General features: G+C 41.8%; 1 protein-coding gene across 1 annotated transcript; it reads left to right on the forward strand.

Moving 5' to 3' along the window:
- Window positions 1-6,141: 6,141 nt before the first annotated feature.
- ITPKA (inositol-trisphosphate 3-kinase A) lies at window positions 6,142-57,301 on the forward strand. Its single transcript, XM_056851880.1, has 7 exons — window positions 6,142-6,582; window positions 44,437-44,533; window positions 46,295-46,508; window positions 48,592-48,796; window positions 54,055-54,156; window positions 55,739-55,810; window positions 56,875-57,301. The coding sequence occupies exons 1-7, from the start codon at window positions 6,142-6,144 to the stop codon at window positions 57,076-57,078; spliced, it is 1,335 nt and encodes a 444-aa protein (XP_056707858.1). The 3' UTR covers window positions 57,079-57,301.
- Window positions 57,302-61,936: the final 4,635 nt, after the last annotated feature.

Here is a 61,936-nt window from a genome sequence, read left to right on the forward strand (position 1 = left end):
CTCTACTTTATGTCCAATCACTTTTTGGACCGTTGCTTCTGCAATGTGATCACTTTTTTGTTTTGGACCCTTAAATTGGTTTATTTGATGAACAAACAGAAGTACAAGAGCACCTTATTAAGTCAGAAACCTATGTCATCATGACTAAAACACTTGAAGATTGTTTAGACTACACTTCCCAAAATCAAGATTCTTCCATTCATGTGGATTTGTGCAGCAATTTTAATAAAGGTTTGTGTAGTCTACCATTTGCAGGTATATTGTGCATCCATTTTCTATTGTTGTTGTCCATCAGTATAATGGAGGAGAAGTATGTGTAGGCAAACCCTGTATATTGCAGGGACTGTAGAAGGGCATGTGAGGCTGCCTTATACTGAATTAGACTGTTGGCCTGTCAGGGTCAGTAATGTCACATGAACACATGAAGCTGCCTTATACTGAATCAGACCTTTGGTCCTTCAAAGTTGGTATTGTCTACTCTGCCTACATATCTCAGGCCTCATTGCTCTGCCTACCTACCCCCATCCTTGGCTCATTCTACTCACTCTACTCATACACCCCTCGCTGCTCTGCACAACTCCACCCTCATTGCTCTGCCTAGCTACCCCCTTGCCATTCTACCCCCAACCCTCGCTGCTTTGCCTGACCACCCTGCCCCAACCCTTTCTCTTAGTGTGGTGGCCTCCGTGGAGACTCTCTGCCTGACCCTCTGTCTGGCTGCCCATCCTGCTGGTTTACCTCAATGGCAGCCGCTGTGGCAGCTCCCCTGCCAGCCTGCTCTCCCTCCTACCCAGCCACCCATCCTGGCAGTTTGCCACCTCAGCTGCAGCTCTCCTACCAACCTGGTCAGTTACCCAGCCATCTGTTTTGCCACCTTGGTGGCAGCAGCAGTTTCTTGGCTGATTAGCAGCCTCAGCGGTGGCAGCAGCTGCCCTGCTAGGCTGTCATCTCGGCTGCTTCAATGGTAGTTGTGGCTCCCCCCCACCCCCGGCTACTCACCTAGCCACTCAGAAGCTGGAGAGAAAAGGCGGCTCCCTGCCTCCTCATTGCCTGCCTGCCTGAGTCACGAGAACAGTTCTCTGCACTTGCACAGTCAACTGGTTTTTGTTTAGGGTTTTTAAGCCCATCCCTTTTTAGTTTTTGGATTTTTCTGCAAACTTAAGGGCTCCCCCAAGTGTGGAGAAAAATCTGCCTCCTGTCAATGTGGCCCCAATCTGCCGATATAAGTATCTACAGTGGAGAGCATACTTGACTATTTTATGATCTGATGTGTGATTAGGCAGTCTCTGAAAACAGCTGAGATTTCCTTTGCCCTCTCTAAAGGCCTTTTGCTTTGGAAAATTTACACTGAAAGTTGGCAGGTACTTTCAAGGCTATTTATGCAGGGATATTTCCCTGAGGTCACCCCCGCCGACTGCTTCAGGGATTCCTTTTGATTATGCATGCCTTTCCCGACTGTCAGAGGTCGCCTTGCACTTCCCACACATTTCTGCTCGTTTTGCCTGCGTTTTCTGGATTCTGGCTAAAACAGCATCTGGAAAACACAGGCAAAAAGCGCAGAAATGAGCAGGGAGAGCAAGGTGACCTCTGATGATTGGGAAAGGCATGCATAATCAAAAGGAAGCCCCAAAGCAGTTGGTGGGGTGGGGTGACCATGAGGGAAACAGCTCTGCATAAATGGCCTTTGTCTCCACAAAAGAACAACAGGGCTGAGGGTAATACCTCAAAAGGAGAAGGAATTCCCTAGACAAACAGCACAACCAAGTGGTCACAGGAAAAGCTAATCCTGGTAAGCCTGGAATGATCTTTCTGTCAGCTTTGTTTTTATTCTGCTGCTTCTCTTGGACACTCTCAACAACAGCTTCCTACATCAAGCATTAAGGCATAAAACCTCATTTCCCCTACGGATTAGCTCCACTAGTACAGCACTAGAAGGGAAACTGTTGAGCGTCCCAGATGGCTCTTTCAAACCCTTGGAATCCGTAGAGCTGTGTGAGTGGTTTAGACAGAGACAATGCTGAAACTTGCAGAACTGAGTCTTGAGGCATTTACAGGTCTAATAAAAGTGTGTGTGGGTGGTTTCTGGGGAAAAATAGGGAAGTACTTGGTTGTCCAATTCGTCATACACTGTGTAAGAATATATATTCAGCAACCACACTCCATCTATTCTGAATGTTTCAATCACATTTTCCTACTCATAATAAGGACTTTTAAAGAGTCTTTCATAAATGGGTCTTTTGTGACCTTTCATTGTGTGCTTTTGCAGATTGGGTTCTGGGCAGCACTAGCCTAAGATCCTAGTGACAACTCATTGCTGGCACTGCTAGTTGGTATCCTATGCTTGCTCAGCAAGGAAGAAACCATTGCAGAAAAGACCCTATTCCGAGGTGCAGAGAATATAGCAGTTAATCTGCAGGACGTGGCAACCCTGCGGCAAACCAGTCATAGTGCAGCATGCTGACAAAGCCCTCACGACAAGCAGACATAAGTAGCCAACCAGGGCACATTGACACTGCCATGCCCCACAACACCATGCTTCAACCTCTCCCACCCACAGCAAAACAAAGGAGGGAACAAAAGAACACAGTGTCCTCGACCTAACGGAGGACCCTGTCATAACTGGGCGGAGCTTTGCAGATGCAGGTTTGAGTCCCCTCCTGCAACCGTGTTCTCTTTTGCTAGGTATACATACAAGGAAAGAAATGTGGCCCTCTGCTGTAGCTGCAGCACTCCCATACCCCCATAGCTCCCTCAGCAGACGATATCAACTCAGTGTGTGGCAGCGGTGGAAAAGGCAAGCACTTTTGAACAATTAATTATGGGAGACTTAAGACATCTATTAGGGAAAATTGACAGACTGTTATTACAATATGATACTGAAACAGAGCAAGTCAATGACTGTATGATAAATGGATGCAAAATTTTGGAGGATGTATACAAACGAGTCAGTGGGAGAATCTTTGGACTAACGAAATCAAGTTTATTGAATGTCAAGTACTAAGAGAGAACTGATATAAAATGTTTTTAGATGGCATATTACACCTAAAGATCTAGCAAAAGCCGACAAACATGTGAAATGTTGGCAATGTCATAATACAGATGCAAATTTTTATCATATGTGTTGGACATGTAAGAAAGCAAGGAAACATTGGATAATGCTACATGACGAAATGCAAAAGATATAAAAAATCAAGTTTCCATTGGATCCAAAAACATGTTATTAAATATTTTGCCAAGCAACATATCAAGAATATATAACGAACTATATAAGTACATGGTGACGGGGGCAAGAGTGATATACGCAGCAAAATGGAAAGCAGAGAAATACCTGGATTTAGATGAATAGATTAATAAATTAACAGAGTATGCAACTATAGCAAAACTAACATCTTTTATACATAATAGGTCAATTTCAAAATTTTGAGAAAAATTGAATTTTTAAAAATTATATAGCTAGAAATTTGGAATAGAACTGAATTGAGATATTATAATGCCCCTGTATAGATTTATATTGCTAGGAGACAACATGGTGGATGACATGTACCGGGAGATGGAGAGGAGGAGTGCAATCCTGTTAATTCTCTGGGACCTCTCGGCTTTTGATACCATTGATCATTGCATCTTTCTGGATTGCCTTTCAGGACTGGGATTGGGAGGCACTGTTCTGTGGTGGTTGTTGTCCTACCTCAAGGGTAGGTTTCAGAGTGTGATGCTGGTGCTTCAGTTGCCCCTGCCACCTGAGGCTGGACAGGTGGCAACTTGAGAAAGGGCCTTCTCTGTTGTGGCACCAAAACTGGAACTCCCTCCCCAGGGAAATTTGTGTGTCTTCCTCTATCGGTGCCTTTCGGCAGCTGGTGAAGATTTTTGTTTGTTTGTTTCATCTGGCAAACCCCCAGTAATGGTAACTGGTCCTCCTTCTAGTGTTGTTGTTTATGTGCTTTTAATTGAATTTTATCATTTTCACTGTAGTTTTAATTGTTTAAGTGTTTTAATGTTTGCTGTCTTGTGGACCCTGACTGGGTGGAAGGGTCACATTAAAATGTTTTAAATAAATAAATTAAAATGATAAAAACAATATAATAAAGACCAGTATAATATATACAATAAAAATGGATTACACGATTAATGAACAATAACATAAAAACAGCACAACTGGACTTCACAAGTAGAGAACAAAGAAAGAGAGACAATACAATATATCCAATAAACAAAGCAGTACAAAGGAGGAGGAAATAAAAACTGCCTAAAGTTTCACAGGCAATCAAAATTACTACTCTGTTACCTCACAGAAAGTGCCCTCCTGCAGAATCCCCTTTTACCACATCCCTATTACCTTTTATAAAAATGCTCTTGTGAACAATTCCATTTTATAAATTCTGTGGAACGATGTGTGGAAACTAGGGTTGCCGGGTCTTCCCCGGCCATCAGCAGGGGATGGGGTGTGTGTTGGGTCGCCAGATCCAGGTTGGGAAACTCCAGGAGATTTGGGGATGGAGCCTGGGGAGGACAGAGACCTCAGTGGAGTACAATCCCATAGATTCCACCCTCCAAGGCATCCATTTTCTCCAGGGAAACTCATCTCTGTGATCTGGAGATGAGCTGTAATATCGGAGGATCCCCAGGTCTCACCTGGAGGCTGGCATCCCTAGTGGGAACCTTCCCAACACCCCCACCCCACCCCCAGGCAGGCCATTTCACCAGGAGGGAGCCACAGCAGGGAAGAGCAGCTATCAGGGTGACCCCTTCACAAGGCTCTGCTCAGGTGAGCAAGCTGTCCTGTAGGTCATTGGGTCCTACTGGATGAAGGGCTGTGTAGTTGCCCCCTCCCCAGTCCCAGCTCTTAGTGGGGACCCAAATCAGAATGGTTTGAAGCCCCAAACGAGTTGCACATTTCCCCTGTTGTACTCCCAGCCCCTGACAGACGCTAACCATACAGGCGGAAGACCTCGAAATCGTCTGAAAGGTGGGCCAAGGGGGGATATTTTCGAGACTTGCCTCTGGCCTCACAGATGATACTTTTCCTACACGCAGAGGAGCCGTGTTCTTCAGCGGATGCGAGATACACAGAGGGGGGAAAAGGAGCGTTCCCTACGAATTGTACCCTAAGAAAAAAAGCAAGGGGAAAAGAGCGCCCTGTGTTCTGAAAAGTTCCTCTGTGGGAACTCAAAAGGGCTTTTCTCTCATGGGCGGAGACGGCGGGCGGACTCTCGAGAGCCTTCTCCCCGCCCGCAGGCCTCTCGCGCGTTAAGCTCGCAACGCCCCTTCTCACGCTCCAGCCGCCCCCACGTGTACTCAACGGGGGCTGCGTGAGTGACGGCGGCCGGTCAAACGTCGCGCCTTTCAGGCCCAGGACGCTGCGGGAAGGCGGGGCCGCCCCCCCCGACGGAGGTAGAACCCCTTCAGCAGGGTCGCGGCTCTCGAAGGAGGAGGGCTGGTTGTGACGCGCCGCCTTTCCGTACCGCTTAAGGGAGCCTCCAACCGGCTGACAACCCCCCTGCCCTACAACAGCCACCCTGGGAGGCAGGTGGGGCTGAGAGAGTGTGACTAGCCCAAGGTGACCCAGCTGGCTGCAGGCGTCGGAGTGGGGAAACCCACCCGGTTCGCCAGATTGGCTCCTGCGGAGGAGTGGGGGATCAGACCCCGATTAGAGAGCCCACCGCGCTTGACCACGGCCCCACGCGGGCTCCCTTGGGTTTGGGGCGGAAGTGCAGGTGTCGCGGAAAGAGAAACCAAAAGGGGGGGGCGGCGGGCAGAGGCGAAGGCGCCCGTGTGGGCGTGGGCGGGCGGGCCGGCCGGGCTTGGGCTCCTCCTCCTCGTCCTGCCCCCTCTCCGAGCGGCGTGGCGCGAGGGAGACCCGTGTGGCCCAGGCGCCGGGGCTGGGCGCGCAGCTCCGCCGGCAGGAGTCAGAGAGGGCTGGAGCGGACCCAAGGAGGCAGGCGGGCGGGCGGGCAGGCGGGCAGGGCGCGGGCTCGCCATGCGGGGCAGGCAGCGGCGCCTCCCCGAGCCCTCCGGCACTTGCTGCGCGCACGGGAGGCGGCGGCGGCAGCAGCAGCAGCTCCGTTCCGCGTCTCGCCCGCCGCGTGCGGTCTTGGCGGCGTTGCTGCCCAGCAGTCGCTAGGTAGGGGCGGCAGCTCGTCTGCCATGGAGCCCCGAGGCGGCGGCGGCGGCGGCAGCCCGGAGTGGGTCCGGGCCCCGCGGCTGAGCGTGGGGGAGCTGCGCTCGCTCTTCGAAGCCCGCTGCGCGGCGGCCCGCGAGCCGCTGCCCGAGCCGCCCGCGAAGAGCTGCGGGCCCCGCAACGGCGTGCTGCGGCCCGTGATCCCCCAGCTGACCGTCACCCCGGAGGAGGAGGCGGAGGAGGAGGGGGGCGAGGAGGCGCGGCGGCGCAGCCCGGCCGGGGCCCCCCGCTCGGAGCCCGACGGCGCCTGGCTGACCGCCGACGGCTCGCGGCGCCTCTCCACGTCGTCGCTCTCCTCCACCGGCTCGTCGTCGCTCTTCGAGGACTCCGAGGACGACCTGCTGAGCGACACGGAAGGCAGGAGCCAGGGCATCGTCCACCTGGAGCACGGCGAGGAGACGCACCAGGTACCCGCGGGCGGGCGGGGAGGGCCGGGGCGGCCGCTGAGCGCGAGCCTGTCGCCGCTCGCCTCCCCCGACGGCCGGCCGGCCGGCCGCCCCCGACTGCTTGGCCTTTCAGCGTCATAGCAAGTTGAGGAGACCTGGGATTTGATGGGGGCTGGGAGGGAGGGAGGGGATGGTGATCTCTGCCTCTCCGTGCCGCTTCCCCACGACAGTTGCGGTGATGTGTGCGCTTACCTGGGAGTAAGCAGTAGGAAAGGGTAGGGGTCCAGCAGCACCTTACAATTTCTGGCAGGGTATGATGGGGGAATACAGTGGGATTGACTTCTGGGTAAGCATGTGGAGGATTGGGCTGCTCATCTCCACCTTCTCTGAAAAGTGCTGTTAGGTCTGGGTGGGTGGGATTCCGGGTGCTGCTGCCCAGATAAACTAGCTAGCTGATACTTATTTATTTAGGCTTATATCCCACCCTCCCTAGGAAAGCTGAGCTCAGCTCTTTGCTGGCTTTTTTAAGGGTCCCTTGTAGGGATGAAAAACTACACTACAACATGTGAAATGCAATAAACATGGGCTTTTTTTAAAAAGCCATACAAATACTAAGCATATACCAAGTAGAGGTTATGTTTGATTTTAAATTATGGCTTTGTTCATATTTCTCCAGTCAGACTTGGTTTTCTAGCATGTTTATGTACAGTGACGGACCTTTATGTGAGAAGGTTGGATGCTATAATGCCATTTAGGGAAAGCTCTAGATAAACCCTAATTGCCTAAAATGTATGGCCTTTAGGTTGGTTTCTACAGGGAACTGCTTTTCTAAAAGAGAATTTGTGATTTATGAAGTGGCACCACTAACCTGGCTTATTTTCCTTCTATCTTCTTGGTGTATTCTTTACTGATTTAAACCTGGTTCTCAGAATTTATCAGAACGTCCCATGCAAGGTGGGACAATTGGCCTGTGAGCACAGCCCCCCACTGGCTTAATGTGTAAAATAGCCATCGTACACACACATTTGTATATATAGTGTTCTCAATGTCTGCAGCCTTCCACTCCCCCCTTTCCTGTTTTTTAGTAATCTCGGTCACTTTCTTACTGCTTTTACGAGGAACTTTGTAAGGCACAGAAGTTCATTCTATTATTTCACCAAGATAAACTGATTTTTTTTTTTGTTTCTTTGTGTCCTGTTACCAAGAGTGCTAATTTTAAAGTGAAGTCTGGCATTTGAGGTGTGGGTGGGGATCAATGGGTCAGATCCTGCAAGCACATATATCTTTCCCCAGTATTCTCATGAGAGCGCTGAAAAGCTGATGCTCAGTCATGGCAGCTCCACAAACAGACCGTGACAGGGTGTGAGGGGCAGCTGTGAAGGCGGGGAAACAGGTGACATTGCCCATCTCCTGCTTCCGCTGGTGGAATTTTCAGAATTCCTGAGAGGTGGAAGACCTCTGCAAGTGTCCTCTGCTTATAGTTTGTGTGATCCAGCCCAGTTGGCTGATCTAGCCTATCTATAGTAATGGCCAAATAATCAGGGGTCTGGTAGATTTTTCATTGTGCTGGTGAAAGTCATTGTGGCATATTGATTAGAGTCTTGGATTAGAATTGGGGAGACTTGGATTTAAATTCCCGCTGATTTGAGCGACCCTAGGCAAGTCCCTAACTTTCCCCAGAAAGGTTGGAAGCGTTGGCTGTATTAATTTTGTTAATCTTTAAAGTGTTAAATGGATCTCTTGTTCAGTCTTCATCAAAAAGCTTTTGTGAGGCTAAAGAATAGATGTGTATGCTGCTCTGGAAGGAAGCATGAAATTGTAAAAAAAAGTAATATGATTTTAGATACTTTAGAAGTTGTGTACAAAAAATAATAATTCATTGCCTTATTTTTGCTTGTTCTACCTTCCAGTAGCTTGTGGTTTAGGGACTGTTCATAGGACTGTCATGCAATCACAGATCTGTCCATGGACAAGCTCATATATGACTTCTTTGCAGACTTGCACTTGTTAAGGCAATAAATGGCTTAACAAGTGTGGTACTATTCTCAAGCTATAAGGCTGAAAACATATGTATGAAGTGTGGAAACAATGAAAATATGGCAGTGGGGTTACAGTTTACATTATAATTCTTGAACTTTTAATGCTGGTGAAATTGTTTACTGATGGTTACATGGAAATTCAAGGACTACAAATTGCTTCAAAAAGTAGGTAGAGGCCATCAAATCTAGTAGTCCTTATATTGACTACAATTCCAGAAATTCTGGCAACACTTTTCCAGGTGTTTTACCCAATCTTATCAATGATTTCACATTCATTTTTTTTACTGGCTTAGTACAGGTCCAAGGAAGTCTTAGTACTGGCTTAGTACAGGTCCAGAGGAGTTAGTTGATCCTTAAGTCGTGAACCTGAAATTCTGTTGAGCTTTCTTCCAAATAAATTTGCTTGAGGATGCCACTCTGATCTTAACACACTTAACTGGAAATAAACAATGCAATTTATAAGTAAATGTGTATATATTCACAATATCAGGCTGCAGTCTCGAGCAAATTTACTTAGATGTAAGCCCCACTAAAATCAATAGTGCTTGCTTACGAATAAATGTGTATAGGATTATAGCATTAAATCTCTGGAAGTCTCCCAAAAGATTTTGCAACCTGGCATGTGGAAGAGTTGAGAGCATCATGCCAATGTTGCTTTTCTTGATGGGGGGAGGGCGGGAACCTCATGTTCCTGATTCAGCAAAAAGGATATTGTGCTCTGAGGTAACTTTGCAAGAGATCTGCACGTGCATGTAATGGGTTCAAAGACTGCAGATACTTAAAGGGGGATATTGGGGTGTATCTTATCACTCTGTTCTGCTAATGCTGAAACTTTCTTCCAGTACGAGGACATGAGAGTCTTCAGGAGATTCTTAGCATGGGAGGAAGGTTCCAGCATTAATTGAACAGCATTGTGTGATATGTCTCAACATGGTGTTTCTATAAGCCTTTAAAATGTTCAAAGTGCTTCATATACTGCTTCAGGAACCCTAAGGTGGGATCAGTAGTAGGATCCAGCATTTAGTGGATTGGTTGGATCTAAGCTATTGTTCTTTGCTAGCTTTCCATTAAATAAACTCCAGAATTGGAAGGGCCATGGCTCAGTGGTAGAATGTTTGCTTGGCATGGAGAAGGCCCCAAATTCAATCCCCAGCAACTCCAGTTTAAAGCATCAGGTGATGTGAAAGACCTCTGCCTGAGACCCTAGAGAGCTGTTGGCCAGCCTGAGTAGGCGCTACTTACCATGATAGACCAATGCTTCAGTATAAAGCAGCTTCCTATGTGCTCATCTAAACTGTATACCTAGGAGGCCCTTGAAGGACTACTGTCTTCCTAAAGGTCATATAAATTAGTATGTTTCACTAGCTTAAGTTATTTTGCAGTGAAAATTCTAAATAAAACCAAAAACGGAAATGATCCATTAGTTTGATTTGCAAAGTTATTGCTGATAACTTGAAGTCTGATCTTGTACCGGCTTTCAGTAGACATGGAAGCACCCATCTCTAACTAGAATTGGGCTTTTGGCTGAAGTATCTCATAACAACTGCAGTAGGTAAGCTTCATTCCCCATCATGCATGAGGAATGGAGTTGTGTAAACAGGAGAGAACCATAATATTGTCGAAGGCTTTCACGGTCAGAGTTCATTGGTTCTTGTAGGTTATCCGGGCTGTGTGACCATGGTCTTGGTATTTTCTTTCCTGACGTTTCGCCAGCAGCTGTGGCAGGCATCTTTAGAGGAGTAACACTGAAGGACAGTGTCTCTCAGTGTCAAGCGTGTAGGAAGAGTAATATATAGTCAGAAAGGGGTTGGGTTTGAGCTGAATCATTGTCCTGCAAAAAGTATCAAAGGTAATGTGCTAATCATTGTCCTGTAAGTATCAAGATAATGCGCTAATGAGGGTGTGGTATGTTAATATGGAACCATTGTATCCTGAAGTGATCTGTTAATGTGTGAAATCCAAAGCTAATCTGCATGGCTATTGTGGACTGTAGTCTTTGTTAGTCTGGAGGTTTTCAGGACAGGAAGCCAAGCCTTATTCATTCTTAAAAGAAGAGAGTTTAAGAATGAATAAGGCTTGGCTTCCTGTCCTGAAAACCTCCAGACTAACAAAGACTACAGTCCACAATAGCCATGCAGATTAGCTTTGGATTTCACACATTAACAGATCACTTCAGGATACAATGGTTCCATATTAACATACCACACCCTCATTAGCACATTACCTTTGATACTTTTTGCAGGGCAATGATTCAGCTCAAACCCAACTCCTTTCTGACTATATATTACTCTTCCTACACACTTGACACTGAGAGACACTGTCCTTCAGTGTTACTCCTCTGAAGGTGCCTGCCACAGCTGCTGGCGAAACGCCAGGAAAGAAAATACCAAGACCACGGTCACACAGCCCGGATAACCTACAAGAACCAGGAGAGTACCATGTCTTCTGGATGTGGTGTGATAGGTTATTTGTCCTGCAGGTACGCAAACAGGTTCACCCAAACCACTTTATAATTTTAAAAGATTTGTGTTCATTGCAAATATCGCAGGACTTTAACTGCATCCATTATGTTTTGTTTTTGAACCTTCTTTATTCTTAATTCCCATATACCTAGCTCTTAGGCTATCTCAGTCAAGTAAAATGCCTTCTTTTTAATGTAAACGAGTGGTTGATTTCAGTAGTTTAAACCAAGGCTTCTTAAACTTTTCCCACTCATGACCCCTTTTAGCCCGAGAAAGTTTTACGCGACCCCGGGTGTATAGGTATATAAAATAGGTGTACAAATCAAAAATTTGTAAATCAAATTTTTCGTGACCCCACCCATATTGGGTCGCAACCCACAGTTTAAGAAGCTTTGGTTAAAACCACAGATTTTTACATTTTGACCTAGTGGCGTTTCCTGAGTGGGATTGAAACATTTTAATCATCTCATAAATGCAGCATAGAGAGACAATAATAAACAGTTTTACATGGTGGTGTACACTCTGCCCGCATGCTGTGAGGAAGCAACTAATGGGAAAAGAAGGGAACAGGCCACAGGTCTTCACAGCTTGTTTCAAAACTGATGTGTAGGGAAGGAAAGGGCTTGTAAAAGAGCAGGAAAATAGGCTTGCACTTTTACCTCATAACACAATCAAGATGCTTTTGGGGCGGAATCAATAATGTCCAGTGTTTTCCTTCCTGCAACTGTCTGAATTCCCGTAACATAAGTATTAGGATGCATACCAGTGCACCATGTCCCATAACTGTTGATGTGCACAAGCCTGTTTTGTGTGAAAATCTTCTATATACAAGAGATGGAGGCTGGTGAAGCCATTAATGGAGATTACTGTTGCTAGATATAAAAATAATTATGGGCTTCCCAAAACTCTTGACACCCAAATATCAGCTGTCACCATTTCCCTTGCAGTTATGATAGTTGGTTTTATTTATGTTCTTGCATTTTGAAGCAGACAATTTTTGTACTAGATTTAAAAAGCAAAAAAAGCAACAACAAAAAAAAGGCATTGACAAGCACGTATTCTAGCACCATGCAGTTTTGACTCTAGTTATCGGTTTTAAAACTGCTTCTTGTGTGAGCATGACTGGAGAATGGGAAGTGTTTTGAGTGATTAGTATGCATGCTTTTGTCCATTTTGGCAAGAATGTGTCTTTTCAGAAAATCTGTTGTGCAATTCTGCAGGTGCTCATATACATAGAAATCACATTTTAAAGAAAAAGCAAGCTGTTTTTCATGGGGGTTTATGCAGTTTTTGCTTACTCTGCTTGAAGAGATTTCCTGAGGGCACTCAGAAATCAAAATCTGTTTTCCTTAGCAAGTTCCCATACCTGCCATATTGAAAATACACAGAGCATTGTTAATAGAGACAACTCAGTAGTCTGAGCAGTGGCACAACATCTTTTTTTCCTCCCACTACAGAAAACAACACATTTTTGGAAAGGAGAAATGAATTACAATATGTTGATGGAGGAGATACCACATGGTAGATTATTACTCACAGGAGTTTATTAGAAAATCAACAGTCAAGTGATTGGGGCAGGGGAGGAGGAGTCATCTGACTGCTGCATTTATCCTGTAAAGAACATGAGGATATGGGCAAGATCCTTGGAGAGGTGAGACCTACCACCTGTGCTCTTAACGCTTGCCCTTCCTGGCTGATAAAAGCTGCCAGAGGAGGGCTGGCTGAATAGGTCAGGGGAGTGGTAAAAGCTTCCTTGAAGGTAGGGGTTGTACCACCCATGCTCAAGGAGGCAGTGACCAATTTTGAAAAAACCCTCCCCGAGTCCTATTGTATTGGAAAACTTCCAGTCACATGAACACACATAAAGCTGCCTTATACTGAGTCAGACCCTCGGTCCATCAAAGTCAGTATTGTCTACTCTGACCAGCAGCAACTCTCCAGGGTCTCAGGCAGAGGTCTTTCACATCATCTACTTGCCAAGTCCCTTTAACTGGAGATGCCGGGGATTAAACCTGGGACCTTCTGCATGCCAAGCAGAGGCTCTACCACTGAGCCACAGCCCCTCCCCTAATCTCCAATCTCCCATACTTGGAGATGGGTGGTTGCTTCTCAGCTCCAGGGGCTGTTGGAAGAGACTGATTTTTCTGGATCCATTTCAATCTGGCATCAGCCGGGATATGAACAGAGACTGCTTTGGTTGATGATATCTATTGAGAACTAGACAGGAGAAATGTGACCCTGCTAGTTCTGCTGGATCTGTCATCGGCCTTTGATACTATTGACCATAGTATCCTACTGAGACACCTCTTGGCACCGGGTGCTGTTGATGTTCTATACTGATGCTTGGAGTCAGTAACGGACTGGATGAGGATGAAGAAGCTGAAACGTAATCCTGACAAGACAGAGGTTCTCTGGGTTAGTAGAAAGGCCTGGGACTTGAGCTCTCTCCTGTCTTGGATGAAAAGCCACGTTCACAGCCTGGGAGTGCTACTGCATGCAGCAGTCCTCTTCGGAAACCAGGCCCCTGCAGTGGTTTAGAATGCTTTTGCCCAGCTGCAGCTAGTGCATCAACGCAGTCTGTTCCTGGGTCAGTCAGATCTAGCCACAGTGATCCATGCCTTATTTACATCCAGAGTGGACTACTGCAATGCACTGTACTTGGGGCTACCCTTGAAGAGTGTTCAGAGGCTGCAGCTAGTACAAAATTCTGTGGCTAGACTGCTGGTTGTGACCAGCTATTGGGAGCATGTGGTCTCAATATTACAGCAATTAAATTGGCTACCAATCTACTCCTGAGCCTGATTCAAGGTGTTGCTTTTGTGTTTTATTTGTGTTGTAAGCCGCCCTTGAGTTCCTTAAGGAAGAAAAATGGCAAATTAATGTTTTAAATAAATCAAATCAAATCACATTGTCTAGTTTCATAGTTTTTCTGCAGTTTTTACACTGGGTTTGTTAAATAGGTGGAGTTGCCTCCTTTTATGAAAATGTTGCAATTGCTTGATTTACTCTTGTTTTACTCTTTGTGATTCCTCACTGGGAAGCAGCTGTAGGAAGCAGACTTACTATGAAAATCACTTTGCATGTTATTTGTTTATATGTGACCGCAGAAAACTGGAGATTTCATGAAATTTCCAGACTGTCTTGTTATGTGATTGCTGAAGTAAATACAGCAGTGCTTTTTAGATCAATGTTATCAAAAAGTATTTCCAAGGCTAGAGTTAACTCTGATGTATCATTCAAACTGGAAAGGTCTGATCAACAATGATGGAATGTGTTCAGGTACCTAAGATCACTATTAAATTCTGAAATGAGTTTCCTGTTTATTCCTTTCTACAGTTGCATGGGTGAGTAAATAAGATGATCACTGCAGATCATTTTGAGCACTTATCTCCTTTTTATTACTGTGGGGTATTAGAGAATTAAAAAAAAAGAAGTCCAGTCTGACTAGCTGTAACTTCCCCCTGCCCCTTCTTAATGTCAAGGGATTTTCTGAACTTGTTTAGGAGGAATTTTGACCTAAAACTTTGCCAATTTCACTCAAGGGGAAAGCAGAACAGTGTGACTCAGCCATTTTTTCAATACAACGTATTTTGTATCATTTGCATTTGTCAGCCGGGCTGCCAATTATATGTGTCCTTGGATTTAACGTAGTCCCACTTTTCCTGTTTTCCAACTTGCCTTTGGAATGCTGTGCAGGGCTAAAGGTATCCTACAAAGGCTCCAGAATCTTCCTAACTTGCTTGGAGTAAAAGTGCTTTTCATGGGAGGATACAGAGAAGCGGAGGGAGCAGTCAGGTGTCTTGAACTCTTAAAACTTTGACTCTTGAAAGCTTTGACTCTTGAAAGCCTATACCTCGAAAATCTTGTTGGTCTTTAGCTGCTACCAGGCTTGAATCTACCTGTTCTGTTGCAGACCAACACAGCCCACCCTCTGAAATAAAGCAAGGGGGACAGAAATCTTTGGAATTTTCACAGTAGTGAAAACAACATTTGTGTGCCCAATTAGCCATGAATAATATTCACATGAAAGTTTTTTTAAAATGTTCAGATTATCTAAAAGCCCAAACAGACACACAAAGTTCGCAGATCACATTTGACTAAAATGTGAATTGCAAGCATGCATAGTCCTGATTTGGATCTGGAGTGAGGGGCTTTAACCCTTCAACCCCTGCTTGGTTTGGCTAACCAAAAGCCCCCCTTTCAATTCTGTTATTAGTACATTAAGGAAAAAAAGGTCAGCCCTTAAATCCAAACTGATATAAATAGAATTGTGCTTATCTATGTAATTAAACGATAGCAACAACAAAATCAAAATTCTGTGTCATGAATAGTAAAATTCTGTCACTCGTATAAATTAGGTTAAAAAACAGATTTTCTAATATATCAATTTTCTTGTCACAGGAAAAGGCATTGAGGTGATGAACTATGCAAGGCACTGAAGTGCTGACTGAGTTGGATCTCACCAATCACTTCTGTCAATAAGCACGACTTTCTAACCCCTCCTTCCCCCCTGCTCTGGGCTGCATCCCAAAATTCCACTGGAAATGCTCCATTTTGAGCTGCAGCAGCAAGCAGGAAAGTTGTGATTCCCTGACAGAAATCCTCTGTCAGCAGAAATTCTTTGTGAGATCTGTCCCTTGGCTTTCCAATTTCTCAAGACTTGTCTTTTCAAGTTTATTGCCGCATCTTTCAGGGCTGGGCGCTTATATTGTTTTCAAAAAGAAATCAATCTTGAACTGATTTATTTTTTTCACGCTTGTTCTCAATAATCTCCCAAACTACTTTTAAAGACACCCACATTTCATAACTCTGAACGAAAAGTACAAACCATTACGGCTTAGAAGCTGGTTACATAAACTGATAGGGCAGAAGACAATTTTATTTTTAAACAGAAATGTGAGGGAAAGGTTTCTAATGGATTTTTAAGTGGTAGTTTAAAAAGGGTATGAATTTTCATGTCAGTAGCATATTTAGGCCCTGCTGTTTTCTTTGTAGATGTAAAATGAATAGTTGATAGTTTTCTATTGTTCTTTCAGATTACTTTAGTTCTTTATTACAGGTCATATTAGACTTCTGAGAGACCCTTTTAATCCACAAGGCTTTTTCATATCGTTACTACTACTTGCCTGAGGGTTGCCCTTGCACATCACATTTCCCCCCATATAGATTTACAGTTGTCTTGAGATGCTAGTAAAACTGGTTCTGGGTTTTGCTTTTTGATCATTTGTTTCCTTTTTGTGGACACTTGAGGAATTAGCTCATTCCAGACAGTACATCATCTAGATAATTCAAGGGAAATAAGTCTCAGGGACATGAGTGGCTCCTTAAAGTACAGCAGTGTAGCTCTCAAGCTCTTGTTAAATGCTCACCGTTTTTTTTTTTTAAACCCCTCTATGTTTTAGTTAAAATTATCACAAAGATCTAATTGAGAATGATACACATGGAAATCATAGAAGAAACCTTTATCATGTCTTGGCTTCTCAGCAGTGTGCTTCATGGCAGCTTTACAATAAGCATTTCAATACTAGTTCAGCAGCATTGATCTCAGGCAGTAGCCAGTTACTGGCTTTTGGCTAAGGGATTCTGGAGGATCTATGCCCAGAGATAAACTGGAATAAGATGTTCATTGTTTGATTGCATTAGTCTAAATTTTGCCATGGATCTTCCAGAAAGTTTTTGTAAATAGGTTTTGATTAAGAACAAAAAACTTGACACAAATTGCTAAACAAAAATGTCAAGACCAATGTGGTAGAATGGTTAGTGTTAGACTAGGATCTGGTAGACCCAAGTTCAAATCCCTACTTAGGCATGGAAGCTTGCTGGATGACCTTGGGCCAGTCATACTCTTCAGGTAACACAGGATTGTTGTTAGGATAAAATGGAGGTGGTAGAATGTTGTGTGCCACTTTGGACACCATTGGACAGAAAAGTGGAATATAAATGAAGAAAATAAATACATTTTAAAAAAGCAGCTCAAACCCATAGGTGTTTCAGTATTTTGGTATACACTGAGATTCCACAAATATTGCAGCTAAGCTCAAATTTTTACAATAAAAATTACATGGAAGAAGGATTGTGTTCCTACATCCAGGTTGATGGGAACTGTATGCAAGCTCCCCCCCCCTTGCTAACTACTTGTCAGCCTCATCATGCGGCCTTTTTAAAAATAAAAAAAAACAAAAACTAGATTTTCAGCTTTAGCCTGTCTGTGTTTGTCAGTCCCACTGAGGTTGGTGACTCTGAATAAATGTGCAGAGAGGACTGCCACTGTAGACTGACAAAAATAGTCATGGCAATGTTAATAAGGCCAGTAAGTTGTTCTTTGAGATATTTCAGACAAAAACATTAACAGGGTAAAGGACAAGGATCAGTATTAGAGAGACAGTGGCCAGACAGGTTTCACTGGGAGGAGCTTTCTTAAGTAACTCATAGAAAGGTTGCATTAGATACGTCCTATATCCCTTGAGGGACACAGCGTGGTGAAACCTGTTTGTAAGGTGTGGCATATCTGTTGCATGATGATAGAATGCAGATTCATGTGCATAACCATGGGATAGCTCTATATTTGAAGAGGAATCCTTTGTTTGTTTTTAAGAAGTGGTTCTATACAGTTTTGTGTGCTTTAAGACTTTATGGGTCAGTGTAGGTTTAAAGTACGTGCAGTGTGCATGTAACCATTGTTGTCTACTGGTCCCATTTTGATTTACATTTTTTTTGTAACCCCCAAGCCCTGCCATGCTGGCACTTGCCATATGCTGAACATCCCCTTTTCATAGTGCACGTGGCAAGCTGTGCATGACGCATAGAGGAATCTGCATTCTTGCATCCAAAGAACAATAGAGAGACAGCCATGTCATCTATACTTTTAAAAGCAAGTTTAAGTAAAAGATTTGCATTGCCTGTACATTAACATGTAGACTGGCTGATGCTATAGGACTGCAATTCAATGGACCTTGACCTAAGTTAAGGTCTCCCTCTCTTGAATGGAAGGGACTTTGAGACAGAGACCACAAGATGCTTCCTTATTGGTTAATAACATCAAGATTGAAGTTAGCTGAACAAGTGTGGGAAGAGTCCTAGAAAAACTTTCAGAACTGTTGATAGAAATAGCGAAAGACTGTCACAAAACTTGAATAAACAGGGCATGATGGCTTCTCCAGTTGTTTGTCTCCTGTGTTTATTACTTGAGAGGTAGGGATGGCTCAGGCTAACCTGATCTTGTCAGATCTCAGGAGCTAAGCAGGGTTGGCCCTGGTTAGTAATGGGACAGGAGGCCACCAAGGAATACCAGGGTTGTTGTGCAGAGGAAGGCAATGGCAAACCACCTCTGTTAATCTCTTGCCTTGAAAACCCTATGGGGTTGCCATAAGCCAGCTGCGACTTGACGGCACTTTATACACACACACACACACACACACAGCCTCTGGATGTGGGTGTTGACTACCTTGTTAGATACATTTTGTATTAATTTACATGATCATGACAATTGCCTTTGGGTCAAACTACTTATTTAATTTTGTTTGTTTGAATAATGTATTTATTTCATCATTTGTAATCTTCTTTGCCTCTTTCAATCTCTCCCTCAGTCTGTTCTTGATGGTTCAAGAGATGTATTGTATTTGACTGCAACTTTGCCTAGTAGAAGCTTGAATCTGTGTGATGGGAAGTACCATAACAGACAATGCCACTTTATTTGTGCGTAGGCATGGTCTTGATGTTCAAATGTACTGTCTTTGGTTGAAAAAGAAAAGAGGATGATAAAAAAAACCAAAGCACATCCATTCATGCCTTAGAGGAACCTCAATGGTCTCTGTACCACTTTAATTAATGTACGGTGTGTGTCTATAGCATGGGAGCATTGGAAATATCAGATAACCGGTGACCAATGTACAGGTAAACACCACAGCAGATAGAAGATGCAGAGTAATCAACAATGGTAGTATGGCATAATGTCATAGCCTATAAAAACAATTTTTTCAGTTGGACTCCAATGACAGGAAAAGTACTGCATTCTTTCCTGATATGAATGTGGTGATAGAGAGGAGCATTGCAAGGTAGAATCAAGTGTGCATAAAATGCACAATCTGTTCTGCTGTCATATATGAAAGGGCTTTTAATTACTTTTTTTGGGAAGTGATTTTTTGTAGACTGATCCATATCAGCTAATGTTTGTAAATCTGTTAAAGATTATTTGATAAAGAGATCCTGTATAAATGCAATGTTTTGTTTCACTGTATTTTATGACAACACTTAGATATTGAAAAGATATGTCAGCGATCTAAGAAAACTGAGATGATAAGACCCAAGTGCATTTAATGGTGGTCTTTAAAAAAACCTACAGTGGAACTGAACCAGTCTTAAGACTGAAATAAAGAATATTGCATCCAAAAGTGCTTTGGTTGAGCAGAGATACCTAGCTAGATTGGAGTGCAGTAGCAGATCAACATGGCTACCCTCTGAAATTATCTGCAGAGATGCCCAGTTAAATTTGATTGAAATTCCTTTTTCTAAGATGGTGAAGGGGAAGCTGAAATCAGAGCCCAGTAGAAGGATTCTAATAACAGCATGGAGTCTTTGAATTTGGGGGTTTGGAATGGTGAACTCAGGAGCTGCCCAAAACATGAACTTTCACTAATGTTTAGGCCTGGCTCTTAATTGGCTTAACAGTGGCGCCCAAATTTATCCTTGTGATGGGAGTCCAGTAGCCCCAGCCTTCAGGCGTGCATTATCACCAGGAAGCTTTCCAGTTTCTTCATGGTTCAGTGGATTGAGTCAGGGGGAACTGAAAAAGATAGTTCCCAGACTTCCTGGTGACATTGCAATGCTTTTGAAGTTTTGAGTATACTTAGGAATCTCTGTTGGTTCTGCAACTGGGAACATGAATCTTCCCTGATCAGCCCTCCCTCTATATACATTTAAGAAATAGGCTGAGGGATAGTTGTAAGCTCTCTGGGAAGATTTAAATCCTAAGGTTTCTCTGAGAGTTCACTTAGAAAACTCAGACCAAGCAAATTACTCATTGAGCTTTAAGGGTGTGTGCATGGAGAAGCTTGCCCATCTGTTCTGTAAGAACAGATTCTTTGAACTTTGGTCTTGTTCTGTTTTCCATTTTGATAGAAAACTCTGGCAATGCAAAAGCCTGACGTTTCTGCTCACTAATATGACATTTAAAGATAGGTAGACCATGTTTGCTTTTGAAATACAAGTTGTTATCTTATTTATTTGTATTTTGGCAGCATGTACGGCCAGGGCTCCTTTGTCATTATCTCTGTATAAACAAACATATTGAAAAGTCCAGTTTCTGTTCACACATAGTACAGTCACAAGAAAAGATCAGTAGGTGGGCATGATAACTGGAGGAAAAACAAGAAGAGTGGTGGTACTATCAGCCATGGGTACTTAATCACTGAAAACTGTTCCATTGATAGTGAGAAACATTTACAATAGTGCAGTAAATGTCCCCGAGAGAGAATGGTTAGTTTCATGGTTAATGGCTTGGATGCTGTGTTGTTCCTTTTGTTTCCTCAAAAGCTATTCTAGAAGGTCCCTAGGAAGAAATCAGTAAACCTTGCTCATGAGAGTAGCTATGTCTTCCCTTCTGGTACACTGAAAGTATGCCCCTGTGCTTGGTATAGTTTATTCCATCTAACACACAGCAGAGAAAGCAGACATATCACTTCCTGAATGCTACTGAAGTAATCACAGATGTGCGCAAAGGTTGGAAAGAGCTGGTTTGGTTATAGTGTCAGGCTAAGATTTGAGAGAGTCAGGTTCAAATTCCCCGGAAGCTTGCTGGGTGACCTTGGACCAGTTACTCTCTCAGCCTTATCTACTTCACAGGTTTGTTGTATGAATAAAATGAAGGGCAGAATGACACTGTGAGCTACTGAGGGTCCCCATTGGCAAGAAAAGTAGGGTATAAATAAACATAGAATCATAGGGTTGGAAGGGACCACCAGGGTCATCTAGTCCAACCCCCTGCACAGTGCAGGAAATTTACAACTACCTCCCCCACACACACCCAGTGACCCCTACTCCCCTCTACACATGCATAAGGGAAAATGGTAGCAGCAGAGAATGTACCACTCCATTATCCTCTACCTAGTATCTTTGAAATCTAGCCACAGGTTTTAAGACTTTGATTTTGCATAAGCTCAGCAGAAATTAGTGTGCGTGTGTTGTAGTAGTGTGAATTGTGACCAAGGGGAAGAATCACTCATCATTTTTATATTAATTAATTAAAGATGCGTAAGGGGAGTAGGGAATGTTTTCCTATCAAGGCTTTTGGCCTACACAGTAAGTCTTTTTCAGTGATGCTCAATTATATCAGACCATGACCCCTTCTGTAAGCATCGTCCCCTTGAGGACAAACAGCTGTCTCCTGCACCTAACATTCTCATCCCTATGTAATCCCAATTATTTTTTCTCCACAGTATAACTTCTGTCTTTGTGGCCTTATAATTTCTTGTCTGTAACAGGAGTCCCTAATGTGGTGCCCATGGATATCATGATGCCCACCAGCACCTTGCCTGATACCCACCAAGTGTTTTCAGAAAGAGGACAGGGCTAGATGGGGATTTTGCCCAGCATGGCTTCTCATTGGCCATTGGCGATTTGATTGTGTGCATTTTTTTAAATGTTGCTTTGGCAGCAGCTGCCACCACAACTCAAGGATTTTCACTGCATGACTGAAGGTAAGCTATGTATATGTAAGAAAATAATTTAAAACAATATGTTTACTGTAAAAGGCATCCTATTAAACAGTGCTTCTGTTGAAATGCTGAACATTTACTATTAAGAGTTGTGTATAACCTTACTCCCTGACATTTTGTGGTTGGCTTCACCACCTCCTAGAACATAACAGCACTAGAACAAATCAGCACTACAAATATGTTTCAGCTCTACCTCAGCTCAACTATCACACACACCCCAAATTGTTTGGCACTGAGAATTGTGTCAACAATTTTATCCTCCTTTACAAAGATTTCATTGCCTAGAATTCCCTGGTGAGGGAGAATGGTGGGTGGTCTACACATCTTCTCTGCGTCACCTGAAACTTGTGATCTCAACCAACCCTGACTTTCAACTTTCCAAAAAGCCGTACATGACCCTGACCTTCCTGCAGCCCTGACCATACTTTTCATCCCTGGCCATGCTTCTTGCTGCTTTCTGTGTGCTTCCCAAGCTACAGTGCAAGGGCAAAAAGAGCTGTAGCCTTTCTCTTGAGCTTGCAGAAAAGTAGGAACTTGTCCATCATGTTTGAAAGGCATCTGAATAGCCTCAATACTTCTCATTTGTCTCTTGCCAGATTAAAAGATGCACTTTAACATGAGATCTGGCCTGGCTGTAAAACCATCTCAAGCCTATGCTGTAGTCCCTGCCCTGAAGTATTTTATATTATATCAGACAAGTCAGAAAGAAGCAGAAGGAGAGGCCAACAATTTGTATGTTGTAGAGATGGTGTTGGAGAGAGTCAGGTGGTAGTAATGGTTTAGGAGAGAACTTGTTAAGAAGTGGGCTTTGAGGAGGTACTTGAACTGGGAGAAGGAAATGGCTTGATGAGCAGAATGGGGAAACTTACCCGAGTGTAAAGAATCCATTAGACAGGATGGAGACAGGAATGGGAGAGAAGAAGGAATTCGGTTTTTTTTCAGTGTCATACCTATCCGCGTAACAACCCCTTCCCCAAATTCCCAGTAACTTGAAGAAATAATGTATGGTGACAGCTGAAGTAATTTGGGAGGTTCCTGTGGATGTCCAGGGTGCTTGATTGAGAATCATTTACAGTATAACCCATACACATAATCGAATACAAGAATATTATTTCTGCTAGCTAGTTAAATGGTACCGAGCAACAAAATAAATAAAAAGGCAAACCACAATTCTAAAACGATTTTTCCTGTCAGATTAATTAACAAGAAGGGTATAATTTACTCTGACTCATTCTATACACGTAGGCAAGTCACATAATGTAATAAACCACATAATAACAGTGTTTACCGCTTACTTCAGAAGGGTGGTATTAGAGTTTAATTACTTAAAGAACTTTAGGATGTTTGGACCGAAAGTGCCTTAGTGTAGAAGAGAAGGCTAAAAATGGACATGAGCCAGGATACAGAGTCCAGGCACTCTTAGATTTTCAACAATTTATGCTTGGGTTCCAGATTTGTGGCTTGGCTCAATTTCTGTCAGACTGATCATAACTTGAAGCTCAGAGCCTTGGATGGAAGATTGGGTGTGTGTGCAGATTTATGTTTTCTGTATCTCCTATTAGTTTATACAGCACCTTTTTATTGTGCAAAGTGCATGAAAAATCTCATTATTTATTCCATTCTCATAGCAACCCTAGTGAGAGAGGACAGTTTTTTTCATTTTACTGAGAGAGAACTAAGGAAGATGCAACTACACTTGTCCAAGACCAGGCAGAAACGATGTAACCAAGGGCCAAATTCAACGTTGTGTGGGAGATCTATGACTGAATCTCTCAAGTATCTTTTAAGGGATCAGGAGAAGCATAGATTGGATCAAGGCTACAATTCTGAATGAAGGAATTAATCTTTTACCTGTCTCCCCCCGCCAACTGCCATAGTGTACATGCCATTTCCCAATTGCTACTAATGGCAGTTGGCAGTGGGATGGGATGTGGGGAGTGATGTCAATAGGGGAAGCTGCTATGGGGAGGGGAAAAGCATTTATTCCCTTCCCCAAACCTGTTGTCCAGATAAACTTTGGGTCTCCCACATGGCTTCTCTGAAGTGTTAAAATGAATTCAGGAAAATTAGATCATGGCTCTACCACTACATAATATGTAGTTTTACCTCGTGTTGTGAGTTAAGCCCTGTTGTAGCACAGTATCTTATCCATTGACTCATGCTGGAACTCTCAGTATGCTGAATATTATGATCCTTATAAACAGCTCCGCAGGCCTTTCTCTGTGGCTGTTGGCCATCCTTCCTTCCTGTCTGTTCACACCTCTTCTACACATACAGAAATCCTAAGTGTATCATTTTTGTTCCCTATGCTTTAGTTCCTGTACCTCGGGCCTTCTCTCTGGTTGGTTTCCTGCCCCTTCCCAGTCAGCCTTGTATCACTTCCCGCCAACAGTTAGCTGCCCTCTCCTGTGTAAGGCCCTTTGAGAGGGATGCCATATAGGCTGATTTATGCTGTATCACAGAAGTTCCCCTTCCTTCTCTGCAACTGAAATTATAATTCCGTGACATATAGTATTCAGCCAGGTTTCATACCGTGGCATGTCAAACAACAGGCAGTTTTTCTCCTATTATGTGTGCAAGATCAGTATTTTTTGGAAACAAAGGTTGGTTAAAAATATTGTCGAAGGCTTTCACGGTCAGAGTTCATTGATTCTTGTAGGTTATCCGGGCTGTGTAACCGTGGTCTTGGAATTTTCTTTCCTGACGTTTCGCCAGCAACTGTGGCAGGCATCTTCAGAGTAGTAACACTGAAGGACAGTGTCTCTCAGTGTCAAGGGTGTAGGAAGAGTAATATATAGTCAGAAAGGGGTTGGGTTTGAGCTGAGTAAAGGTTGGTTATCTTATCAATTATATTTTACAAAGGTTCCTGGATACGAAGATCCCTGGAAACAGATCTCTCACTCAGCTTCAGTGTTAAAATTCAGTATATCTAGACACTTGGATGCCTTCTATAAAAATCCAACTCCCACTCAAAAACTGAAGCACTGGGAAAACAAACCTTTAGTGACTCAATGCAACATGTGAAAATGTCTGTTGGAGCCAAGCAGAAATTATGTTTAATGTCTTGTAAAATAAGCAGCTTTCTGAATATTATGTTAATTCCAGGCATAGTTGTTATGGGCTAGGTCTTTCGGCAGCATTTGGCAGCAGTCCTGGAAAAGGCACAGTTTGAGCAAAGCCCAAGAAGAGCTCTAGGAATGATTCTGTTTAAAGGGTTTTATGATGCTTTTCTAAGTCTGTCATTAATGTTCATAAACACATCTTGGGCCAATTCTGCCAGAATGAGTAAAAGAGCAATCTTCTTGGCATGATCTTTACTATTCAGAGCACATATATTTTCATCTTCTGCCCCTATATACTTTTAAGCTCCTATTCAAGGCAAGAGCAAGGGCAGACTGTCAGATTTTGTTGTCCTTTTCCTGTAAAATGTTTTAGTAGAACTGCCTGAGAATTAAAACTTGTGATATTTTGTTTTTAGTACAAAGAGCAGGGCCTTCAAAAGGTATGTTTGATGCTCATTATCACAGTTTTATGTATGCCTTAAGCAGGGCAGAAAAATGTGTATGTGGTTAGGTGACTTGATACCAGTACAGTCCTATGCCAAGTTACTCCAGTCTAAGCCCATTGGTCTTTCAGTGAGCTTAGACTGGAGAATCTTGGCAAGGAATTGTATTGCTATTATTTGAAGTTGTTAATAATTTCTTTTTTGTAGAAAAACCAGCAAGTATCCTAACACTTGGTTCACCAGATATTGAAGCCTTCTTCTGATGCTAGTGGCTCTTCCACCAGAGGAAAATCAACTTCAGTTGGAGGGAAGGCTCTTTAGGACAAGGGAAAGATTCAAGCTTTGCTTAGTGGAGTGGTAGTGTACATGCTACTGCTACAGTTCAGTGCTGACTGGTGAAAATATTTAGATTCCGTTTTTCTTTTCCAGTGAAACTGAACCCAGATATGTTTACAAACTCTGGGGGTTGGGGGAATTGCAACAGCTATGCTAAACCTGGCTTTGTGCATGTCAGATGGAGAGACAAATGCAGTGGATGTATAAATTTGGGTAGATGATAAAACCTTGCACTTGTGGTGATTGCTTGGAAAGGGCAGCATTTGTATGAGCAAACAGCTTCTGAGCATGCAAATTAGCTGTTTTGCTTGCAGAAATCCTCTTTTTTCCTCTTTCCTGGATGTTGACTGGGTTGAATAGCTTTGCTTCGTTTTGTATTCACAATGAGCCATTGCTTCCTGATCTGGCTCAACCTTGACTGTCTTTCCAAGTTGTACACTAATGTTGGAAGGCAACACTTTGCTATTACAATGGTCCGATTCTGTTCAGGGGAGAACTTGTCCTATTTGGGGTAGCCTGGAAACCACCCATCTCTCTGCATTATACAAAGCAACTGCTATGGGTGAATTATGCTGCATCTGTAATTAATAGAGCTGATATTGTTAATTGTTTGGAGAAGTCCCAATCTGGCCCCTCTACACTTCTTGTTTACCAAAGGTCAAAGCTAATGGGCATCTGACGTGTAGTTCCTCTGCTGCATTTATTCATCCTGTCACAGTATAAATGGTGATAACTACACCCACATTAGTATTTTCTGTCCAGTTCCTGTGTAGGCTTTAGGGGAGTTGTTTCCTGCATAATTGTATTGAGAATCTCTGGGACCTGTCTCTTGATGAAAGATTTTTTTTCCTGTTTCATGATCTGGATGGAAACAGACAGCCAATTCCAGCGTAACCTACTGTATGCCACAGTGTGGCAATATAGTAGGCTATAGTACAGTGCGCTATGAAATCTAATCTATCCTGTACAGTTACGCAAACTTGCAGTAAAATTTGTCACAACCAACCGGTTTCAGTATGGTACAATTCCACACTGTCCTTTCTTTAAAAATCTTCAGTCTAAGATGACAGATTTACAGGATTGCACCTTGGGACAGACCTGTTAATTTGGCATTAACCAGAGATGTGGATGCCCTAGGAAAACAATTGAGGATAAAACATTCGATCTGGTAGTTAGCCTGAGGTAACTGGCTTCCAAATTCAAGGAAGTTTGGGGATTTTTGCTCAGAGCCATTTCAAGCATTAGCATATGTTTACAAGAGGCCATAACCAATCTGAAGAGCATAGATGAATGTGCATGCAGCATGTTGTGCATCACGTTGAGTAAACTATAACAAAAATGCATAGAGAGGAGTCTGGAGTGTGCCAAATTGTAGATCTAATTGGTGTGATTTGTTTAAAGGAAGGGTACTCTCACTTTTTGCTGAGTCTCTCTTAAGAGCTTTAGTACCCTATTTGCATTCCTCTCTGCTTTGGAATACAGAAGATGGCAGCATGAAATCAACACCATATACTAGAAGGCAGCATTTAGGAGGTATGTAGCCCAACAAGCCAGAATGTGTTCTTCCTTTCTATCTCAGCTGTCCTTGCTGCCTATTGTGGCTATATCCTTTTAGCAAGGCATGTAGTACTGTAGGCACTGCTTGAGTTTCTACAACCTTACAAAATCTTAGAATCATACTAAAGGCTAAAATGAGGTTTTGGCTAGTTGTGGTCAACTGGGCAATCTGCAAGCTGGAAAGTTAGAATTCTTTTTGGCTACCAGTGCTGCAAAAGCTTCACTGTGTCTACAAAAACAATTAAAATTGTAGAATCAGTGGGAATCACAGTGTCATCTTTTTAAAGACCTATGTTGCAAGGTAGGACCATTGCCTCCCACCTTCCAATTTTTCTGCACATCCATAACCTGCCTTACTTTATCTTGGCTGTGTCACTGCATTTGTGTGTTTACAAGCATGTACTGTGCTTGCGTTCCTTTTCTTGAGCACTAAAGTTAGGAATTTGATTTCTTGAAAGTCAATGGGGTTACTTTTCCTATAACATTTTTGATTCTACAGAACATTCATAAAATGATTCAATTCTGCTACTGAATTCCTCAAAAACAAACCAGCATTTTGTCTTGTCCTGGAGATGTCTTCTGATTTGATTCAAACAGCACTTTAATTGGGACTAAATGTATAGTACAACTAGTATACATCACTTTACAAAGGACTGTTTTCTTAAAGATTTATGGTGGGTTTTTACCAAAGCTGTTAAGACTGAAAAAATGCTAACTTGCCGTGCATTAGCATTATGATATAATTAAATCCATGCAGCAAGAAAACCTATGGAGCAGTAGATCCCCTCATCCGGGAAACCAGTCTAGACTGCAGCAGTGGGAGCAGCGACTTACTCCAGTAAAACTGGAAGTCCAAACCTGTGCCTGGAAAGTGGGGCAAGGTCTTCTCGTCTGTTAGAAGCTTAGTGATCCTGTACAGGCCCTGCCGTTCTGAAAGAGCCTTAAACTCTCTCCATAATAATGGCATTGCATTTTGAGAAAATATCCTGCACATGACCTTAATCTTCCAGTCTGGCGGCTGGCTCAGAGAATAAAGCAGCTAATTTCTTTCCCCTAATTGTTATATGCTGAGGTTTTATCTCCTGCCATTTGCAGGGGGTGGGGGTAACTATTAGCTCAGCATAACTACAGGCATGGCATCATTGGCACCAGACGAGCAGTTTATAGCCATTGCATTATTCTTCCTTTTAGTCCTTCAGGGTGCAATGCATTCCTTACCTTTATTTACTCCTTTCGGACTCAGTGTTGGCCGTTGATAGATGCACTTTGGCCCAGTTTACATTCTCAAAAAGGAATCAGCCTTTAGTGCACTTACTGCTTTTGTACCTAAAAGAAACACAGCATTGACTTCGCACAGTCGTTCACTCTGAGATTGCCCCTGTGACGTTGTGCTCATTAAGCTCCTCCTCTCTGACCAGGATTACTAGAGGCTTTCTAACTCTTATCTCCAGTATAGCTGATAACTGCAGTATTACAGAAAATCCCCCTTTGACAGCAGTAGTTTGGAACAGCCCCACAGTGATGATGTGAAAGTGGTGGGTTATTAAGCAAAGTAATTGCTGAAGGATGTGGCCTTAAGTAAACACCACTCCCTATTAGATAACAGTGTTGACTGTTACATTCCTTACAGAGCCTGGCTCCTATTTGTAAATACAAAGTAGTACTTTCTATGTGAAATAGGATCAGAAACTCTCTCCAGAATCAGAGGAGCATGCCTATTATATTAGGTGCTGTGGAACACAGGCAAGATGGTGCTGCTGCAGTGGTCTTGTTTGTGGGCTTCCTAGAGGCACCTGGTTGGCCACTGTGTGAACAGACTGCTGGACTTGATGGGCCTTGGTCTGATCCAGCAGGGCCTTTCTTATGTTCTTATGAAATAGTAACAGTCCTTAATCTTTCAGACAGATGTTGTGTATTGGATCAGAGGAGACCTATGAAGAGGGGAATCATTGGACTTTTATGATAGTGCAACAATTGGAAAGCGCAACAATCATGGCCTGCAAGTTCCCCCCCTTATTTTGTTATATTTTAAATTTTAATACTGATTTTCAAGTCAGAATTAAGTACTCTACAAGCATTAACTACTCAAGTCATTTACTACTTGCTTATGAATAAAATAGCATTATTCAGTTTAAGGAAGCTGTGTGCAGAATGTGAGCATGTCATGACCAAATCAACTGCCAGTGTGCCATTTTACTTGCCTTGCATGGGGCTCAGGTGGGCCAGGTACCACTTCTCTGGCTATGCACGGGCAGGTTCGTTGGCAGTAGTGCCTCTCGTACCTTGTCTTGCACAGAGTTTGGGTGGTTTGGGCAGTGCACCTACCTTCCCTCGCCTTGCATAGGGCTCGGGGGGGGGGGGAGGCCCCAAGTTTGCAGAATAATCTGCAGTCTAAAAAAAAAAAAAGAATATATTGGGCAGTTAAAATATCTCAAAATAATAAAAGCAGTGCCTGTAGCTTTAGGAAACAAATGTCCTCAGTGGCTGTTACTAGGCAATCACAACAGTACTGCCAGCATTCATGGCTTAATTTCTGACAGTAAGACGCAGGGCAAAGAGCCAAAGCCCTTTCTAGGGCTGTTTTGCCCTTTAAAGGAGAACTCAACTTGGCCAGGCCTAACAACAATGACCAGGCAACTTGCTACCCTGCATGACTCACCCAGGACTAGCTGCTTATTACTATTCAACAGCAGCCACCCCATGAAAGACAGTGTGGTGTAGTGGTTATTGTTTGAGTCTAGGATCTGGGAGGTTTGAATGGCCACTTTGCCATGGAACCTCACTGGGTGACTTTGGGCCAGTTACACATTCTCAATATAAGTTACCTCACATGGATGTTTTGAGGATAAAATAGAGAAGAGAATGATGTAAGCTTTGTGGATTCCCAGCAGCTGGAACTGCACCACTAGACCGAGCCCAGAGGTTGGCACCACATAACTGGGCCATAGTTTCCCAAGTAGAGGGATGCCAGCATGAGGGCATAGGGACAAATAATGGTAGGTTGGCTGGTGGGAGGAGAGGAGAGAAGGAAGCAGGAAAAGGGGAGAGGCTATGGGGGCTTTCAGGCAAGGGAAAGTGGGGAAGGGGGAAATGAGATGCCCCCTCCAAGGCCTTGTGGGTCCCTTGCTTGTATTACTCTAAATGTGAATATACTAGGTTTATGTTATCATTGATTCTTGCTTTTTTTTTAGTCTTTTTCCTAATCATTCTGAATACTGAATTTGTTTTTCTTAACTATAGCAGCATGCTGCACTGTCATGTTCAGTAAAACTTTTTTACCTCATTTATAGCCTGCTTTTTTTGCTGGTGGATTACAAAATATAAAAGAAACCGTCATACAGCATAAGATATCCAAAAAACAGTGCAATAGGATCTTGATTACAAAATTAGAGAACAATGCAAACAACTGTCTAAGGTGTAACATACCATAATGGAGGAAGTTGATTACGAAGGTAGAAGACCATGCAGTAAAAGCAAAGTGATACGTACAGTGAACACTGAAGTGGTGTACAGTCTTGTTCCCCTATAAATGGCAAGGTACTGTGTAGTTCCATTATACTACAATCTTAATCCCTTTATAAAAATGCCCTCCCGCAGCAAAAGAATAGATTAGCGGGGGACCTTCCTGGTGTGCTCAGCAGGCCATTTCACAAGATAGGAGCCACATCAAAGATAGTTATAGTTTTAAAACTACGCTCTTAAGTTTAAGAGGTTGTAGTATCACAGTATATGTGGTTAGGATTGTTTGGCACAGTGTGCATTGCTCTGCCCAACTTAAGTCTTGTGTTCTAATTGGTTACCCAGATACTTATGGATTTTACTGTACTGAATAATTTGGTGTCGTATGAAAATGTAACTTATCTCGTTGTTGACCCTATTTAATAAATTAAATAGCACTAATTCAGTGCACTGAATTTCCTCTCTTGCAAAGAGTTTCTCTTCCTATCCTGTATTCATGTAAGCATTATAATCAGAGGTTATTATTCTGGCAATATGCCATTAGTGCTATAACTCTTGTTTGTATATGTGAACCATAACATTCATGCTTTAGCCATGTATGTTAGTGGACTTAATATTGTAATAATAGAAGGAAATCCAGTTCTTCCCCTTGTCTAGAGGACTAGTCAAATAACTGCAGTTCAGAAGTATATGAAATATATGGATTCAGCATTGATGTCATCAGTGGTTCCCAAAGTGGGCAGCACCACCCCCTGGGGGGCGGTGGGATTACCTTGGGGGGCACTAAGAGGCAAGAGGGGAGCATTAGAGGTGGGCCCCTTCAACTGTGTTGTTGGATAGGGTAGGGGGTGCTGGGTTTGAGTTTGTGGAACCAAGGGGGCGGTGGCTTGTCATGTGTACTGTCCTTCTCGGCATCTCTGTTCAGTTAACAGCAAAAAAACCCTGTAGGGCCTGCTAGAAAAGCTGCCCTTTTCTCCCCCTCCCACAAACCTCTTGATAGGCCACGTGCTTCAGCTGTAAGCAGTCTGTGGTGATTCCAGTTTCTGCACTCAAGACATGGCGAAAGGTCACAGCTGTTGCTCACCCAACCTTCAGCAGGTGTATCCTCTGTGGGGTTCTCGCTTCCTGTTTATATCTCAGGACAGCCTGACTTAGGCCTCCAGAGAGATGAGAGAAGTATTCATTGAAATAAAGGAAAGGAGGCAAGATGCAAACCTCATTGCCCCAGATTTCCTCTGTACTTTCATGACTTGCAGTGTATCGTCAAACACAGCAGCATGACTAAACTTGCTCTGTAGAGCATACCTGATTGCTGTGTGAAGGAGGAGCAGAGGAAGCAGCAGCCTAAGTAATAAAAAGGATCCTTTGACCTGAGAAAAGTTCCTGCAAGAATTCTTATTATAATCCCACCACCTAAAAGTATGGTTGCCAGTAATGAGGAGAAAAAAAAGTCCTGTCCCTTTAATAAAGTTTAATGTTAATGTTGTTTACCTCCATGCTGTGAAAAGCTTCAATTGCCCAGCCGTATTTTTTACAGGTTATTGGCAATACTACCTAAAAGAGACCATTTCTTTACTTACTTATTTATTTATTTATTTATAGTCTGCCTTTCTCACTTGGTAAAAGGTAATGGTCCCCTGTGCAAGCACCAGGTCATTACTGACCCATGGGGTAACGTCACATCCCGACATTTCCAAGGCAGACTTTGTTTACGGCTGGTTTTCCAGTGCCTTCCCCAGTCATCTTCCCTTTACCCCCAGCAAGCTGGGTACTCATTTTACCGACCTCAGAAGGATAGAAGGCTGAGAGTCAACCTTGAGCCGGCTACCTGAAACCAACTTCCGTCGGGATCAGACTCAGGTCATGAGCAGAGCTTGGGCTGCAGTACTGCAGCTTACCACTCTGTGCCACGGGGCTCTCACTTGGATTCGAGGATTATGTGGAGTGAGACAGTATAATCAACAGATATAGGACACTCAATAAACAATGCAATATAATTAGGGTTGCAGAACCAACCAGAAGTCTAAAAACAGAACTAAGGCAAAGCATAAGTATTAACATGACACATTAAAGGTAAAGGTAGTCCCCTGTGCAAGCACTGGGTCATTCCTGACCCATGGGGTGATGTCACATCCTGACGTTTCCTAGGCAGACTTTGTTTACGGGGTGGTTTGCCAGTGCCTTCGCCAGTCATCTTTCCTTTACCCCCAGCAAGTTGGGTACTCACTCTGCGCCATGGGGCTCTTTAACATGACACATTAAATGATACAAAATTCCAATTTACAGCAAGCTATACACAGTAGCATAGCCCACAGTTCCTCATAATTATTTCAAGTAACTTTGTGAATCATTAAGTACAGTGCAATTCTATTGCCTCCACAGAAAAGCCCTGTTGAATAATTCAGTTTTGCATAGTGGAGGCCTTCCTAACCTCCTTAGGCTGGCTGTTTCGCAAGGTGGGGGCCACAACGAAGAAGGCACATGTATGGGCAATTGTTGATTTTGTCCATTTGCAGGTTGGCACTTGCAGAAGACCATGCTCCAATGAGCGAAGCTGTTGTGGCAGAGCATAGAGGGAGAGGCAGTCTTGCAGATATGAGGGTCCAAGGCCATGAAGGCCATACCTTAAATTGAGCCTGGTTACTGATGGGCAGCCAGTGAAGTGCCAGCAGGATGAGAATAATATGAGTGCTCCATCTACAGTGAGGGGAAAAAGTATTTGACCCCCTGCTAAATTTGCCCGTTTGCCCTCTGACGAAGAAATGACCAGTCCATAATTTTAATGGTAGGTCTATTGTAGCTGTGAGAGAAGAATAACAACAGGAAAACCCCCAGATACCCAGAAGACAAAAGACAGAGACTGATGTGATTATAATGAGTGAAATAAGTATTTGATCCTCTTATCAACCAGCCAGATTAGGGTTAGGGTTCTGCTGTCGACAGAAGCAATCAATCCATCAGATTCCAAACTAGCCACCATGACCAAGACCAAAGAGCTGTCCAAGGATGTCAGGGACAAGATTGTAGATCCAGCTAGTTTGTGCTTGTTTCATTTCACCTGGAGTTTTGTTTTTTTTTTGCAGAAAAAGTGCCAATCTTCTGCTCTGCCTCTAACTTTAAAGATTTTTTAATACTAATATGCACGATGTAGCTCATTCGATAGAATTTAAACTGCTGAATCCCGATGTTCATTTTGATGGGCAGTGTAAATCTTTTGTTGACAGCGGAAAGTACTGCCATGCTTGCAGAGAGAAAAAAATATGGTCTATCCAGGTTGTGAATGTGTGTTGTTTCTCAATGATCCTATTAGATTTTAATTTCTTTATATCTGTTACTCTGTTGCTGTTGTAGAACCAGATCAACACAGCAATTTAATGTCTTTTTCCATTTGTGTTTCCTTGATTTTTCCTGTAATTGTTGGCTTAGTATCCTGTTAAGTAGAACTTCTGCCTGACTTGTTGAAAATTATTATCAAAGTTATGCATAACCTCACTTCCTGACATTCTGTGGCTCCCCCCCCCCATTGCCTTGTGTCAGAATTCCAAAGGTGCCTGCAGGCTCAAAATGGTGGGGGGACCCTGGTATTTTTCTTTAGTTTTCACCTGGCGAGTCTTGGCCCACAGCAGGATCATGACCTGAACTAAGGTGGCTCCTTTTCAATTTTTTTTTAAAAAGAGAAAAGTAAACAAAATATTTCAGAGTGCAGAGAGAGAAGAGACAGAAAGTAAAAAGCTGATAATGATAAACAATGAGTGGAAAACCGGACAAATAAAAACAGGTCCCATACTATGGACTGAATGTAAATGTATGTTCAAGATTTTAAAAGTACCATTGAACCCCTAGCTGAAGCTCTCCTCTTTGCCATCGTTGTGCAGTCCCCTTGATGCTATTCATATTCAATTTAATGCATAGTTAAATTGTGATACTCCCTGCTCCAGGATGTGGTGATGGCTGCCAACTTGGAAGGCTGTGAGAGGATGGTGGACATATTCATGGAAGGGAGGGGTATTAATTGCTACTAGTAAAAATAGATACTAGTCATGATGCATACCTGTTCAGGTTTAGAGGAGCATGCCTAATGTATTGGGTGCTGTGAAACACAGGAAGGATGCTGCTGCGGTTGTCTTGTTTGTGGTCTTCCTAGAGGGGCCTGGTTGGCCACTGTGTGAACAGACTGCTGGACTTGATGGACTTTGGTCTGATCCAGCATGGCTTTTCTTATGTTCTTATATCACCTTTGCATCCTGTTACCTGCAAGAGAAAATATAAAGTTCTCCAAATGTTGCCACTGAAATTGTAACATAAGAGCAGTGCTGCAACACTATAATGCATATTTGTGTTTCATTGAATATGAAGAGGACCCTGTAGTATACAGTAGTGTTTCATGGGAAAGGAGCTAGCTAAATACTGTGTGTCCCAATGCTGTGTTCCTGTTTGCCAGTATGGCAGCATGGCTATTTCTTACAAATGGCATCCTCAGGTAGCCAATAACTTAGTACATTTAAACTTGACAGTCTGAAATCTGTAGCATACCTTGGGCTACACTAATTCATGCTCATTGTGAACCTGGTTCAGGTTTTCACATGTCCTGTTTTTCCTTCTATAAAGCTAGTACCAAGGGAAATAGACAACTTGAATTCTCTGGAAATCATGGAGAAGTTGGGAGATGGTGTTTCACTGCTGGTAAGCTACCACGGGGATTTGTGGAGCTCTGATGGTAGAGTAGGAGGATCAACTTGAAAATCACATGACAAGTACATTTATTTGAATGTGCGGTTCATAATGAACACAAGTGAAAAGACAGCCTGAAGAGAGTCCTTGGAAACCCTTGTGGTCTCAATAAATCCATCAATAGTGTGTCAATATAGCCAGTGTTTTTCATATTTTTGGGTAGGCTCCCTGTGGTGTCCTGGGACACTTGAGGGTGTGAGAAAGCAGTTTTCCATGTCTTATTGACAGTAGTAGGCTTCTCATTAGTCAAGCCCCTCCCTTTCTCAAGTGTACATTGTGACCCCACTGGTATTGTTGAAAGGCATAGGTGAGGTCATGTATCCTTGATGTCTGCAAAGTGATCCACAATCAAGTTATGGCATTAAAGTAGTATTGGTACTTGTTGTTTATCCAGGAATAAGCCTCACATCTCCTCAATAATTATGAAACCTTGATCATGTTGGGTTGCTCCAAATATTTGCATCACAGTTTTCTGTGAGGGATGGCAAGAAATTAGAATAGAATGGTGGCCAATCTCATTTTCTCATGAAACCATTGCTGTTCTGGGTACAAAAGATTAAAAAGAATCAGAGAAACTAAACAAATACGTGTATATTGTTTGCATTCCAAGATATTTAGAGTACCATATGTGCTGTTTTCAAACAACAAAGTCCATGCGTTCAAATGCAGTCTCAGGTAAACTGATAAGCAGGTAGATAATAGGCTGAAGCAGAAGGAAATGTGAAAGGATATTTGTGGTAGTAGTCCATAGAAAATGAACATGCCTTGCACACCCTTACCTTCTTTGTCACTGCTACATGACTATTCCTGGGCCTTGCTTCTTGATAGATAGCAGATGATTAGCGAGCATACCTCAGATGGTTGTCTGATTCTTGCCATTCTGAGAGCCGGACACATTACTTTTATCTGTATTGTGCTCCTTAGTGGATGTTGGAGCATCGTATAGTTTCATGTCGACTGTAATGTAAATGCTTTATGTACGATGTACTTTTTGCTAGTAACTGAGAGGGAGCACATTTGCCCTCAGAACCTCTGGGCCCTAAAATACTTGGTATAGAAATATTCAATGTCAGCTAATTTGATAGAAGGACCAGGCCTAACTTAGCTTCAACTGCTCTGCTCATGGGCTAGATCTCAAGGACTGTGTGTTCTTGCCCTGTCAGGGCTTGCTGTGAGAGCATTTTTGCTCTCATCATCGGATCTCATCCAGAGAAACCTTTCTGGCAAGCTATGATTCATGTTCAGTTCAGATAGGAAGGAGAGTATTTACCAGATAGCAAGTGGTTCATATCCTGGAATACTTCTATGTGGGGTTCAAAATGGAGGAATCTTTTCTGTTGTATACATTATCCCTATCACTCTAAAGCCAGAAATACCTGTCACAGGATTCTTACTTTGGCTAATCTGTCGTGAACCCTAGGCCAAATTGTGTGCTTGATTTGTGCATTTAGATTGTTAGATTTCCTTAGGCTTCAGCAACAGCTACCAGGATATATCCAATCGGGAAGAGAGCTCCTTACTAAAGAGAACAGTGTGCTCTTTGGCTGCGCTCTGTTTTTCTTGCAGGCAGCCATTGTGTCTTGTTCCCCCGACCCCTTTGCTTTATGTGCTGACAAATTTATTTATTCACAACTGCTTGCTATCGATAACCATATAGGTGTGATTTCTAGAGATATGCCCACAGATGGGCCACATGATCATTTCAAAATGCAAAATAGATCCACATTATCTTGGTTTTCCAACACAAGTTAATTATCATGGATTTCAAAGTTGAAACCACAGCCGGTTTGGATGTAGAAGGGAATAGGGATTAATACCACCATTTAATCAGGGCCTTTTGCAAAGCATGCTGTGCATACGCTTGTGTGCCTTTCATGCATCCTGATTTGGGGCTATTTTTAAAGCTGATTTTCTGTCTCTAATTACTCTGGTGCCTCACTGGATTTCCTGGAATCTGCCTAAATTCTTCTGTATTAGCCTGCAGTTGTGCCTTACAGAAGGCAGTGACCATTCTATAGTAACTGATAAACTACTGAGGTTTTCCCCCTCACCAATGTTTTCCCCCTTAGATCCAAGATGACAAGTGGGCTTTCTGAAACAATAATGGCATTAGCTTGTTTACAGTCTAATTTTTTAACCTTCTAGCCCTCTTGTCTCCCAATGTTATATTGTATTGGTGCATTTCTCATTTAAAGCTTTTCCCTTTAGTTGTTCCTGAATTTTGAGTCTAATGGTTGAAAAGCAGTGTGTATGGGAATGAATGATATTGGTTTTTTCAACCTCTTCCCCCAAGATTGAAACATACCATTCATTTTGCTAGAGGTACAAGGATTTCCAGTCCTCTTTGGATTGTTAAAAAGCATTTAAGTGCCACTTTACACTTTTAATAATCCTGCCTTGGAAGAATTTCTGATAGAATGTTTCTAATTAATTTAATTAAATGTAATTAAGACAGTGTTTTAATGGCCATGTCTGGAATGAAGAGAATTATGCATCAGATCAAAGTCCTAATTCTGTGACACTTAGATGGTGTGTAATTGTGAATCAGTCATGCATGTTGCCCTGTGCTGGATGGCCCAGAGGCTATCTCAATCTCATCAGATCTCACAAGCTAAGCAAGGGTCGACCTTGGTAAGTATTCAGATGAGAGACCACCAAGGAATACCAGGGTCATCATACAGAGGAAAGCAATGGCAAATCACCTCTGTAAGTATCTTGCCTTGAAAACCCTACAGGGTTGCCATAAGTCAGCTATGACTTGACGGCATACATGTTAGGAAATATTCATATATTTGCTTCTTAAATTAGATTTTAAGGGCAAGAATTTTGGTTGCAAAAAGCAAGGATGGAAGAGAACAGAAGGAGGAAATAGTATGAATGGAAAAGTTGGTCAGTAGTGGTGTAGAAATGTGGCAAGTGAAATGAACTTTGTGTAGAGCACTTCACCCTCTATCTATGGTCATTTCTGTTCTGTTTTCTTAGCCTTAAACTATCACCTGACTAATGCAGTTCCACAGACCAATCCTCCAGTGTGGACACAGAGCTGGCTGAAGAAAACTGAGGCTCCCAAATGTGAAATTGTGACTTGCAGTTGTGATCCCAAATAATTGCTTGCATTGTGAATGCACAGATGTCCAAAATGGGGCTTTGTGTGCAGAAGATCCCAGGTTCAATCCCTGGCATTTTCATATAGAAGGATCAGGCAGTAGGTGATGTGAAATACTTCTGCCTGAGATCCTAGAGAGCCACTTCCCATCTGAGTAGACAATACTGACCTTGATGGATGATAGTCTGATTCAGTATAGGGTAGCTTCCTGTGTGCACAGTGTATACAACTCTGCTCAAACCTTTCAGCCACATGGGCAAATGAAGAAAAATGTTTAACTCATACCAGGATCTTGGGCTAGTCTCTGAAATTTGTCCCTACAACAGTGTCATCAAGGCTGCATAAATAGTATAGTGTAAAAAAGGGTTAAGTTTTTTATTTCATCAGTTGTGTGATTGTGGGCATCTAATCTGTGCTTGTATACATATAATAAAGCAAAGTTGTATGTTTCCACAGTACTTGCTACTGTCCCTTATTATTGGAGTAGATACAACATAATGGGATTTCAGTTTGTATTGTATACATGCGGTCTCATATTTGTTTACTGCAGCAACAGGATACTCCCTATCTAAACCATCCATCACTGCCTGTTGGACAAATTTGTTGGCCCAAAGGGTGGAGGGCATCAATCCGAGGAGGGGTACTTCTTGCTTGGATGTTGGACCAATATCCTCTCATGCCAAGGATACTCCTCTGGGGTTAAGGGGAGGGGGGCCTTTGGTAGTGGGCAATTCAATTATTAGAAATAGAGAGGGATCTGTGGCAAGCGTTTTGACTGCATGGTGACTTGCCTGCCTGTTGTGAAGGTTGTGGACATCATGCTCAGTCTAGATAGGTTGATAGGTAATGCGAGGGAAGTGACAGCAGTTGGGGTACACGTTGGCACCAGTGACATTGGAAAATGTAATTGTGTGGTCCTGGAGGAAAAAATTAGATTAGGCAGAAAGTTAAAAGGCAGGACCTCAAAGGTAGCGTTCTTGGAATTGTATCATTCAAGAACCTCATAGCATGTTTATCAATAACTACACGAGGCCTGGGAAGAGAAAAAAGTAGTTGCAAATAGAATGGAGCTGATTGGAATAGTTCTGTTGTTAAAAAGGAGTGACTTGCAGAAGACTGAAATGCAATATAACCGGTTCTTTGTGATATGCCTGATAGCATTAGGGCTCTTGTCCATGATTGCCTCTCATAGTTACTACTATAATTCTGAGGATAATGTTGAGGTATAAATAGTAGTAATTTTCATTTATGATTCAGATTCCAGAGTCTGTGTGGCTTTTTTCCTCCTCTTGACATAAAAAAACCCCTCGAAAATGTAAACAGACTTAAAAAGAGCTCGGAACTTGAATGTGTTTTAAGATTGGATTCACTTATTCCTCTTCACCCTACTCCTTGCCCAAATAAAGGCACAATCTTGCCTTACAGAAGTACTGTTTTTATATAGCACACTACCCCTTCCAACTAAACCCCATGGAAGAATATTCTTGAATAAATGTTTTGTTTTAAAAAAATTAACAGTAAACATTCAACAGGAAAGCATTTTTCTGTACTGTGTACCTTTAAACAGGCTGTTTAATCTTACTCTGATTTTACTAACTTGTCTCTGTATGCTTACATTGTAAAACTAAATCAACTAAAAAAAAAACACCTTTCCATGGACTTGACTTGGTAAATTGGGCTTGGTAAATTGAGCTGGGTGCCTGTACTGGTTGTTAAGTTGCACAGTCCTTCTCCAACTGTTCAATGAAGTACAAATTTCACCTTTTCCCTTATGCTGTGAAAATCCCTAGTCATAATTTGGCTGCTTCCTCTTTACTGCTAAGGCCTAATGTAGTGCAACCAAGACGCACCCCACCATTCATCCAGCATGGTGCAAACAAGGCACACTCATGCTAGTTACCTAGCAGCATTGGTCGAACATGCTATCTGCAAATCAACAAGGTGTTCCTACACTGATCACTGATCATGGTACACATAGGTAAAATAAGTACAAGGAACAATTGTGTGGTGTCTTAAAATCTTTTGTGTTTTCCTACTCATAGATAGGTCATTTGCTTTGCTAACCATTTGCTTTGCTAACCACAAGTAGTGAATTTAGGATTTTTGACCCATGAAATCTGTAGTATTTTTAGATCAAACACTAATAAAACTTTATACAACTGAGTAAAGCTTTTCCATTTCTGAGGTGCACGGCCTTGCTTCTTGAATAGCTCTTTTGTTTTTGACTAGATTACTTGCAGAGTAATACATTCAAAATGAAAGGTGCTTTCAGAGTCGGTTCTTTTGATTAAAACCCCCCACATGGTGAATTAACTAAATAAAAGGAAGAAAGTGGTGAGTGCCTGGTGGTGTGGGAATATGAACAATATTATTCAAAGAAGTGGGCAGTCAAGTCTTGAACTTGGTCATACTAATTTATTTCTTTGTAATGCATCAATTTCTCCACATTGCAGAGTTCATGTACTGATCTGAGTCTCTTACTCTGTTCTTCCTATATCATCAACACTTGTGGTTATTTTCCTTGGTATCCATGAGCCAGCTACAGAGATGTGAAACCAAATCAGTTTCATTTGTCATTTTGTAGAAGATATCATCCAGGGATTTGGAGTGCAGTCGGCATGCTAGTGACGCTAATCTGTTCTCATTGTCATCTGAATCATGTAGGTTAGTGAATTTCCTGTTAATGTGCAGGATGAGACTAATAAACTGAAGCTCAGTCCAGAGAAAAGCTGAGGTGCTTCTTGATAATGTCGCCTACTTGATAAACTCAGCCTGTTCTGGATAAGTTGTATTCCCATTCAAGGTTTACTGTTAAAGGATAATGTGGATGAAGGGGGAATGATGTTTACCTCCCTGAGTTCCTTGGAGGAAGGGCAGGGTAAAAATGTAGTAAATAAATAAATGTTATGACTTTGCCTTGTTGTTTTCCACTGGAGACACGTTGCCTTAAATAAATAATAACCCCCCTTCCCAAAGGCACCACATCCAAATCTCAGAGGCTGTTTCCTGCCATATTAAGTTCTAAAACTCCATTGGTTATCAATCAGGTACTGGGTTCAGTTCAAGGTTCTTTCTGTCACTTACAAAGCCCATAATGGCTTCAGGCCCACATTCCTACAGGACCATGTCTCTAGCTATGTTCTGCTGCAGCTGTTGTACTAATTTGAGCAAAGCCTTTTGAAGCCACCTTGCAAACAGGTAAAATCGGCAATTGCCTGTTCATGCACATTCTCTGTGGTTGAGCCATTAAGGTAGGGTTGCCAGGTCCCTCTTCACCACTGGCAAGATGTTTTGGGGGTGGAGCCTGAGGAGGGCGGGGTTTGGGGAGGAGAGGGACTTCAGTGCCATAGAGTCCAATTGCCAAGAGGCCATTTTCTCCAGGTACTCTGTCGACTGGAGAACAGTTGTAATAGCAAGAGATCTCCAGCTAGTACCTGGAGGTTGCCAACTCTACATTAAAGAATGGCCTGCCTGAGATTATCAGGAAGGCCACCACACTTCTTTAATTTCACAGAAAGTGAAAAACCAAAATGTTCAAGAAGGCATTCTTATAAAGGGATCAGAACAATAGTGTGCAAATAGTATTGTAGTCTGCTGCAATGTTTATTGCGCTTATCACTCCTCTTTACTGGTAATATAAAGGTCTTCTACCTTTGTAACCCCTTCCTGCATTACAGTATGTCAAGCTGTGACAGTTTTGTTGCCTTTTACAGGGTTGTTTTTTTGGCCTGTGTTATTTTCAGTTCTGTAATCCTAGCCCTGGTGCATTGTTTTGTTCATTCAAGAGCTTTGCTGTTTGACTGCATGGTTTTCTTATTTTGCAGCCCTGTTTGAGTCTCACTGAGAAAGTTGGGCTATAAATGAAGTTAATGAGTTATCTAATAAAGATGCTTTTTGCACAAAAATAGTTGGAGACAGGCATGGTTATCTTTAAGCTTGCTCGGAATACAGGCCCCTGCTCCTCTGAAACTGTGTTGAAGTCTGAGATGGACGACGGTTCTGTAAGTTTACCTCCATGTTCAGTGAGGGGCAGCACATGTCATTATCGGATGCTGGATACAAACAGGAGAAGCCACTATCCTGGCCTGCCTTTTGAGCTTCCTAGAAATGAATAGATGGACCCAATCCAACAAATACAACTATGTTCTTAAGTGTTCTTTTTTGGCAAGGTGGCAAATTCTGCGCATATTCAGGCTCAGGACTTAGGCTCAGAATTATCGACTCAGCTCAAAGGACATATAGAAGTGAAAGAAATCGTAGAGGAGGCTGACTGGCAATTAATTCAGGCTATAAAAAACTCTTCCCCCTTTTGTTTCTTGCTATCATAATAATAGCACTTTGTGGGCTTGTGTAGGCTTGTATCGTTGAGCATGAGAGCTCAGGGAGAAGGGGAAAAAAAACCCATCTCGATTTTGTTCAAATTGCCAGCAGAGATTTTCTTTGCAAAAGATGCAGGGGTCATGAAGATTATGTAGGCAGGCTAGGCAGTATGATTCCTCCTCCATTCCTAATGGTAATAGATTTTAAAAAAATTAACCTAGTCCACCAACTTAAAAGTCAGAGTTTCTTGTACATTTTAAACCTACAATTACATTAAGCGAAATGTATAATTTCTCGTATTGAGAGGTCTTAGCAGAATTGAGAGATCCTCTGTTCTTTGCGCTCCCAAAATGTATTCAGTATCGGCTCCACCTTTTACTGCCGACAAGGAGTGCCTGCAGCGGGTGGTGCTTAACGGAATACAAACAGGCACTTGATCCAGCCAGACTAATCTGTGCACAGAAACAAGTTTCTGCATATGAATCAGCTTCAGTGGGAATTCCACAGGTTTCTGTGGAGGTGGGTGGGGGGAGTAAGAAAACTTTGGCTGCCATCCTAAACACACCTACCAGGGAATGAGGCCCACTGGACTTGGTGAGATTTTCTTATAAATAAATATGCTTAACGCTGTTTGTACCCTGGTAAGTCCTTGCTTGTGGACTTCCCTTTATCCTGTTCTTTGAGGAGGAAAGCATGGCTGAAGATCTACCTCAGTATGGGCAGGAGAAATCAGTGTTGAGTGCTTTTTATATTAATTGGATGTCTGTATAATGCTTCCTGTCCACATTTGTAATTCTGTGTTCTGCAGCTGTGGCTGTATTGTAATAGCATGCTAAACAAGAACTCTGTAATATAATTTTCAGGGAATCTCAGGGTTGATAAGTTGGGGTGAGAAATGATTTGAAATTATTGTATTATAAAGTACTGTTACAATAATCACCCCAGTTTCACTTCCATTGAGAAAGGCTTCTGTTGACTTATTTTAAAAAGTCATTTTTTGCTGTTGACACAGTAGCTGTTGTTTCCCCTTCTGTCTGCAGCCCTGTATTCAGAGATATCCCAGCTTCACCAGGAAAGGGTTAAGCAAGATGACGCTGAAGTAACTTACTGTGGCCCTGTTTAAAATGTTAACATAAGGGGCTCTCCATAGTTGTGTCTTCATTTGTTCATTGGAGATGTGCAGCAATCACAAGTATCAAATTAGTGGTTAACCCAAATAATCCAGATTATGTGGGAGGAGAAATTAAGGATGTGCAGAAATTTATATTTTCTACTTCATTTGAAATATGCTACCTGCTCTATATCTTTTGAGGTTAGGTAGCATGTGGAGGTGTTGGGAATGTGACTTTCTAAAAACCAAGAACAAAACCTGAGGATAACAATTTGTGTTGTTCCCTGAGATGGGTAATGTCTTATGAGAGTTGTCTGATCCTTTGAGCAACATTTCTTTTATCTGCTTGCATAGTGAGTCATTTGCATTATCAGCATCTTAATAACAATCTACCCAATATAGTGACAGATGGTTCTTAGAGGTTAAAATAGACTCACAATTGCTAATAGTAAACCATGGATCTCTATGCCCAAGCACCTAATTACTTGGCATTCTCTGTATGAGTGGCTCCTAATGGATTTTTCCCTTTTGTTCCAGAAAAAAGCATGGCAGACATTAAAAACAATTGTCAGCTTGCCTGTCATCAGTCCCTTCAAGAGGCGGTACTCCTGGGTGCAGCTGGCTGGTCACACAGGTGAAAAAACCTTCCACTTTCCTTGGCCATTACAAAAAGTTGATAATAAAATTGCATAGATTCTAAAGGACATCTGGCCTCAAGTAAGTCTATCTGAATGCTCCAAACTGGTTAGCCCAAATAAACTAGATTATTTCTGGGGAGAGAGATCTATATTTTCTATGCTGTTTAAAATGTGCTACCCATTCTGTATATTAGTAGCATGCACAACTTAAAAGCAAAACTTGTACCTTGTTAAAATACTTGGCCAGTTTTTTCAGAAGTAAATACAGGCAAGATTATAAACTGCCTGTGGCTCTGGGATCATTCAAATGTAACAAATTTGGTTTCTCATACAATAGTTTGAAAATGAGGGAAGTGTTTTTAACAGCCTCACTAAACAGAATATTTTTGCTAAAATCTAGTGTGAAGTTTAAAAGTGAAATACATGCAATCCTAGCCCGTTTCATAATTTTCAAAAGATGAATCATGAATTTGAGTAAGCGGAGTTTGGCTTGCATGATGAGATGTCTCCTATAACCAGCATGACAAAGAAGCAAAGTATGCAGATTAAGAAAGGCTCTTAGTTTTTTTCTGAGTGTGGTGTCTGTACACACATGCAAACAACCACACATCTGTCTTGGATTTAGTATACTGTAGTCCAGGTGCTCAGCGTTTCACTCTTTCTGCTTGAAAGTTCGTTTGAACCTATATCCTGAGGAAGAAATGAAGCTGGTTATAAATTTACGAGACCACTGCTGGATTAGACTGATGGTGCAGGTTGAAAAGAACTTGGGAAAGTTTGATAGGGTAGCAAATAGGGGACCACTTAAGTAAGTAGTGTTTGTTTAACTTCTGGGAAAGTTGATAGAATCTCATTTGGCCAAGCTGCTTACTGTCTTTAAGTGATTTATGCCAAGCTTCTGTAGTAACTTGTCTGACTGACGTATGAGGAAAGTGCAAGTTAACTGGGAAGTATGTATGCTGCATTTCCTTGTGTATGGCCTTTTTAAAAATTAGTGTAGTTACTGCTGAACTTTCTCTGATTCCCAAAGAACTCCGTACATTCCAGTGCTGGCAGCAAGGTTGGACCAAGTTTATGTGGATGAATTCAGAGTATGATTTAGGATTGGTCTTCTTCTCTGTGTTTGGTGCATTAATTTGTTTCAGGTGCTGTGGGCTAATAGACATCTATGAAAGGGAAAAAATCTTCTCATGAAGGTGTCATCATTGCAGTTCTGGAAGGGGGAAGTGGCTCCCTCTTGACTCATATCCAGCCTCATTGCATTGTTCATGTGGGTTCTGGAGGATAAATTTTAATCTTAGAATAGTAAAACATTGGAGCTGCATGGTTCCAAGAGTCTTGCAGTACCTGGAGAACATTGTATGTGTGTATTCAAAATGCATGACTTGGCTTCTAGTCTTGGGTTGCTGGTTAATGATCAGTAACCACTTTTCTCTTGCAAACTAAGGACAGGTACATCATGGATCTCAATTCAGGACACCGTGATAGCATTTCAAAGATTTAATCATATAATCTACCTATCAAAGGTAACATGTCTTAGCCTGTTAACTTTCTGTGCAGTCCAGTTGTTTCTAGAGCAAGCCTATTTACACATTTTATGTGAATTTTTTTAAATAGCCAGACATGGTTTGCTGTGGGCGTTCTTTTTACAAGAAATACACTCTTTCCAGGGAAGTTTATCTAGAAGGCAAGGGTGTGGTTGTCAACTTGGAAGAGAGGTTTTCCCTCAATATGTCAGTGTGTTCTGTTTATTACAGCAAGCTTCAAGGCAGCTGATGGTGGGACAATTCTGAAGCTCTACTCAGAAAATGAGGAGAAGTGCTTTGAGCTGCTGATGAAAGATCGGTTATACTCCTGTGTCCCCGTTTTCCATGGTGTGGTGGAGAGAGACGGTGAATCTTATATCCAACTGGATGACCTTCTGGCTAAGTTTGAGGGACCTTGTGTGATGGACTGTAAGATGGGGATAAGGTGAGAGACCTTGAAATCCAGTTGTCTCATTGTGAAAGAGATGAGATAGGGGCATACTTGTTGCCTTATTGGTGAACAACGAACTATGGGAGAGTTTCTACTACTATGATACAAAAACTGTGAGCTCTTTGAAGATAACTCTTGATATAAAAAGAACTGAAAATTGGGGCTGATCACTTACCTGTTCCACCTGCTTAGCTCTCCACAAGCCCACATCTCCCTCCTCCTGACTCTCTGCCAAGCCCTCTTCCAGGGTTGATACACTCAGACCCCATTTCGGCATGGTGAGGGTCAGGTTCAGTAACCTGAGCAGTGGTTGATGCCATTGCTGGCAGAATAAAACTGACTTGCTTGACAGGATAGCCTGCACCACTGCAATTCATATTTCTCTTTACATTAGAGTGGTTTTGCAAGTCTTTCTCCTGTGGCCTTTGAGGCACCATAGAGAGATTCTTCAGCCAAATGGGTCAGATGTTACTCAGGACCTCTCCCTCAGTGGAAGTAGGTCGGTAGGATTTTTGTTCTGTACAAAATGTCTGCAATAACTCTTATTACCAATCAGTCATATTTAGCAACTCAAAAACAGTAATAATTAAAATCCCTCCTTACATACAAGCATCAATGCCTTCCTAGAAGGACATCTATTTCAAATATATTACCAATACCAAGTTTCAGCATTGTAGCTCAGAATTAAATTATTAATACATTTGCATTGGGTCACATCTGCAAAATACCTAAAAGCACCATTTTCAAAACCTATGGAAATGAAACCAGGGCAATACATTTTTCAGGTTGGCTTGTTCACCTTATCTAGAATAGTAGAATTGGTGTCATTGCTTAATTTTGGTTGGGTTCTCATGGCTGCTATTCTTAGCACTTGGTGTTAGGCTCCAGAGCCTGATCATCATGCTTTTTTCTCTGGGCCTTCTGACTGGCTGAAAAGGCTTAATGCTCTAAGCATATGCGGAGAGCTATTCAGTTGCTACTTCTGGAGTTAGAAGAGACTCCTTGTTCAGGGGTTGAAATTTTCATCTATTATTCATCCATCTCACTAAAAGTAAATCAAGTAAATATGTATAGAGCCTTGAGGGAAATGTCAGACAAATCATTTATTTGACTGTATATGTCACGTAAAATGGTACCCAAAGTAAAACCAGTGGAACAAATAATGAACAAGCTTAAAACCTAAAAGAAATATTTGCAGTGACCCTTGCTGAGAGCGATGCTGCCCTCCCTCCACTACCTAATTTTCTTTAGACACCTTCACCAGGTGCAAAAATTACATTACTAGGCACTCAACTTTGGAGTCAAAACAAAAGGAGATTGATTGGGAAAATCTTACAAAAGCGAAAGAAATTAAACCCTTCATAACTCTATGCTTAGGTCTTTCCCCCAAAACACATTCCTCAGGCTTAATGTTAAGCTTTCCTTTATTAAGCCAGAGACTCCAAGCTGAGATCAAGCTTTTAAGAAACCCGTAAACAAAAGCTTCATTAAAAAATTGCATGAGGGAATAACTGTATGGAGTTGCTTTTCTTTCCAGTGCGGATTGCTGTGATGAGTTTCCTAGATTTTATGCAGGATTTACTCTGAATAACTGGTACACTGTTGTAGAAAGAGACAAAAGGGTAAATCCAGCTATTTCCATCTCAGCACAGTGAGACATTCTTAGACATGTGCAGTAAGATGCCACTATGTAGTTAAAATCCAGGAATGCAACCCTAGACAACTACTTAAAAAAAAAATTAAAGCCAGCTTGCCTGTTTTTCCAGGTGATTAGTTAAACTTAACAAACTTCTGTCTGACCATGTGCTTCTGTCTGACCACATGCTTTTCCTTTACCCATTCCAGTGCTACCTAGGATTGTGGCTCAGGTATTTTACATCCTGACATGGATTGGCCTAAGTGATCCTGAACAAGTCATGCTGATATCTCTAAACATATCTGAAGGATAACAATTTATCTACCTGCATGTAACAAGCACTGTCGTTTTCCTTCCATGGCACATACAAAAATAAAGTTGTTATACTTTAAAGAGTTGCAGAAGTGTTCAGTATCAGGAATTTTTTTTTCTTTTTTGCAGGACGTACCTGGAGGAGGAATTAACTAAAGCTCGAGAGAAACCAAAGTTGCGTAAGGACATGTATAAGAAAATGATTGACGTGGACCCGCTGGCCCCCACTGCTGAGGAGAACTCGCATCACGCTGTGACAAAACCTCGGTACATGCAGTGGAGGGAGACCATCAGCTCCAGCGCTAACTTGGGTTTCAGGATCGAGGGAATTAAGGTGGGACATCTTTTGCTGTTGTTTAATTGAGCATCTCACTGTGGTTTTTGAAAGCCGCTGTAGTGGCAGAAAACTCCCCAAAATGTAGCATGTATACAACCAGTAACCATAGTGAGAATAACAGAAAGAATGAATTAAACTGAAAATGAGGCAAGATGGAATTCTGGTTGGCTAGAGATACTCAGGAAGGGAACATGTCTGTCAAGGAATGGCGTAGAGAGCATTCTGATTCATTCATCATAAATTTCAAATCATATAGATTTCTAAATCTTCATGAACCTTTATCACATAATTTGTTGCTGTTCCTTGAGTGCAGTGGTAGAGAGGAAGGAATTTAGGTAAGAATCCACATAATCCAGCATAGGTAAGAATCCACATAAACAAAAAAACATCTGATTCAGACCTATTAAGTTCATAGCCTCTAAGGTAAAGATAAAGGTCCCCTGTGCAAGCACCGGGTCATTCCTGACCCATGGGGTGATGTCACATCCCGACGTTTCCAAGGCAGACTTTGTTTGCGGGGTGGTTTGCCAGTGCCTTCCCCAGTCATCTTCCTTTTACCCCCAGCAAGCTGGCTACTCATTTCACCAACTTCAGAAGGATGGAAGGCTGAGTCGACCTTGAACCTTCTACCTGAAACCGACTCAGGTCGTGAGCAGAGCTTTTGACTGCAGTACTGCAGCTTAACACTCTACCAACCACTTTTTTCTGAATGTATGTTGAGGATACATTCTCAGGGGCCACCGGTGATATTTCTATTTTTTATAAGTGCATACATTATATAATAGCTTAATACAAATGGGAAAAAAGAAGAGAAGAAGGATGTTTACAACAATTCATAAGAAGCAAAATGTTGCTTCTTTTAGTTTAAGCTTTTGTGAGTAAGACTTCACTTCTTCAGATGCATAATAATTCATTTTATATTGTGTGTCTGAAGAAGTGAAGTCTGAGTTATGAAAGCTTATGCTGGAATAAGCTTGATTAGTCTTAAAGGTGCCACTTGAATAATGTTTTACTTTCTGACCCCAGTATATAATAAAAATTGCCTAGCTTCCTGTACATTGTAGGTTATTTCTCTGCATCCTTTGGTAATATGTTGATTTAGTTAATAAGGCTACATTCCAAATATGATTAAATCAATTTTTATAGAAGGGCATTCTGTTTTATTCCAATGTGCTGCAATAATCCTCTTAGCATCTGTAAGCAGAGTTGAAAGAAACTCAGTGTCTGAAGAAGCTTCCAATCTTTTTAAATATCGTAATACAATTATCTTTAGAATTATCTTTGGATGTGGAGGTATATTACTGCATTTTTTGCCAAAACAGTTATGGACATATCCAAAACAAATCAAATCTGCATGTCTCAACTACATCTTCAATACACATTTGATACATTTTTATAACTACTTTTATGAGGAATTAATAAGGAGTAGTAAGATTACATTGCAAAAGTATTTTACAAAAATATTATTTCAAACTCATTGGGATTAGTTTTGAGCTGATGCTTTCCTTTTTAAATTTTTATTTTCTAAGTTTAAAGCAGTTGCACAACAACATGTACCACATATCAGAGATAATTCTGGCTTAGTACAAATGACAGTGTTTTCCTAATAATCTACAGCTACCTTTAATAACTTTATGCAGATAATAATTAGGCTAAAATGCACTATAATGTTTGGTTGACCTCAGGACTGGCATCCTTAGTTACATCACAAAATACATTCTAATATACCAAAGAAACAAGACTTGCAAGTAGGCACATTAAACATAACTAATTTACAGCTATGAAGTTCTTCTCTTAATAGTATTCACCTTTTTTGGGAAGTGCAGGTGAGGGGTGGGAGGAGAGAAGTGGGGTAAGCTAATGCTTCCCTTGATTCATTTCCATTCCTGTAAACGCAACCCAATTCATAAATCTTTGTGTAGTTTAAAAGAATTGTATGATCTTAACTGAATAACAGTGAGTAAACCTGAGCTGTCATTCTGCTAAAGATATGATTGTCATTATAGATTCAAAAGTGGGTTTCTGTCACATACTTTCTCCAACTACATGCCTAATTTGAAAAAATTGAAAAAGCAGTGGTTGTATTTCCCCTAATTTACATGTAATTTCCTCATAATTCAACATATGTTAAATATTCTGTTGATCATTAAACAAAGCAGAAGTTAAAGGTGGAAGACCAGGACTTAAAATGATTTAACTTTATATCACTTTGATAGGGTGGAGCTTATCACTGAATTCTTCACTTCAACCCTTTTTGTAAACATCTAATCAAATCTTTCAACTTTTTCCAGTGAAAATCCCAAGATCAGTATATTTTTATCCTAAACAAGTCACTCCTTCATATCTGCCAGTTTAACTGCACTGTAATATAATTTTATGTTAGCCACCTGCAAACTGCCCCTAATAAGGGTCCGCTAGTGTTTTCAATGCTGCCCTTGGGGGTTTGTTACTCCAAATACATTTCTTAATACATCTTTCCTGGGATGCAAGGACAGCTGGTTTTAGTCAGAGAGACAGATTCTTGAACAAAAATAATAGTTTAGGTAACAGATTCATTTTTACAGTAGAGATTCTTCCCAACCAAGAGATTGGCAGTGTCTGCTGATACAGTAGCTCTTTTTTCTACTTCTTTGAATAATGTATTATGGTTATATTCTGCCAAAAGATCGAGATCTTATAGCATCCAAATGCCCAGATATCTGACCAGCTGAGCACTCCATGGCACAGAACAGATTTTAACTGTGTTATTTTAACTTATGTTACAAAGTCCATTCCATTCTGATTTATGTGATAATTGCTCTGTAGCCTGATATCCCTCTAAATGCATATTTCAGGTTGCCTGCTTCTATAAGTGAGTGTTGTGGTCAAGGTTAGAATTACATCATATGCTTAAAGAAAGATTTCAGAAACACAGTGACCAAAATGTATTCCATATTTTTGTCATTATTTGGGATAGCAATAGCCAGTTCAGTAGCCAAAACAAAGGTGAAAGAGGACAACCTTGATGAGTTCCTGTGTGAATAGAAGTTTTTCTTGAAATACTACCATTGACTGAGTCTCTTGCTGTATGTGTGTGTGATGTATACCGTTGGTGACATTTCTGAGGATAATGTCCTAGTCATCCATTGGACTGCTTGGAGGTTATTTGGTCAATTTACTAAAGTAGGCAAGCTCTACCCCCCGGTTGGGTATCTGATGAAAGAAAGCCACTGTGCCTTCAGGCACCAGATGTGCATAGCATTTTCCATTTTTGTTGCTGCATGTCCCTGCAATCCTAGAAGACATTTTTTGTAGTACCCAAATTAAAATTACACTTCTAAGAGCTCTTCCCCCCCAGTTGCAAGATATGTTGAGCTTTGGTGCTATTCCAAAAATATGGATAATGGTTTCACATTGTATCCCCACACGAGTCTTAGGCTGATTTCACAGAATGTTGTCTACAGTTAGCGTGCCATCTGGCAGCAGATGGGAAAGGCTTCCTTATCTGTACTCACAAGCATGCTGCAGTTAGTGCATTGCTTCAGAGTTCTTCTGGTTTTCTCTGCCCACGATTAGTGTTGGAGTTGTATAACTTTCCCGTGTTCTGTCAGACACCTACTTTTGTGTCTGAGCCTGCGCAGAGAGATTTATCTGTGGGTATCTGTGAAATGCAGCGTGTTGTGCATAGGCTTGTCCTGCAGTTAATTGATTCTGCTTGAAGATGTTGTGTTTCATGTGGGTGTGTTCTGGTTGACTAGCTTACACTGTGAAAGCGAGAGCTTAATTTTGTCTAGTTTTTCATAAATGTAATTTATATCCTAAAAAGCTTGTCATGAACAGCTATAATGCAAACAGAGAGAGAGAGGCAGGCACATAACAAACTATAAATGCATCCAAGTTTACTGAACCTGACTGCATAACAATTCTAAGCTGATCGCTTCAGGCAGGCTGCCAGGTAACATCCTTAACATTGCCCCATATATGGGCTTTTAAGGGCCAAAATATATAATGCTAGCAAATAACTCTTTTTCCTTGTGGAGAGCCCACCACAAAAAATATACCTTGGAAGCCCTCTGGTGGAAAAAAATTACTTGAGATGGATTTGGAGCAGCAAGCAGGAAAAGTATTGAACACACACCTCACCTTTCTGGTGCTAATTCCCCGCGTCCGGTTTTGTCTTCCAGAAGCAGCTATTCCTTGATATAAAAGGGCATTTGAGTTATACTTGCATGAATTTATGCTTAATGTATACTTTGGTCCTAAACCTGTGTGGCTGTATAGTGTTGAATCTAGCTACATCTTCTGCAATTAGGGCTTAGCTAATGTGAAATACAAGTTTACTAAGGACCATGTCCACCTTTAACCCTATATTTGCCCTTCAAAACAAAGAGGGTTATCCTGAGTTAAGAGTAGATTGTGAAAGTAGTTGGCTCAGTCCCACTTGCACTGCTGCCAGTTGTTTCTGAAGGAAAAAGTCCCTGCCTGTATTTGTGAAGGGCTCCTGCATCTGTTGTCAACAGAAGATGGGACCGAAGTGACCATTTCTTCCTTTTTGCTTTCCTTACAAATGCTATGGCTGCCTTTGAACGAAGACAGATACAGGACGCTTCCACACAAGTGTTTTGCTTCAGCTTGGGTTGCTGTGGTTGCTTTTCTTTGGAGCTTCTGCACGCCTTTCAGTTGTGCTCCAGCTGTTCACTTCTGTGGTTTCTTTTGCTTTGGCCTGTTCTCTCCAAATGAAGAAAAGAAGGGGGCCACACCAAGGCAAAACGAAGGCAGGAAAACAAATAGTGCAAAGGGAAATGAAATCTTTAATCATTTTTACAACCCCTATGAGTTTCGCGTGCAGTTTCGTCAGGGGGAATGCATAGGGGTTGTAAACATTATTAAAGATTTCGTTTCCCTTTGCACCACACCATTTGTTTCCTTGCTTCCCGTTTTTTCCAAAACCAGATTTGGTGTGATCTTTCTGAAAAGATCTACTCAGAGTGGGCTTGCCCACCATATGGTTAAGTGCAGATTTCTACACGTCCCTGGCAACCTCACCACCGTTTGCCTGTATGCCCATTATTCCTCCCCCCCCCCACCTGCTACCTTTTTGCCATTAAAAAACATGGCAGATGGGTCTTTTCTGCAGGTAGGCGAAAGTTGGATGCAAGTGGAAATGGAGGAAAGAACAGAGGAACCGGTAATTGCCTCTCTGTGGAAGCAGCCAAACAAAGCTAGCAATGGGCCAAAATGACTTGTCTGCTCTCTCTTCCTTTTACAATTTAAAGAAAGCCGATGGAACCTGTAATACTAACTTCAAGACGACCAAGACACGAGAGCAAGTTCTGCAGGTTTTTGTGGATTTCATTAAGGGAGATACAGCTGTATTGGTAAGCCCTGATTTTTGAAACATAATCATCTGCCTGTGAGTTCTCATAGCATTTTAATCCATGTGGTGTTACCATTCCTAAGTAACAGCTTGGTGACTTTTCAGTTAAATGCCACATTCTTACAAACGTATTGATTCATTGAACCCACTTGCCAGTTAAAAATAGCAGAGACTCCCAGTGTCTTAAAGGAATGCAAATATCAATTAAAATACAATTGGAAAAAAGTGTTTGGCTGGTGAGGCAGAGAGGTATCCAGGCACCAATGGGAAGGGTCGCTGCCTTGTTCCCTTCTTCTCAGGTTGATGGTATTTGGTAATTTGGAGTCAGCAAGAGCTGGATCCCTGCATAATGAAACACTAGATGGAGATTATGACCAGGGCTTTGTGCATGTCAGGATTCCTTGTAAGTGCTATGCACATTTAGAATCAGCACTTGCTGTTCAATTCACCATCCTAAGAATTGGAGATTCCATTAAAAATGTTTTATTCCATTATGTTTGTAATGATATGCTTGCAACTGTGTGGATAATGCCTGGTGAATTCTTAGAAGCCAGAGATTGGGGGTGGGAGCACGGTTGAGAGATTTCCAGGAGCCAGGGGGTGGAATTCTTTCCATGTTGAGCAGAAGCAGGAAGATTTATACATGGAATACATACTTAATGCATGTGATTCATATATTGTACAGTTCGGTTCTTCATAATGAATTATGTTTTTTTTTTAATTTGGGGAGAATTAAACATTTCTATTTCAAAGCTTGATTTATACTGTGTAGTGTACATTGTATAGTGCTCTGAAAGACACAGGCATGTGGCAGGGGGTCCTGTTTCAATGCCAGTTCCTTGGCCTGTTCATGTCTCTGTGTTTGTAACTTTCAAAATACACATTTGTCTCCCTCCCAAATTAGCATGTGAATACACGAATTAACCCTAGATTCTTTAATCTCAGCTGCCAGGTTGAAGTTTGTATGTCATCTTCCTGGTTAGTGCAGATGTACATTAGAAGACCCAAGGTAAGTGGCAGGTAGATACTTAGACATTTCAAGGGAGGTTGACACAGAATGTGTCTCTGAGCTGATAATTTACACCAAGAACATACAGCTACTTTGAGTTTTGATCCCATGGCTAGGAGTTGAACAAACCGTAACAGCCTCTAAAGAGGCAAAAGGACTTTGCTACAGATTTAGCATTAGTAGAAAAGTACTAAATTATTTTTCTCACTGAAAAAGTAGTGTTGGGTTTGTTGAGATTGTGTCATGGGTTTAATGAAGTTTTGTTTCCTACTTTGTTGTTTTTGTTTTGCTGTGAAAAAGGCAATACATCTTTGCAAGATGTGCTTTGCAATTTAATCAGTGGTGGAGTGTGAGTTGCTTAAAATCTTATCCTATGAAACTCCCATTGTCAGAGGTTTTGGGATTTGTGTTGATGTTTGTCTTCAAATAACTCTCAAATTACTCAGGCACAGTTTTTTCTGATGTAACTTCCACTACATCAGAGTTGTCCGGGCTTTTCTTTCTTGGATTGTATTCTGCTTTTTGATACGCCAGTAGATTTTAAAGTAATCCTTTCCTCTCTTCTTTCGAACAGAAAAAATACTTGAAGCGTCTGTATGAAATTCGAAGTATCCTTGAGTCTTCTGAGTTTTTTAAACGGCATGAGGTGAGTTGAGGGTGGTAGTTCTGGAGTCCAGTGTACTACTGATTTACTGCTACTCCATTTCAGAAGACGTTGTTACGATATCATGGGAAATTACAGCTGTGTAGAATGTCTTAAATCAATCTGAAGATCACCCAATTCTCTCTTCTCAGAGGCAGGTTCCCTCTTACTTACACAGTTAAATGAATCAGCCCATATCAAAGTTATGGTGTGCCAGCAGCAGACAACAAAGCCTGATTTAAATGTGATATTGACGGGAAAGATTATCTTACCTGTGTCACTTTGTGCATGCCCAATGTCTAGTTTAAACTGTTCTCACAGCCACTACACGTGCTAGCATGTCAGAGAGTCATAGCTAGGCAGGTGTTGTGCAGGTGTTGTGCAGGTGTGCTAATATTGCAACTGTAGTCACTTTACATACATATTAGCTATCTTAAACAAAATGCTGGGTTTGTGCAAACTAGGGTTGCTAACAGGCCTGGGTAAAAAATGTCCTGTCTCTAATGAAGTCCTAATCTATGGAAATTAATAGTTGAAAAATTTCATGGTGTGAGGATAAATAATATACTATTAAGTCTGTATTAAAGAGATGAGACACTTTTTTGCTAGGCAGTTGTGCAATCCTAGTACAAACTAACACAGGTAAATGCTTCTGTCCCACCAGCATCACTTTTAAAACAGGCCTAGGAGGATCATACTTCACAAACAAGCTCTGCCACATTGCAGGAGAAGGCTTGTGAGAGCCAGTGTGGTATAGTGGTTTGGAGCAGTGGAGTCTGATCTGGGGAACCTGGTTTGATTCCCCACTCCTCCACATGAGGGGCGGAGGCTACTCTGGTGAACTGGATTTGTTTCCCCACTCCTACACATGAAGCCAGCTGGGTGATGTTGGGCAAGTTACAGCTCTGTTAGACTCTCTCAGCCTACCTCACAGGGTGTCTGTTGTGGAGAAGTGCATCGATTCACATCCTGAAAAGGAGGGATCAGTCTTAGAGGCTAACTTGGTTGGCTCTCACTATATCTCTCTCTCTTCTCCCTCCCTCTCTCTCTCTCTCTTCCCTCTGTAGGTCATTGGAAGTTCTCTGCTGTTTGTGCATGACGATAGAGGGTGTGCCAATGTATGGCTCATTGATTTTGGAAAAACTACCCTTCTTCCAGATGGGCAGACCTTGGATCATAGGATCCCTTGGCAGGAAGGCAATCGAGAGGATGGCTACTTACTGGGACTGGACAATTTGATTGATATCTTAGAAAGTATCTCGGAGAGATGAGAAGAGACTGGTTGACAATCTCTATGATATATTGCTCCGTAATTTTTACTTTTCCAGAATCAATCCCTTGGTTAGAGGGAAACTTTTAAAAAAACAACAATATTCTTGCCAGACTCTGGAGACATCCAGAAATATTTGCCTTTTTGTAAAACACGGTGGAAACCCAAAGCCAGCCTGTTGTAGGCCTGAGAGAACTTGAGCAATGCAGGGACAGCTGTGAATCTACCAAGCTAACTTCAGATTTTATGGAACAAACAGAATGTATCCTGAACATTTGATAGTATGTCGGGACAACTGGTTTTGTTGGTGAATTGAGTAATTCTGTGTTGCCTTTCAGCAATCCAGAGTAAAAGCTAAATTGCTTGGATACCATGGGATGAAGTTGTCTAGAAAAAGGAGCCACCATCATAAATAACAGGCAGACTCCCTTCTTAATCGGAGGCTGTGTGTTCACACTGTAGACAGGAGTGTTCACAGTCCATTCATTGGCTTGTGTGCCACATAGCATGGAACTTTTGGTATGGCGCTTATAGACTTCTCAGCTTTCGAGTTTGTTTTAAACCTTCTAGTTCTCATGGTGGTGCAGGAAAGTTTGACAGTGTTCACACAGTGCTGCTGTTGTTTCCAAAACCAAAGCTTGGTTCTTGGAGCTTCTAGCAGTTAGTGCAAGAGTTTCTGTGTCCTTGTCCCCTCGATACCTTTCTGTGTTTCCAAGAGTCTCTCTCCCCCTGCTGGTATATGTCTTTTGTCCCTCTTTCCTTTCTTTGCATTTGTTTTCCTACCTTGCATTTGTTTTCTTGCCAAAATATTGTCATCTATTTCAAGCAAATTTAGTCTGTAGCCTTGCCTGTGAATTTGCATAATTTTATTCTGAGTACAGAATATGGATTTACTTCTTGCAGAACTTGTGGGTGCCCATGTCCATCTCCACTAGTATAGATCAGTCTGCTTTAGTTCTGCTACAGGGCCTGTCGTACAATAGGGAAATATAGTTTAAAAAATGGGAGCTTCTGGTTGACATCAGATTTTGTATTAGTGCCTCATTAAGACTGCTGGTCTGTTCTTACCTTTGCTTGAGAATGCTTTTAAAGCTCTTCAGATTTTTAAATTTGTTATCTGAGACTCTATACATTCCAAGGAGAAAACACCAAAGTGCTTTGAGAATGACATAAGCTCAACATTAGCAGTGCTGAGGGATTGTTGAATATCTGAATGTTGGTGGGACCACACTTTAACAGTAAATGAAATGAGTGCTACCTTAATGTAGTTGACATCAAAATGTTGAGTATCCAGGGATCAAAAATAAGCAGGAGTCTCCTGGTATCTTAAAGACTAACAAGTTTTTACAGCATAAGCTGTTGTGGACTAGAGCCCTGTTCATCAAATGTTATTATCTGCAGATCAGAATCTGTTCTTGCTGCTCAATAGTGACCTGTTTGTTGTTTGTTTGCTTCTAGACCTGCCACTTCCACTTGGGGAGTATCAACAGATTTCTGTAAGGGTTAAAAAACTCCAGTTCTGTCCGCACAGAGAGATGCATTTAGGACTATAGATGTTTAAGTGCTAAGCACTTTCTTACAGTGAAGCATTAACAAGCCTATCAGATGAATGTATCATCTCTACTGCAACTATTAATTTTATCAGCTAGCTTGATTTCGTGTATGAAGACAATGCATCTTGGGACAGAAAAATATTGTTAACACAAACATCTGAGAAATAAGAGAGACCTGAATGCACTTTGAGCAAAAGTCAGTATGGATCGATCTTGCAAAATACATTGGCCCAAGTTCAACAGCTCAATTATGTTCCATTGATTGTGAAGTCCAGCCATCCAGTTGTGATTTGGAGCTTTTGCTGCACACATTCCATAATGGACAAGGGTTGAATCACTGGCTAATGTGGGATGCTTTTGTAATCATGGCTGCCTGATCACATCTCATACATTTCTCTTTGTGATCTGGCAGTTCTGCATGTAGCACATGCTCTATTGTGGCAGATTCATGAGGATCCTTAGCCCTACGCCCTGTTTGTGTTTGTCAGTTTTTCAGGTGTTTGCCCATGAAGTAAAACTTTTTTAAAGAAATACCCTTTCTTTATCCATTCTCTGTAGATCGGCAAATAGGTGAACAACAGTGATTCCCCCCTCGCTCGCTGGCCACTTAACTTAGCGCTGGTTTCAACAGCCATAGCTGCAAGACACTGAGTCCATGCCATTCTGAGCTAGAGTGAGCAACGAAAAGTTTGCTGCCACTTAGTGCAAGGAGTGCAGTAATCCAGTAACAGACAGGAGAATGATATTCTTTCCATTATTTCCTGCTCCATGCTTGCTCTGAGAAGAGTTCACTGGACTGTTGAAAAATTCTTGACCAAGTAAGTTAAAAATTCACTAAAATTCAAAAGAGCATTGCTTAAGCTACAGCAGTACTCTGACTCTTCATGTTTTCAGTGCAACCTTTGAGCTCACTATTACTGTATTCTATAACAAGCGACTTAAAATTGTTGGTCATTAATCACCCATGAACCAAAGTTTAAGAACTGGGCAGGAAAAAATGCAGGTAGTTTGACTGATAAAGCACTTATCGGATGAACAATTTGAACAATTCGAAGCAACAGTGAAAATATCAGTTTTGTTGTCTGAAACGGTATTTTATTAATCGTGAAGAAAGGCTTTTAAGATAAAAAAGCAATATGCAATGCTGCTGCTTGTGTGTGTAGAGAGGAGGGCTGTGGAAGTGGCCAGTGTCATCGTGGCAGGTGTAGCAAAGTGGCTTGCAGTGGCTGTTTTGAACCACTTGCAGGGCTTGCTTTTCAATAGTGATTTCCAAATGGCGAGTTACAGGCCATTTGTGTAGCACAAGAATTTTCAAGGGAATACTTGAGAGGGGGGTGATGGTTGTGTTATCAGTTTTACCCAATCCTGTCTGTAAGTCTCAGGGAAGATTTCAGTGTACTAAAAAAGTAAAAATACAGAAATGCACCCCTACTGTATATAGCCAGTGTTGAAAATATTGGAACAAATATAGAAAGTAAGAAATCCAACAGACAGCCCCCCTTCCCTAGCACTTCAACCAACTCTTGAACTCATAAAGCTGCCTTATACCAAGTCTGACCATTGGTCTATCAAGGTTAGTATCATCTTACTCTGCCTGGCAGCAATTCTCCAGAGTCTCAGCCAGAGCTCTTTTACATCACCTACTGCCCGATGCGTCTAACTGGAAATGTCAGAGATTGAACCTAGGACGTTCTGCATGCAAAGCATGTTCCACCACTGGACCAAGGCTCCTCCACATTCAGGGAATGGGGCAGTCATGTGACAGCCTAGGGCCTGAGTCACACAGGGATTCTCTCTCCCTAGTTAACCTGAACAATTTTCACCCAGCCGCCTCTATGTCTTCTCCTTTGCCAATCCGTTGGATTACTGAGCTCCAGGGCTGCTTCCTGCTATTGATTTTCAGCCATGCCAGCCAGTCACTTTATCTAAAGGTTCTCAGCGTGTCCTCAGGACATCACAAGCTGTTGTTGCTCAGCCTCCACTTCATGCCAGCCTAACATTCAATGATTGTGTCCTTTGCTTCTTTCATTGTCTTTTGCTTACCCTGTCTGTAGTGCGCTGTGGCATCAGCCTCTTACTTCTACCTGTTCCTCTCCAAAGTGGTACCATGTGAGGAAAGTGCTTTCTATCGGCTGAGGCAAAGGTTTTTCTTCCTATAATCTGCTGTTGTAGGGATTCATATAGGGGGTAGGGTGGCACTAAAAAAAAACAAACCCTGAATAAAAGAGGTTGTGATCCACTGTTTATTTGGTATGGAGATGTGGTAGGTATTTGGTATTTTATTTACAGCCATTGGCCAGCATAAGAGATGTGGTAGGCTTTTGTGAAGACAAGCAGGAGGGACTGTAGAGCCGCACTTGGAGTTGGAAGATAAGAACTTCTCCCCTCAGGGTCTGCTGGCCCTACTTTTCCCACCAATTCCAAATGCAAAATAGGACCTGCCCTACCTCACAGGGTTGTGGTGAGGATTCATACATTGTTGTTTAAAGCATTTTCCTTCCAAGAAAAGTGCAATATATAGAACTGAAAAAGAATTTGTATTGCTGTGAAATACATCTCCTGGAGGATATAAAATTGTGGAAACTGCCAGCCCCAAAAGGACAGGTATACCTTGTTAGGTGTGCAGTGAGAGTATCCACTAAATATCGTTCTGTTGAATTCTATGGCTAGATTTCAGTGATGGGGAAATCATGTTTTCAAATGGTTCAGTTAATTTTGTCTGCAGTTCTGTTTCTGTTAGTATAAGCCAGAAAGAAAAGCTTGTCTTATCTACAGAGGCTGTTGACCGGAACACTACAGTGAAACCAGGTACTGATTCTGACATCCTAGCAGTTTAGGTTAAGAATGTTAGTACTTTAAGATGTGCGATTAACAAATAAATTTAACTGAAAACAATGTCAGTTTTGATTTTTAATACTGAATGATGTTGTAGTCTTGGCATTTAAACATTCAATTTCTTTTTGTAATGGTGTCAGCTAATCATCTCCTTTTTTACAATATTTTTATAAAAATGGTAACTATTAGTCATAAATCATGTTACTGTGTTAACAAATAGCCACCAACATGTTTGGATTGAAGAGAGTGCTTAGAATTTACTCAGCAAGTCACTGAGATTTTAAAAGATATTGTTCTGCAATAGAGCTCCAAGAACATTATTTTAACTTATTTCTTGTTTAGCAGCTCCCTGTAAAGACTGGATCATTTGTAGGCATTGTGTGAGTTATTAACGGTGGAGGAACAAAACAAATTTTTCATAAATGATAATGAGGTGTATAATTTAGAAGCATTCCCATCTGAAAGAAACGA

This window comes from Euleptes europaea, chromosome 6 (assembly GCF_029931775.1).
Source record: "Euleptes europaea isolate rEulEur1 chromosome 6, rEulEur1.hap1, whole genome shotgun sequence".
NCBI lineage: Eukaryota > Metazoa > Chordata > Lepidosauria > Squamata > Sphaerodactylidae > Euleptes > Euleptes europaea.

What these genes read in the sequence shown, in the direction of transcription:
- ITPKA (XM_056851880.1), top strand. Translation starts at nt 6,142, where the DNA reads ATGGAGCCCCGAGGCGGCGGCGGCGGCGGCAGCCCGGAGTGGGTCCGG. An exon ending in GACTGTAAGATGGGGATAAG is followed by an intron (nt 46,509 to 48,591) that starts GTGAGAGACCTT and finishes TCTTTTTTGCAG; the next exon opens with GACGTACCTGGAGGAGGAAT. An exon ending in TCAGGATCGAGGGAATTAAG is followed by an intron (nt 48,797 to 54,054) that starts GTGGGACATCTT and finishes TACAATTTAAAG; the next exon opens with AAAGCCGATGGAACCTGTAA.